This window comes from Rosa rugosa, chromosome 5 (genome assembly GCF_958449725.1).
Source record: "Rosa rugosa chromosome 5, drRosRugo1.1, whole genome shotgun sequence".
Lineage (NCBI taxonomy): Eukaryota > Viridiplantae > Streptophyta > Magnoliopsida > Rosales > Rosaceae > Rosa > Rosa rugosa.
In genome coordinates, this window is record NC_084824.1 from 49305438 (window position 1) to 49373752 (window position 68315).

The window sequence follows — 68315 nt, forward strand, 5'->3', positions numbered from 1 at the left end:
GATACCTTAGGGCTTCCAAGACTCGCGGGAGGATGTCAGTCTCCAATACCCGAGGACCTAGATGTTTGTGAAGCACCATCTTAGCCTCATCCACAGCAGAAGGAGGAGTTACCTCCAACACCCTCATCAATCTCTCGAATCTGGTGGGAGGAGGAGGAGGCGGCGGAGGCGCCACAGGATCACGAACCACCAATGCAAAGGGTGGACAGCTTCCTCAGTTTCTTCATCTTCAACAGGTTGGTCTGTCCCTTCAGCCGCGAGAGAATATGGAAACTCAACTCGTGGCTCACCATGGGCAAGTGGAGCAGATTCAAGCACAAAGCCCTCAGCTTCGACAGTTGTCTCATTTGTTCGCGAGACTTGGGGGGCACCACCACCGTCAGTATCATCTTCCATCTCTGGGGCGACTGTCCCACCGATAGGACCCTTAGCGTTTGCAGCCACCTCCTCGGTACAAACAGAATCCTGGTCAGGTTCAGAAATGTCAGAGAGCGGGGTTGGATCTAAAGGGAAATGGAAAGCATTGGCCAACAGTGACTTACCTCTCGAGCTGTCGGGTCGATATCTGGTACGTGGTCACCAAGAGGAAGAGGCCCCGCTTCATTCACCTCTTGGACCTCTAGTGCCGCAAGAATCTCTGTCGTCATCAGTTCCTCATAAGCGGCAGAATCCTCAGAGTGGCTTTCCACGCTTTCATGCTTCGGGGAGTCGTTATCGGAGATTGTTATTAGAATGGTAGGACCTTGCAGATGCTCAGTAGATGTGGGAGATGGAAGAGGTGCCACGGGGTTAGTTGATGCTCGAACTAGTGAGAGAATTGGCTCTTCTGCAGTGGCTGAGGGTCCAGCCTCGCTCAGGCGAGATGGATCAGTGGTCCTTTGACGGACCTGTCAAAAGATACATAGTGAAGATCCTGCCCAGATTCTAAAATTTAAATAGGATAAGACGGGGCCGAAGTTTACCAATCGCATTCCCAGAGGTTCATCATCTTCAAAACTCTCTTCGACGAATTGAGCTCGATCGCGTTTGCAACCGAAGACAGCAATGGCCTGTATGAGAAAAGAGTCATAACTCAAAAAGGGGGGAAGCACCAAATATACAAGTTTGGGATCGTTCTTAACCAAATTACCTCAACGGGATCTTCATCATGAGAAGACTCTCCCTCAGGAGTCTCCTCTGCTATTTCCTTTTGTTTCCCAGCTTGAACATAGGCTGTCCTGCTCCGGGTAGTTTGCTGCAAAACACACTCAGGAATAAGAGCGGGAAAATCAAGACAAGGAAAAGGAATGGTGAAGAAAGAAAAAAAAAACTTATTGTTGCCCTACGCTCGTGGATTTGTATCCCTGGACGCGATGAGCGAGAAGTTAGAATAGGTCGCGGGGGTTGTGCTGCAGGGTTGGAGAAGCGCTCAAGAATCTCGCGGTCTTCCTAACCAGGGCTACTCATGCCACGAAAGATCAGGACGAAGAGTTCGTCATGTGGCAGGTCCCAACAGTTCACTGACACTTCTTTCCACCAATCAGCATAGTCATCATCGACATCGTTGAGGGGGTGCAGCGCTCTGACCCAAGGGGGAATCACTATCAAAGTAAACTGACTCTGAAAGGGGACAGACCCAGGTGGGGCTAACCTCTGCCAAGAGGTATAGTAATTGGCAGAATCAACCAGAGGCCAAGGTACCAACTGGGCCAACCCAAATTGGCGAGCAAAGTGGTTAGGGGCATAAAGCTCGTAACTTACGTGGTTGGTGGCGCGACGAAAGGCCAAGAGGGCTATTTCGCTATGATCCCGTCCACTGGGCAGAAAGCCATCATCAAGGGGAGTAGGGAATCGCCTAGAAAGGACTATTTTTGGGTCTGACATCTCTTCCAGCAAGTACAAGTAAATAAAACACTCGGAGTAGGGTGGAGCTCGATACCTTACGTTGCGGCAAAGCCAGTTCCCCAAAAGGGAATCGACTGAAGGTTCCTTTGGAATATCACCGCGACGAAAGCGAGGGAAATAAATCTGCAGCCAAAAGGCAAGGATCCAGAAAGGGCCACTAATGTCGGTATCAAAGGGGCGCATTACGACTCTATAAAGGGAGCGATATAACGCACCTAAGACAGGTTGCCCAAGGCCAACGCAAATACCATTGTAGAGAGCAGTTGCTAGAGAATTCCAGGGCCCAGTAGGTTTGTTGGAAGAAGTGCAAAAGATAAATTTGCAAAGCCAGAATTCCGGGAATGCGATACCTCCTGTATGGTCACGCTGGGTGCAGTAATAGTCGCGCCAGAATGGGTAGGATTTGCTGCGATGCCCCCGACCAGCCATATCCATTCTCAAAGGAAATTGAATGCCATCAAACTGACCATGCACATAGGGGTCAAAATCAATGGGCAACCCCGTGATGGTAAGAACATCTAGCAGAGTTATGCTCATCTGCCCAAACCGAAAATCGAATGTATTGCTTGAGGTGTTCCAGAAGCAAAGAACAGCGGCTAGCGGTGCAGGGCTGGTATTATGGGGAAGACAGAAGCATAGATCGATGGTTTGGGTGATACCCACCGCATCCCATCGAGCCAAATCTCTCGCTCGGACTTCCTGATACCAAACATTTTCCTCGGGAGCGATGATAGGCCAGAAGCCCACTTTCCTCCTTGGTCCCCAACAGCTAAAATCACCGGGCACCTGCCAAAGAGCCGCTATGGGACAGAGGATGGGAAGCCCATAATAGGCCATAGCATCATCTGGAAAACGATCGCGAGGTGTGGGACCCAAACCCGCTTGACTATCACCTCCACCAAAGCCCATCAGTCGACTTCTCTCCTCTCCGGTCTGTCTTCTGCATCGAACACCCATGTTAGTCCGCCAGGTGAATGCGGCTTTCTCAGTGATTTCATCTGCCTGATCGATAACAAATGGTTTCTTGGATGCCATTTCTAGGTCGCAAGGAACACTTCTCCATTACACCTTGATATATAGTTCATAAATTTTTGGAGATTAATTTATTAGCTGGGCCAGTGAGTGGCTCTAGTTGATAATTAATTAATCATTATTCTATCTTGAGAAATGGCATCTGAGGCGGCAGTGAAGAGATGGCATTGCACCTTTCCCCACAACCGCAGGGCTAGCGTAGTGGCCTGATGTTTTTTAATTAAACATGATTAAAACCCATGCGGTTTTAGATGTTAAAGTTGCAGCAAGTATGGTGGGTTCACTTGGTCACATGTCATGATGACGATAGCCATGATTCAATCATCCCCTTCAGCATAAGATTCGCGAAGGATTAAATGGCAGCAAACAGTTTGCTATTCAGCATCTTATTTCGCCAAGTACTGTAGGCCTTGATCAAACTTGATCTAGCCAGCAAAGCGGCTTCAAACACCTACATTTGAGAAAATCAACAGAGAGCCAGCGATCAAGGTAGATACTTGCTGCTATACACATGACGAAGCTACCACCAAGGAAGAGAAGGATCCTCATTCGCAATCAAAAGCAGTCTCCTTCGCATGGGGGGCACGCTAAAGTTCTGATCTCCTACAACTTGCCTAAGTTTCGCCAATTCACTGCATACCAGACATCAGATACATGGGGGCAATAAAGTTGGCAAAGAAAGCGTCAGTTCATGACAAAGGCAATTCAGATTGTGGCATTCAAGCTTTATGGCCTATTTAGAGGCCTATATGGAATCAGTCAAGTAATATCAGTCAAGCCAATACAAGTGGCTTTGGAGCAACGACATTATAAGAGCAGTGCTGATTCAAGACCTCTTCAGTCAAGACGGAGACCTTTGACTTCGAGGTCTGGGAAGGCAATGTTTGGACCCAACATGAGCATTTTCGCCTGACAAGGCGTGTCTTGGAGAAATTGAGCCAAAGTCAGTGGCTCAAGCTATATATTGTCGACAAGTTCGAAATATATTATTTAGAGGCTAAATAAAGTCTACTATGGAAGATTATGTGAACTGCAAGAAAAGGAAATGATGGAAGCATGGAAATGAAAAGTCAACTTTAGCACATTTTCCTACTTCGGCTAGGAGAAACCGAGCTAAACAAGAAAAGAGGGGCGGCAGACTAACCAAATGAAATCCAAATGAGCTAAAACTTTCCAGATTAATTCTAAACATCCCAAGGATAATTTCTTATGAAGAGTTCTAGAGCTAGTTATGAGTGAAAAGCCTTCAAACAATCAGTCCAATTTTCTACATAAGCAAAACTGAAAAACTGGACCTGTAAGGAGGCCAGCAGCATTTCCGGCCCAACCACATGGAAGAAAGCTCTGAAAATTTGGCACAATGATCTACACTCATTGTGAATCATTTTACATGAAGAAGTCGAAAGCCCATTTTGAGTTCTTGGTGGAGATATAGCTGCAGAAAAATTGGAGCAGTAAGTGCTTAAACCTAACATTCCATTAGTGTTTAAGTGCTTAAACCTAACATTCCATTAGTGTTTTAAGTGCTCAAACCTAACCCATCATGATTTGTTTAAGGCCAACCACTATGGCTTGGTAGTCTATATATAGAGGCTACAACAAGTAACAAAAAACAACACATGCAATTCAACAGCAATCTCTAAGATTATCCAAGCCTCTCTAGAGCAACCCCTCTCTAAGAGCAACTCCTCTCCTTCTCTTACCGGTGATCACACTCCAGTCCTAGTCTTCTCAAGAGCCGACTGTCAGTGCCACCAAACCCTCTGTCAATGTGCTTCCATCCTAGTCTCCTTGGGAGCCGACTGTAGTACCATGACCATAACGGTTACGGAACCAGCTAAGCAAGGGTAACGCCCTCGCAAACCAGCCAAGCTAAAGTCACGCTTTAGCAAGTTCTCCCTACTTCCCGGTGATTTCGCTCTGCTCGACCTACAACGTTGAGTATCGACTTGGTGATACAAGACAAAGTCCTCACCACGAGGCACAGAAGAATCCCACGACGAGGTTGGTGCTCTCCTGGTCTACAGTCGCTCGAAAGAAGTCAGGTCAAGGGACACCCCCGACGACCGCACCCGAACGGTGCTGGCACGCGCACGCAAGAAAAGAGACTGTTGACCAGCTCAAGCAAAACTGGAGCCAAACACTTTCTACTAAAATCATCATTGAAAGTGATTAGGTACCTTTTTCCACTGTTGGATTCCGGCGTCACAGGATCACAAATGTCTGAGTGAACTAGTTGCAGCTTGTGTGAGGCTCTCCAATGACTTTTCTTCGGAATGACATCCCTGTGTTGCTTCCCGGCCAAGCAATCGGTGCACACTTTTGCAGGAGCTTTGAGTGATGGCAAACCCTAGACCATTTTCTTGTAATATAATGTTCTCAGCCCCTTGAAGCCAAGGTTCTAAAAAACGCTAGGCGCTAGTCGGGCGGAAGGCCGGGGACTAGGCGGTTTTTTTTTTAATTTTTATTTTTATAACCTATAATTATATAAATAAAAATATAAAAGGTATTATAATGTTTGAAAGTAGTAAAAATACTCAAAATATAGATAAACTGTTAAACAACAGAGCCAAACAGAGGCTAATTCAAAACTCAAAAGTCCAACACATGTTACACATTAACTAAAACAACCTGCAATTCAATTTACCAAAACTGCAAAACAGAGCCTAAAACAACTGTCCAACAGGACCAACACATAACTGCTTCTGCAAAAGCAACAAAACCAACACAGAACTGCTTCTGCAAAACAGAGCCTAAAACAACTGCAAAAACAACCTGCAAATCTGCAATTCAGTAACCAAATCCAAATCTGCAATTCAAAGTCTAAATATATCTAATTCAATATTCATCAAGCAACATTCCAACCAAGCATTATTCGAACCAACAACGTTCACCAACTAACCAAGGCAGCATCAAGATTCAAGCATATTCAATATTCATTCAATCCAACATTCCAACCAAAAGCAATATTCAATATTCAACCAAGCATTATTCGAACCAAAAGCAACTAACCAAGGTAGCAACTTACCCAGAAATTGAAGATTCAAGAATCGGGGCTGGCGAGCTATGCAAATAGAGCTTCAAGAATCGAGCTTCAAGAATCAATATTCAAGAATCAATATTCAAGAATCAAGCTTCAAGATTCGAGCTTGAAGCCTTGAACCCAAAAGGCCAGAAATTGAACCCAGAAATGGCGCTTGAAGAATCACCAGGCTTCGTCCTTGAAGAATCACCGAGCTAGAAGCCTTGAACCCATAAATTGAACCCAAAATCTAACCCAGAAAGCCCTGAAAAGAAATCGAACCCAGAAATTGTGAGATTGAAACCCTAGAAATTGAAGCCCTGAAAAAATTACAGAACGCGCCTAGGCGCCGATCGCCCAGAGCCCGCCTAGCCCCGCCTAGGCGGCCGACTTTACTCCCAGCGCCCAGCTCTCTCGACTAGGGGAGAATCGGGACGGAAATGCTGCGCCTAGTTCCTAGGCGGCCGCCTAGGCCGATTTTTAGAACCTTGCTTGAAGCTAAGATGAGCAAACCGGCAATGCCACAATTGTGTATCACTCTCACAAGCTGTTTGAAAGCATGCTTGTTCGGAGGCATAGATGCTAACATCACAAACATCCTGTTCGTAGACATGGCTGTTTCCATAATAAGACCTCTAGTTGGATGGAACAACTTGCACATGTTATGCTGAATAAGTATTGCTAGGCCTTTCTCCTGCAACTGGCCTATGTTCAATAGGTTGTTTTTCAATTCAGGGATATAAAACACTACACAAATCTTCTGTATCACTCCTCCAACATTCAACCTAATGTAGCCGTTACCCATCACAGCCATTCTAAAGTTGTTTCCTAGTTTGACAGTTTGTCTAAACCCTTCATCCAATTCAGTGGACCACAACTTATTACCACTCATGTGGTTACTACAGCCATAATCTAGAAACCATACCTCCTCTCTTGTTGAATTATGGAGTTCCATGTACGACATGAGAAGCATTTCATCCTCCTCTTCCAACTCTGCATAGTTGATAGCCTTTTCCCAAGTAGGGCATTCATACTGGAAATGCCCTAATTTGTGGCACCGATAACACTCGATGGTGGCTTTGTTGAGAGGTTGCCTTCCCCGACCTTTCCCTCTGCCTCTGTAGCCTCCACGGCCTCTACCTCTGCCACCAACTCGATCATCCTCCCTTGCTCCAGATCTTTCACCACTAGTGACCTTGAGAGCATGCTCCTCCTCTTTGTGCCCTTTCATCCTTTGCTCATGCACGAGCAAACTACTCTGGAGTTCATCAATAGTCATCATAGCGAGGTTGTTTGATTCTTCTATAGAACACACTACATAATCAAACCTCGTTGTCATGGACCTTAGTATCTTCTCTACAATAACAGTATGCTCCATACGCTCACCATGGGATTTCATTTTGTTAGCAATGGTGAGAGTCCTTCCAAAATAATCGTCAACACTCTCACCTTCCTTCATTCCAAGCATCTCAAACTCCCTCCGTAAGGCTTGTAACTGAGCTCGTTTCACTTTAGTAGATCCTTGATATTTTTGACGCATTGAACCCCAGATGCCTTTTGCATAATCTTTGTTCAGGATAGTCTCCATGATGTCACGATCGATAGCTTGAAAGAGGTAATTTTTCACTTTCAAATCTTTCAACTTCTGGTCCTCTATAGCCTTTCTCTGTGCCTCCGTTGGCTCAGCCCCAGTTGCAACTGCAGGTATCCCAACCTCAATTAGACTCCAGTACTCCTTAGACCAGAGAAAGTTCTCCATTAGCATGGCCCAATGGTCATAGTGACCATCAAACCTGGGAATCGCTGGCTGAATAAAGTTCCCTTCAGCCGCCATGCCTTCGATCTTGACTCCTTCTTTCTCACTTCTTTCTCTCCCTCTCGTGTTTCACTCAGAGTTTGCTCTCTTATAAGAATGCTGCAGATTCTTACTTTCTCTCGATCAGGCCCCTATGACGGGGCTCTGATACCACTTGTTGTAACCTGAATACTCCTTGCACTATTAACTCACAGAATTGGGAGAACGAAGCTATATTATTGAACGTAAACTTTGGCTTATAAACCAAGCCTTACAACTGAAATCAAAGCATAAACAACCCACGTTAAGCACTCCTAGAAACGTGGTTTAGTGAACAAGGAATAAATCAAAACCTAATCTCTTAATCCCTAAAGTCTAGGGTTTATTTAACAGAAAGCAATAAATGACTATGCAATATTACCCTGATAGGTTTAGTACACTAACCCTAGCTCCATCACGGGTTTTGGCCAAGTTGTTGCGGCTGACTGGCTGAGTTTTACTGGGTGTCGATGATTGTGATTCATCTTCCTCCATCGTTGATGACAGTGATGATTGTGTCTTCACATTGTCGTTTAGGAGATTCTGCCCTTCGATCTAGACATGCCGCTACCGATGAATGCTTTCGATTTCTCCAGCGACAACGTGGATGATGATGATCTTCAAGCCACCGCCTCTAATTTACATGGATGAGAAGAATTTGAGTTTATGGGTATTTGTGGTTTTTCTTTTGAATTTGCGGTTGGCTTTGGTCGACAAGTCTGATTGTGAACCAAGCTCATAACTGAAACTAAACGTAGAAGACTGCTTATATGGCTTTAGAAGAGAAATAGCAGTTTTGCTTGCTCTTTGTCACCACTGCAGACTATGGACGTTTGTGGTTGAAGGGTGTATGGTATGCATAATTGCATATTGATTGAATAACTATTGACAATTATGATGGTAGGATCATAAAAAAGTGATCCTTAATACACCATTGAATAAGATCACCAAATTATTCACTCTCAATATTTCTCATTATTTTTAAGTAAAGTAGCCAGCACTATCGTGTATCTTGTAACTTCTAGATCCTAAGTTTTTTCAAAATTTGACTAATATTCTTCTCGGTGGATCTTAGGTTTGTAATATACTAGCAACAGTTGCCCGCGCGTTGCTGCGGGAGTATGACTTGATTCTCTGTTCCTAATCAATTCCTCTCTTCAATGCCCTAATCTGTTTTTCCATTGCAAGCTTTTCGCCTTCCAAAGCCCGAAACTTCCTCAAGAGCTTCATACTCACTCTATCTGTGAGGGTGAAGATAAACTGAACTGACAAACTGCCATATAGGTTAACTTGGAGTCTAGGTAGACATCCCGTGCGATGCTGTGGGTATATGTGTACATTTTTTATTGAACGATATATGTTTACGTATCTCAAAATCTGGTGGTCTAACCAGATTCATATATTTACATGTTTCAAAAATCAAAGTTCCAAACAGACTAAGCTTGGCTATTGACGATTTTCCAGAAATCAACATTCTAACCAAAGTTGCTTTTGATACTGGTTACAAAAATGGTTGGACATGACAAAAAACATTAAATTCCCTCAGTTGGTTCATCTGGTGTTGAGACGTGCCTCATCTGGTGTTGAGACGTGTGACATCTAGCGTTCACTGCATATCGTAACAGCTTAGGATTAATAGTGAAAAACCACAGAAGATCAACTGATACAGACAAAAAACATAACGATACGTACAATTGGGATAAAGGAAAAGCAGAGAGAAATCATGACAGCCAATTGTTCTGATCATTACAATGAATAGTCAGGGCTTAAATATCTATATGAAAATCAATATCTAGTAGAAAAATTTACCTTCAAAACAGTGAGTTTGGAGGTTTTTCTTTTGTCCTTCAACTGAGATTGCCTGCCAGCATTGTATATGTTAATCTCTATTCCTAACAGGATTATAAATTTATCAAAGGCAATACCGTTCAATTTTATGGTTACCTTCATGTACGTGTCAATATCTGGATCAGGAACAATTCCTGCTTCCTTTTCTCTCCTGCTAACCTCTAGCATTATATTTGCATGAGCAAATCTGACTTCACATGTCAATGATGGAAATGAAGAACTAACCTGAAAAAAAAAATTCAAAGGAGATGAGGAATGTACCAGCTCTGCTTCCAATACGTTGACAGTGGGCTGAAAACTCGATTGTTTCTCTTACAATCATCTCAGGTACGTGAAGGTCGTGTTGGCTTATGTACGCTGGAGTTTTTTGAGGAACAAACTGATCTAGCTTGTAATCATCGTATGAAATCTCCCCTGCAACCTGAGGCAAACAAAAGTCTTCATATTTTATGACATTTGTCAACCTTCATTTTATTGCTGTTGAGCTTTTGTACATGTATGTTTTCAAATACTCACCTTAGGGATTTGTCCAGTTTTCCGGCAAGTGCCAATAAGAAGGTGGTTTTACCTCCTCAACTATTTTTGCATTTCAGCAATCTTTATAGAACTCTCGATCCCCAAAACACAGCAGCTCAGCAAGAATATTTAACCTATATTAGCAATACTGTATGTAAGCAGAAGATTTTTTGAAATATGAACCAATAAGTTAATAAGATAGTTCGCATCTTTCCCAGTACTACATCATCCTGTTCAAGCACGAAAACAATGAAGTAGTAACATTCTTCTAGTAGTAAGGTACACCACGATATGGAGCAATGAAGCTAGGCATGTTTGCATATTTCTAATCCAAAAGATTGAAGAAGCAATTCAACTTTTTGTGGTAGCCCTAAATCTTAATGCGTGTAAAATATTGTGCAGTCAAAGGTCTGAATAAAAGGAGGAAAAAAAAAACAAAATAAAAGTCTTAAAAATTAAATTGAGAGAACAGGCAATATCACCAGTACATATTTTTCTCAAACATCATGACACATTATTTGTATCCTATGATACATACTTCTTTACTCAATGATCAAGTCATGAAAATACAAACGTGCTAAAAATCAATCACTGTACATTACTATAAACACAATCATTCAATTGTAAATGACATTTTAGCAATCAGATAACATATTAGCATTAATAGGACAGATCAAAATCTCAAAAACTCAAACCACTTTGATTCATAACCAACTTTCTTTGCTTATTTAATTCCCGCATTATCATTGACTATTGCATTGGATACAGCATTACATACAAATATAAATCCATGTGGCCTATATCACTTAGCACTACCAAAAACACTCATAATCTATTTTTAGTATCTAAATTTTTTTATGTTAAGAAGTTCAAGCCAATCAGAAAACCCAAATCAGAAAAGGTGGTAAGCACAAAAAAAAAAAACCAAATTCAAGTTCACAAATCAAAAGCAAAAAATCGAAAGCAAAGTGGCTACTATAATAACAATTTGAAAATCACAAATTGACAATCATAAAGCTAATCTACATCGACAAATCAACCAAATTCAATAAATCAATACCAACTAATCTGATTGAACATGACAAAGTAATTCTACGAAATCAAGCGAGTCACCATCCAATGAAAATATTCAAATTACCAAACATCAGGAACAAAGCTTGAAACTTTTCCATTCAATCACCTAAATCCCAAATCCGTAGACAAACAAAAGCCCTAAAACGTAAAAACCCATAACAATTCAAAACCAACAACAACTAAAAACGCAACTAACAAAAACAAAAGTAGAAGAAAATGTCCAAACCTGCGATCCTCACTGTCGCCAAACCCACCAAAGCCACAAATCAGAGCACCACTGTCCCTTCTATTGCATATAACACAAAGGTTAATCTAACCAGGAACCAAAAGAAAATTTCCACATGCCCTAATCAAGCCAAAGAAAAACTCAGGAAGAAAAATTTCCAAACCTTCGATATCTGAATAATATCCGAACGAAATGCAGACCAATCGCTCTTCTTCTCCCTTTTCTTCACAACCAAAACCAATCGCTATTCTTCTCCCTTTTTTTCTAAAGCCAAACCAAATCCAAGTTCACAAATCAAAACCGAAAAATCGACATCAAACACAGCAAAAAAAAAAAAACAAAAACAAAAACTCACCCTCTCAATCCTCCTTACACGATTGTAGACAAAAGAAGCAATCCACTGATTATAGAAATCCATATCACACTCTCGCAATTTAGATTAGAAGGCTGTAGAAAAGATAAGAAGCAACCCACTCTCTGAATTTAGTTTAGACGGCTGTAGAAGAGAGAATAAGATAAGGACGATCGGTACACAACCGAGCGATAAAATCTCAAAGGAGGGCAGAACGGTCTCTTCAGACGCCAATGGCAGAGCCGTAAAAAAAGGTAAATCGAGGACTTAGCCGTCCTTTCCGTCCCTTAGGAACAGTGCACTGAGATTTAGTATATAGTAAATTTTTTTTAACATCGACAGCATGGCATACTCTCTAAGATTTTTACAACTGATAAGGCTTCCTTAATGTTGATAAAGAGCTCATGCATTGCATATTTCATGCCTAAGCTATCTCGAGAAGTTATATTAATTCTCCATTACCCATCATCAAGGATTGAAGCTGGGCAATGGTATCCTTATGGCTATCTAGTAGCTTTATGCTATGTGCGGTGCACTCAATGTATTCGATGAAATGTTATTGAAAATTTAGTTTGTATATAGGTTTGTTCGACTATACGTCTATAGTCTATACCACAGCTAACATACCCATGATAACTTGAGGAGTTGGGTAAAACACCTGACTTTCAGGTGACGATTAAAAAAAATGTAGTAGGTATGACTTTCAAATTCTAAAACTTTAATGCCTATTGATTTATTTTTTATGCTATGAGTTTCATTGGTTACCGATTACAAATGTATGACATTTAGCGATGTTCATGGCTAAGAGGTATATAAAACATGCCATGAGTTTTTTTCAATACCTTGTCAAAATGTATAAAATTTTAGATGCCTCATACCTATGTCATTTATTAGTTATCTGTTCTAGAGCTATGTTATCTAATGTCATGGTTATGAGGTAAGTTGTTTTATGCTATGATTTTTTTTTTTTCAATACCTTGTCAAAAGGTATATAGTTTTAGATACCTCATCTGGAAAATAGCTTACCGTGAGAGAACCTTTTAGACTAAAAATGGCTTTATAACCTACCGTGAGAGATGCTTTTACAGATATTCTTGTGCTTATCGTTGTATAGATTTTGACATAGGTATTGACCCCTTATTTGGGGTTGGAATGGAGCCGCGTGGGGGCCCATGATGCCACCTCACCCACTAACATTACTACTGTTTCGCTGACATTCAAACTTCAAAGTATGTAAAATGTTGATTGCCCAAGTAATGTAGTTACTTAAATATTTTTTTAACGAGCTCAAATTTTGGTCAAACTCAAATGATATATTTTTTTTCTTTCTAACACGACTAACATCGATTTGATTTTAGACTTTTCAGTTGAAATAAGGAACCGTCTTAGTCAAATTTAAACAAAAAGCTCAAACTCAATTTAAAAATTAGTTTAAAACTTGACGTGTCTTGAACCTACAATCTTCCACCAGCAGTTTAGCACCACACTATAAGTCTATAACTAAAATTGAGCTATGAAAGTCAACATATATATATATATATATATATATATATATATATATATATATATATATATATATACAGATTTTATCTAGAGCGGAGCTCCACTTTGAAATTAATGTGTGAAGTTCGAGTTTTGGGTCACTTTTCGGTCGCATATCCACATCTCGACCGTTCAGTTTTTAGGTACTAGTGTATAGATCATCTCTGCAAATTTTCAGCCAAATTGATGATTGTTAAGGAATCTAACTCGCTTAAACCAATGGACGGACTGAATTTGTCAACCTGAACCGTACTAGTTTTAAGGCAATTATCAATGTCTTAATGATCATCATTTTGGCTGAAAATTTGCAGAGACGATCTATACACTAGTACCTAAAAACTGAACGGTCGAGATGTGGATATGCGACCAAAAACTCGAACTTCACACGTTAATTTTCAAAGCGGAGCTCTGCTCTGGATAAGATCTGTATATATATATATATATATATTTTTTTTTTTTTTTTTTTTTTGAAAGTATATATATATATATATATATATATATATATATATCTATACTATTATTAAGAGAAGAGGCTTTGTTAGCCAAAATCTAAAATTTGGACAGAATTGACCCTAGAAGATTAATAAACTTTGAGAATTAATTAAATCATAAGGATAATTAAGACACTTACAAAATGTATTTTTATTAAAAAAAGTAAAAAAAAATACTCACAACCCACTTTTCTCTCTCCCATTTTCTTTTCTCTGCAATAATCAACTATTTTTTTTTAATTTTTTTTTAAAATAATAATAACTTTCTACCTGTGTAGAGAAATGCTAGTATATCTTAAAAGAAAAGAAGAAAATCAGTTAACAAGATAGAGAATAATTATGAACCGTTATAGATGTCGGCCAAAACGTCTCATCGATCTTTTCAGTACGTACATTCCACACAGCAAACCGCCCCAAAAGTGTTGAAAAATTTACTAGAAGACTATAGAAACGCGCGAACGCACACAAACCACCAATTCAATCACCCCGTGACAACATAAAACTCCCAACCCCCCCATACGACAAGACACAAAGAAAAACCAGACCTTCAACCTCTGCCATGGCTTCTCTAACCTGTCTTCCTTGTACTCTACCCACTGTCTCCCCCTCTTCTTCTTCTTCTTCTTGCACCACGTGTCTTGTTGCGGGCAACCCAAAACGAGGTCGTTTCGGTTTGAAGAACAGCCACCGCAGACAAAGCTTTGCTCTGACTACCAGAGCTGCTGTTGACGGCGTCTCTGGTGCTGTGGACGATGTTTCTAGTGCGGCTAAAGGCGCCGTGGATGACGTCACGTCTCTGGGAAGATCGCCGTTAAAGCTCAAGTTATTGGTGAGTTGTTGAAGTTTCAACTTGCCCATATAGTAATTTAGCTTTGCTTTGATCGTATTGTATTGAATATGTTGTAAAGGTGTTTACTTTTGCGTTTTGGGTAATGGGTTACTTTTAAAGCACTGTTCTTGGTTGAATTGCGTTTGCAAGTTGTGATTTTTGATTGAGTGGTACTGTTGCTTAATGAATTTGATGCTTTTTGATTGTTTGGTTTGGTATTGAAACTGAGATGAGTGAATTATGCTCTTTTGATATTGAGTCGGGTAAACCAATTTAGTTTCTTTCAGATTGAAATCAAGGAGGTGAAACTTATTCTACATTTGGGTAGTAGCTATCTCATTAGGTTCAAGTTTCTGCTGCATATGGTTGAATGTAGGACTGAGGTTGATTAATTATTTTGTAAATGGATCTCATGTGAAATTACTTCTATGAATTCAGATTATCTGTAACTTAGATATGCCATAGATATACACAAGTATGCTGCATTTATAAGTGGCCGTAACTTACAAGCAATCTCAGACCCACTCGGAGCATGGAATAAGCTAACTCTGTGTTTCCAGTTAATCATTGGTATTTAACAAGTTGTTACTATGAGTCTCACTTGCTAGCAAAACAAATTATAGGTAGGTTTTGAACCGAGTACGTTACAGTTGGTACTTGGTAGATGGAATCAGATCCATGGAAAGTACAACAGTATGGTAAGTCAGACTTGATTACTGTGAACAGTCAATAAGCGAGGCTTCTCTATTTGGTATTGTTAGGTTCCCTATCTACCACCCCTCAAATTAGTAAGAATTGGGTGTTGGTCATTTCATAGCATAGATTGAGACAAAGACAACCCTGGAAATTATCTATGATCAGGCCTTTCAAAATCTGTGTGAATTACCTGAGTGTATTCCATGCGGGTGCTAAACAGATTTATTTTTGTGGTTTCTACTTCTGTTCTCTTCATTCTATAGATTGTGGTCGAAGATTGATTTATGATTGGAGGGCACCAATCTTAATGTTTGTGATTTAAAAATTGTGAATTGAATATGCTGAAGGAGGAATTGAAGGCTGCTGGTAGTGTTGTAGGATTCAGTAAGAGCTCTTGAAAGTAAAATGCTTCAACACACAACACGTTTCTACCTCTCTAAAAGTGAGACTTGGAAAGTATGGCCTAAAAGAACTCAATGGTCATGGGCTTGATTGATACGGTTTTCAGTTTTCTCTTATATAATGATCATTTTTGTGATCTTCTTTCTTGCTGTGGCATAGTTCAGTTTTTTGAACTCTTCTTGTAAAGTCGATCACAAGAATGATATTGATTTGCAAATTTACTATTATGTGTTCTATCTGCAAAGCTTAATCAAATCAGGTTTCACCTCTACAATGGCAAATATCCATCTTTAAACTTGTTGAAGAGAGTTTATGGTAGTCATGTATAATGTGAAGGTGCACGTGTGGGCTTGTGGTGGTTCTGGTCTTTGTTTATACATACTTAATTGTTCATCTTAATTTACAGCAATAATAATTCTAATAACTCCTAACTTTTGGGTCAATTTGGTGCAGAGTGCTGTTGCCGGGCTAAATAATGGTCTTGCAGCGAGTGAAGATGATCTACGAAAGGCAGATGCTGCTGCCAAGGAGCTTGAAGCTGCTGGAGGCCCAGTGGATCTCTCAACTGATCTTGATAAACTGCAAGGGAGATGGAAACTGGTATATAGCAGTGCATTTTCTTCTCGTACTCTTGGCGGGAGCCGCCCTGGGCCTCCCATTGGAAGGCTCCTCCCAATTAGTCTCGGCCAGGTATGGTCCCAAACCTATAATATCTTGAAACGATGATACAAAAACACCATTTGAAAGGTTATTTTACCCTTAGCCTTTTGAGTTTAAAAGTTCATAAGACTACAAACCAGGATACAGGATACTCAGTTTAGGTATAATTCCATGCGAAATATGGGTTTCTAGCATCGCAGATGTCAGTATATCTATATGATGATTAATCTTCATTAGTGAACAAAATGCAATGACATGCATCAGAAACAAAAGAACAAAGTTTATACTTACAACTTGATGAGAACCGCTGCAGAATACTGTCTAGAAAAGCTGATGCCCCACTATCTCTTTTAGACCTTTTCCAATTTGTAGCATTAGTTCAAACTTCCTCCAGCAATTCTTTAAAAATTGATGGTTTCCAGTGTTAACTAGTATAGAGATTCATTTTTCCCCTTCCGTATATGATAGAGCAAGATTGGTTCATGGTACCAAGAAAGTAGTAAATCTTTTCTTTACTAACAGAGAAAGGCTCCAAAGCTCAGCTACAAAAAGCAGTAACTACGCCAGAAATCTTGCAAGATAAAAAGTCATAAACTTCTAGAGTAACCGGATTCGAAATATACAGAGGTCCTGCACTCATTAATTATATTGCAGAAGCAGAAGATTTCCAGGGAAATCAATTTCAGCCTGCCTTTCTTTTCTAGTTTTAGCAACTATCCTTTATCGATACCCTAGTAAGGGAGGACAAGTCTGGAATAGCTCCTTTGAAACAAATAAAGTTTGTTCCATACCCCCTTGGCCAAGTAGATCAAATAGTACCATATATATATATATAATTGAACAGTTGGATGTGAGGCATTTAAAAATCTACTTTTGAAAACTTGGATATCTATGGGAACTAAAATTGATATTCTTGTGATGTTGGTTAACTTAACTTAGTTAAGCAATCATACTTATAGAATACTGATTTATCATTTTCTGTCATCTAAATGTGCTATATGTTCTGTGAGTAGGTATTTCAACGGATTGACATCGTAAGCAAAGACTTTGATAACATAGTGGAGGTTCAACTAGGTGCTCCATGGCCCCTGCCGCCTATTGATGTAACTGCCACTTTAGCCCACAAATTTGAACTCATAGGTACTTGTGAACTCATGTCTCATTGTCTTTTTGATTTATATAACAACTCATGCATGTCGTAAACAAATGAAGTTCACTGATACAGTTTCCCCTCATAATGATAACAGGCACCGCAAGGGTTAAGATCAAATTCGACAAAACCACTGTAAAGACAACTGGAAGCTTATCACAACTTCCTCCATTAGAGATTCCTAGGATACCTGATGGACTAAGGCCATCATCTAACCCTGGCAGTGGTGAATTTGAAGTAACCTATGTTGATACCGATACCCGAATCACTAGAGGAGATAGAGATGAGCTAAGGGTTTTTGTGATTGCTTGAGTCCTGGTAGTTTCTCTTTCAAGGCCACTGTATCACCAACTATTTATCTCACATGTTCTTTGGGGTCCCTTACCGTTTTGATTGTATATGCATGAACACAGCTGGAGAGAAATTCCAAGAGCAGTGTATACTTGTAAATTTGTCATCCATACGGTGAATCTTATTTGTCACTCTTATCTGCATTTCCTTTGCTAACGTATATGTATAGGATAGAGACGAGAACAATTCAGTAGCTACAATTGTTCATATAAATAGTTTCTGCTTGTTATCTAGCGCCAAAAACCATCAAGAATTTTTATGGGCTGTGTAAGCCTGCACTCTCTTTAAAGGACTAAATACTGTTTACTTCTTATTCTTATAGGGTCTTGACGTTTCAGTTCCTCACTTTTTAATTTCACCCAGATACTCCTTAAACTTTTCACTCAGTTCTGCCACTCGTCCCCAAACCCTTTCCCAAACTTGGTCTCCAAAATTTGTGACATTTTGAGTGACCCTAAATGGGAAAAAAGCTCAGAGCTTTTGGGTCTGATCCACAATATCAGAACCTATCACATGTTGAAGATTATTCAGACTCACAGAAACACAGACTCGGCTTTGAGATTCTTCTTCTGGGTTTCGAGGAGGAAACCCTATAAGCATGACATGAGCTGCTTCGTTTCAATGCTGGATAGGCTTGTGAGGGAGAAGCTTTTCGGGCCGGCAGAGATGACCACTCAAGGCTTTAGCTTATTAAAGCTTGTAGGAATGAGGAAGAGCTTAAATGGGTGATTGGGTATTTGAATGAAAACAAAAGAATTGGTTTTGGGTTTACATTGTATAGTTTCAATACGCTTTTGATTCAGTTGGGCAAGTTTGAGATGGTTTCTTTCTTTTTATAGAAATAAAACTAGGAAATTTAGATTACACTGATCGGAGAAATGTGAAACGCCACCACTTTGCATTCAAACGCCACCACTTTAAGTTCCAAAAGATAATAAAGCATTAAAGTTGGGGAAGTAGATATGATATTTTCCAAAAGAAAAAAAAAAAATACAGAACATAGCAAGTCTGACTCCCTTTCCTTACTCAGGAATCTGTAACAGCTGGTCCTTATCAATGCATCAAAAGCTCGAAGTCTGTATCATTGGTCACTACTACATAGTCATACCCAAGTGAATTGGCACGAGAATGGAACTCATCAATCTCGCTCTTGGAAACTTGGATTCCAACCAAGACATTTGCCCCAGTCTCACCCTGTCCGCGGTAGTGGAACAAACTAATGTTCCAACGTGGACTAAAGGTGTCCAAGAACTTCATCAAAGCACCAGGCCTTTCTGGGAAGACAAAGCGACAAAGAACCTCATTTTCAACATTTATTCTGCCCCCCATCAAGTAACGCAAGTGATCTTTAACCAAGTCACTTTTTGTGAGATTGATCGTTTTCAGTTGAGAAGACTCCATGCGCTCTTGCATTGCTTCAAGTTCAGAAGCTGTGTGCACACCAACACTGTACAGTACGACAGCCTTTTTATCAGAGTTATAGACTTATATCTGTATTTGAATTCACTAATATTCATTGGGACGATCAGCTCCCAGGCACCTCTGGCATAACTTTTGCGAGTACAGCCTCTTGTTGCCGACCAACATTTGCAAGTTCAGTCATCACCATTCTCAGTTTATCAAAGTTCATATTCGCCCCGCTGGTAATTGCAACAACATTTTCTCCTTTAAGACCAGAATACTTGCAGTATGCTTCAGCGGTTCTAAAATGCTTCTAGTCTCCTCAAACATATCCTTTATTGAACCACAGATGGCGTCACGACTCACGAGAACTACACCATCTATCAATTCTTTGCATATCCGAAAGGTTTCTTCACCCACCTCTTTCACTGCTACACCATCTGCAAAACCTCCAACTTGGTCCAACATTATTCTCTCTCCGTGATGCAAGGATAATGCCATTGCATTCGCATCCGAGGGGCTCCACACCAATAATCTTTACCTCTGGAGACTGCCTCTTAACGTATGCAGCAATACCAGCTATTAAGCCACCACCCCCCACCGGCACAAAAATTGCATGCAATGGCTCTTTTGTTTGACGCTTAACCTCCATTCCTACTGTTCCCTGACCCATAATAATGTTTGGGTGATCAAAAGGAGGTATGAAGCTCCGCCCCTCCTCCTTAGCTCGCTTCTTATCATAAGCTTGAGCCTCATCGTAGGAATCACCTATAAGTACAACTGTGGCTCCCAATCTCTTAACAGATTGCCACTTAATTTCTGGTGTAGTTACAGGCATTGCAATGACTGCATTGCCACCCAATTTCTTGGAGGACAATGCAACTCCTAGCTTGCGCATGGTTCCCAGCCGACGAGCATATAACCCCTCTGTCGGTCTGTCCAATTGTTCCCTTGGAATCTTAGCCATCATATTATAAGCTCCACGAAGATTGAACGAAAACACCGGCTGCAAATCTTCCCTTTTGAGCCAAACGTTCACTCCCAACCGCTCGGATAGCTTGGTTGCCAGCTCCAAAGGTGATTCAATTGCCACGTCATACACTTTTGAATTCAATATGTTTGTCAAAGATCCTAGAGCGTCAACGATGTCGTTGTTTCCATTAGCAACTGTACGGTCAGGTACGTACTGCCCCAAGGAAACCTTGTTCATACTGTAACGAACTAGTAGAGAACCGATTGGGAGGCGATGACGGAGTCAGGAGGTGAGGCAGGTGTTAAGTGAGCTGTAGCCACTAACCTTTCCAGCCTCACATCAACTAGATCACACTCATCTTGACAGGATGTAAATGTGAACTTTCCAGCTACAATGCTGATATTATAATCTTGTAGGAGCTCTATAAGAGCAGGTTTGTAATTCAGTTGTAAGTGTGCTTGAATATACAGAAATTCATTACTAGTTTTGACATGGTATCAGAGCATTTTTGCTCTTGAGACCGATACCCACCTCTAGAAATCTAGATTACCCATACCCATATTCCGCTGCCAGAAATATCAAGAGAAGAACCTTGTTTCTTCATCTTACCCATTACCAATTCTGTTCTTCACTATATCCAGCACCAGAAACTCTAAACCATACCAGCACCAGACAAAGAAGAACTGTGTTTCTTCATTTTTTACCCAGAAAATACCAATCCATACCAGAAAATACCCAACTTACTAATCCCAAATTCTGTTCTTCCATATACCCAGTACCCATACTATACTTGGGAAGACAATCAAAGTACCTTGATGCTGTTTCCATTGCCGTGAACCGAACAGCAGCTGGCTCCGCTGCTTGGGCAAGCCCGACCTGCACCCATCCAGACGCCGGACAACCTGTCGCCGAGAAGAATCATCGCCGGTGCCATCAGATTTGGCGAACAGAGCTGATCCAAGCAGCTCCACCGCAGCGCAGTTCCACCGATACCCGTCACGCTGCACTACTCCGCCCAGCACACGGGTCTCCAACGCAGCCCTGCAAAGCCAACGCCCTCCTCCTTCTACTCGATCGACGACACGATCCCACCAACGAAACCCGATCTGCAGCATCTCCGATCGAACCGCGCCTTCCACTCCACCGCAGTAGCAGCTCCACCGCAGCAGCAGCCCCACCGCAGCAGCAGCTCCACCGCAGCCTTCCACTCCACCACAGCAGCAGCTCCATTCTCCGATCTGCAATTCCACTTCAGTTTCAGCTGACAGAAGAAAGAAGAAAAGAAAGGAGAGAGAGACGAGGGCTGGTCTCGAAAAAGGGAGGAGAAGAAGAGAGAGAGAAAAAAAAAAAAAAAAAAACAACTCTCTCAGCACGTCCTCTCCAACTCTCTCAAAAGCAGAAGAAGAAAAGAAGAAAGGGACAGCACGTCCTCTCCAACTCTCTCAAAAGCAGAAAAAAAAAAGAAGAAAGGGACAGCACGTCCTCTTTCTTTAAAACTCAACTTTAAAAAGGCACTCATGAGACTCCTTTAAAAAAAAAAGAAAAGGGGGAGGAGGCGTGCTGCCAGCTTTGTCTGGAGACAAGAAAAAAAAACAAAAAAAAAGGGGAAGGCTTTCTCGAAAAAGGGGGAGAAGAAAGAAAAAAAAAAACAAAAAGGAGAGAATCTCGCGGAGAAGATCCGACAGATGAGAATCTCGCAGAGGAGCATCTCGCAGAGGAGAATCCAAGAAGAAACCCTCACTTGTCTTCCTCTTCGTCTTAAAAGAAAAAGTAAAAGGTAAATTAGATTAGAAATTTTATCCTTGTAACGTCGAGCTTACTTGCTCAACCACATAGGTCCATCCAATTAATGTGGTGTCTAGGCTGATTGGATACGAGAAGTGCTAGCAAAGGGTCTCGTCCCCTGCTAAACAAGTGAGCTGAGCTCCGCCAAAATCGTTCCTCTACTACCTGGCTACATTAAAAGGAGTTACCGACAGGTTGTGCGATAGGCAACACCCAAGGATCCGATTTCTCTTCTCTTTACTTAGTAAGTACTCCAAAAGATGATATCTGACGCAAAGTACGAAGGATCTGCCATGCATACTCAATACCGACCACCACATGTTCGTAATTCCCAGTCTTCGTCATCTGCCTACTCTTGGAAAGCACCAACTCCAGGACTAATGAAATGCACTCATTGTAAGTCTCTGAAGCATATTGTGGATAATTGTTTTCAATTGAAAGGTTATCCAGAATGGTGGGATGCGCATATTGCCCGTCGAAAAGAAATCCAAGCGAAGGAGGCAATAGGATATCGGCCCAACGGCAAACCTAAGGCGGCCCTTCCGATTGCCTCACCAGCTCCGGAAAAACCAACTGAAGGTAATTACATTGGTGACCCTGCCTTCGGTTCCATGACTAATTCAGGTACACTGAGTTCCTCTCTGTCTAGTGTTTCTGACTTTAATTGGAAAGATATGTGGATAATTGATTCAGGTGCAACGGACCATATGACTAATAACTCTAGCAATATTCACCATTTAACTCCAGTTCGCCGGTCTGGCGTAACTAATGCCAATGGCGATTCCTATCCAATTACAGGCTCTGGGTCTGTCACTCTTACAGACTCCATTACCCTTGATACTGTTTTACTTGTTCCATCCCTATCTCATAATCTCTTGTCTGTCAAACAGATAACCAAACAATTTTATTGTTGTGTAATTCTTTACCCTTGGTGTTGTATATTTCAGGACATCCTCACAGGGGAAACCATTGGGCGGGGTATTGAGAAGGGGGGATTATACTACATGGAGATGACCACTGCTGGCAATCATCGTGTAAGTGAAGTTCATCAGATTCAGAAAAGAACTTCCACAAATGAAGAACAGATCTGGTTATGGCATAAGAGATTGGGACATCCATCATTCGGTTATCTTCAAACTCTCTTCCCTTTATTGTTTCAGCATAATAAACCATCCGACTTTAAATGCAACACTTGCATTTTAGGCAAGAGTCACCGTGTCAGCTATCCGTTGAGCTCAAATAAAAGTATTGCCCCATTTGATCTTGTTCACTCCGATGTCTGGGGGCCTTGTCCACCAACGCCCTCTGGAATGAAATGGTTTGTTTTATTTGTCGATGATTGCACCAGGATGAGTTGGATCTACTTGCTGCGAAATAAAAGTGATGTTTTTCCAGTTTTTCAGACTTTTCATGCCATGATCCAAACTCAGTTCCAAACACCTATTAAAGTCTTTCGTTCAGATAATGGTGGAGAATATGTGAACCATCTCTTTCACCAGTATCTAGCTACCCATGGCATCATTCATCAGACCACATGTCCTCAAACTCCTCAACAAAACGGTGTGGCGGAAAGAAAGAACCGCCACATTCTTGACGTTGCTCGCTCCATGTTGATCGGAGTTCATATGCCAGAATCTTTTTGGGGTGATGCCATCCTAACTACTGCTTACCTCATAAATAGACTTCCTACGCAAGCCCTTAAGTCTACAGCTAAGGAAACCAGTCCACCACCACAAACACCAATTCAAGCTCTTGCCAGTCATTTACCTTTACCACCTACCCATGCCCTTGATCCAAAGATTTTTGGTTGTGTGGCTTATGTACATATCCATCGAAACCAGAGGACTAAGTTGGATGCTTGTGCTGAAAAGTGTATCTTTATTGGTTATGCTACCACTCAAAAGGGATATCGGTGCTATAGTCCAACTACTAAACGTACCTATGTTTCCATGGATGTTACATTCCATGAACATGATCTACATTTTTCCCCGAAGACTACTCTTCAGGGGGAGAATGATATTGAGGAAGAGCAGTCTTCAAGGTTGTGTCCACCCTTGGAACCCATGGACATCCAAGAGCAGGGAAATACTGGAGAAACCAGAATTGAGCATGGAAATACTGAAAGGAGCAACCACCGACATCAGAAACAGATTCTAGAATCGCTGAACATGGAAATCAGCTACCAACTCCAGAATCAGCAGTGAGAGATATTTCTTCCCCTTCTACTACCCCATCAACACCAATGCTCCCTGAGGATGATCCAGAGGTAATTAATAACCCTGTGTTTGAATGCCATGATAATGTAAATTCTGTGCCTAATACTGAAATAGAATCAAGTGACATCATAGGGGTTCATAAATTGCCATTTCGGAAAAATAGAGGTCAACCAAAGGTTCAATATGAACCAGATCCTAAAGCCAAGGCCAAATATCCCATAAGCAATTACATGTCATCCCATAGGTTATCCAAGTCATATGCGTCCTTTGTATTTCATTTATCTGCTATTATCATTCCAAATAAAGTGCAGGATGCTCTAGCAAATCCTAAGTGGACTAAAGCTATGGAAGATGAAATGGAAGCCTTGCAAAAGAATAACACATGGGAACTAGTGCCAAAACCCGCAGGAAAGAGAGCTGTAGGATGCAGATGGATCTATACATTGAAGTACGGAGCTGATGGTACACTGGATAGATACAAAGCCAGGTTGGTTGCAAAAGGGTATACTCAGACATATGGTATTGACTATCAAGAAACTTTTGCACCAGTGGCCAAGATGAATACCGTTCGAGTACTACTGTCATTAGCGGCTAACCTAGACTGGCCTCTGAAGCAGTTTGATGTAAAGAATGCCTTCCTACATGGAGACTTGAAGGAAGAAGTCTACATGGATCTACCTCCTGGCTATTCTCTACCTTCACAAGCAGGAATGGTGTGCAAGTTGAAAAAGTCCTTTTATGGACTAAAACAGTCCCCCAGGGCATGGTTTGGAAGATTCAGCCAATCTATGAAACAGTTTGGTTACAAACAAAGCAACTCTGACCATACACTGTTTCTGAAGCACAGGAAAGATAAACTTACTGCACTTATCATTTATGTTGATGATATGATTGTGACAGGTAATGACCCGGAAGAAGTCAAGAAACTAGAAGCACATCTATCATCTGTTTTTGAGATGAAAGATCTTGGAGGACTGAAATACTTCTTGGGAATTGAGGTGGCTAGATCAAAAGAAGGCATTGCCCTATCTCAAAGGAAGTATGTGGTTGACTTACTGATAGAGACCGGTTTACTAGCATGTAGACCAGCAGATACACCGATGGAGCAAAATCACAAATTAGCAGAATATCCAGACCAAGTGCCTACTAACAAAGAGAGATATCAAAGGTTAGTAGGCAAGCTCATTTATCTCTCACACACCCGACCTGATATTGCATATGCTGTAAGTGTTGTAAGCCAATTCATGCATGCACCAAGTGAAGATCACATGGAAGCAGTACATAGAATTCTGAGGTATTTGAAGACAAATCCCGGTAAAGGGATCATGTTTTCCAAGAATAACCACACAGACATAGCTGGATACACAGATGCAGATTGGGCTGGTTCTATCACTGATAGAAGGTCTACTTCAGGTTACTTTACTTTTGTGGGAGGTAACTTGGTCATGTGGAGAAGCAAGAAGCAAAAAGTGGTTGCTAGATCCAGTGCAGAAGCTGAGTACAGAGGAATGGCTCATGGAGTATGCGAAATGTTATGGCTTCGTCATTTGATGAAAGACTTGGGGTTCAAACCCAAGTATGCTATGAATTTGTATTGTGACAATAAAGCAGCCATTGATATAGCACACAATCCAGTTCAACATGATAGAACAAAACATGTTGAAGCGGATCGACATTTCATCAAGGAGAAGTTGGAGTCAGAAACCATTAATATGCCACATGTGCGTACTGAAGATCAACTTGCAGATATCCTGACCAAAGCAGTTTCTGGAAAAGTGTTCCACAGCTCACTAGACAAGTTGGGTATGCGAGACATCTATTCCCCAACTTGAGGGGGAGTGTTAAGTGAGCTGTAGCCACTAACCTTTCCAGCCTCACATCAACTAGATCACACTCATCTTGACAGGATGTAAATGTGAACTTTCCAGCTACAATGCTAATATTATAATCTTGTAGGAGCTCTATAAGAGCAAGTTTGTAATTCAGTTGTAAGTGTGCTTGAATATACAGAAATTCATTACTAGTTTTGACAGCAGGCTCGATGCAGCGGAAATCTCAGTTGTTGGTCGGGAGTCGGGACAATGTGGCAGTGATGAACAATGGATTGTTGGGACGGCGTGTGCTAACCTTTTGGGTCCCGGGAGGGAATGATTTAAATCATTTTGGTGGGAGAATAGGGGACTGAACTGAGCTAAGGTGAAGGGCCTCCATGGCGCAACCAGGAATCAAAACCAGGCACACTAATTTCTTTTCCTAGTCCCAAAATGGAATGAAATTTCTCAAGTTATTATTTTACATATAAATCTAACAAAGACTCGACGTTTTATATCATCAAAAGCATGGATTTCATATCAATACAAACACTGTTTGTATTTGGAGTCCATATCCAACAAAGAAAAGAAACAGCATTGCATCAAGTTACCCACAAATATTAGGAGAAGACCGAAGCCACTAACAAGACTTAGATATTTAGCTCTCTAAGTTAAGGTCAATGAAAACCTGGCTGGGCTAACTCTCAAAGGAAAACAATAGCAAAACAGAGCATTTTGAACCCAATTGAACCGCACTAACAGAACTCAATCAAATCAACACCAAAACTAAAGAAGGACAGCAATGGAACTCTGCTAAATGGCAACAGCTGATCTAAACAAACATTAGTAAAATAAATAAAAAAACGAGGATATGAATATGAGTGAATCAACCCAACGAATTGCAACTCCAATCAAATGACACTGGGGAAATCAAAACGACAACACAATTGGACCCAGCTAAAGCTCTGAAATTGAAGCAATCCACCAAAAAAAGAAGCGAAATTGAACACATGCAAGTTTAAGATCGTTAGTGACTTAGTGAAGCTCAAAATGTGTATAATGAGATACTAAGTAGTGAGGTTAAGCCAAGTTTGTTGACATTTAGCACTATGATCAATATATTGTGCAAGAAGAAGAAGATGGAGATAAACAGAGCTGGAAGAACAAGAAGAAGAAGAGGTAAAAAGAAGAGAGAGAGAGAGAGTTTAAAAAAAAAAAAAAAGTCAATGAGGGTAAAATAGACATTTTAGCATGAAAGAGATGTCACGTCAGCAAGATAATGGCGTTTTTGACAGAGCGTTGACGACAATGACTTATTGTGTGAAATTAGAGAGTTTAGGGAGTATCTGGATGAGATTGAAAAGTGAGGGACTGAAACGTCGAGACTCTATAAGTACAGGGAGTAAACAGTATTTAGTCAATCTTTAAAACTTGGCTTCTATGCAAAAATAGGTATCTATTCTTTTGTTTTATTTTTTAGAAAAACTCATGTGTGCCTATACTATAGTTAATACGATACACCTAATTCAGACCGAGTCTAATCTATCTTCAAATTAAAATAGAAAAAACTGATTCAAGCGTATTTTTAAAGTGGCGGCTAAAATAATTTTTTAGTTACTTTGACTAAAATTTGACTAAAAATGGCTAGCATTGCTAAAGATGCTCTAATCTATCTCCTATTTTCTTTTCCCTTTATCCAGATGGAAATTTATGAGTTGATAAAACATTTGAAATAACTAGTATTGCTAGAGAAAAATTGTTAAACCTATAGCTATATTTCAATTTTTTAGTACTTTTTAAGTTAATATAGTTTACATTGTTGAAGATGCTCAAAATATGTTAGATGCCAAAACTTAAATTAATAAAGCTGGAATTATCGACAAAAATGAGAGGGATGGTCTGGAGGGGCTGCGTTGCTTGTTGGCGTAACAGGGAAGATGGAGGGCAGGAGAGATGGCCGGCGATCGGAGGGTAGGTGCAGCCAGGCACGCAGCATGGATGTCCCTTGCTGGGACGAAAGGGGGTTGGGCCGGGTTTAATGTTTGTTGGGCCCTTGGTGGTGGCAGTTATTACTAGTTTTTAGGGTTTGGTTTCTTTTGTTTTGTTTTCAGCAATAAGTCACTATCAAGGTTTTGTTTTAAGTATTAGCTGTTGGGTCGGGTGCACTGCAATTTTTGGCATAGACAATCTTCTATTCAGCGGTCTAGAGGTCGTTCCTGTTCTGGAGTTAGGTCAGCAGCGGTGGCGAAAATGTCTGGCAGTGGCATACTGGCATAGACAATCATCCTTGGCCTTCTAGTGGGATTGTTCCTATCTGATCTCGGGTCGGAGGTGATGGCGATTTGGAGTATTTGTGGATTGACGGTGTTGACATTCAGGTGGCAATGGTCTTGTGTTTAATTTAGTCTCAGGTCTGACAGTCCAACATTTCATTTTGGTCGGGTTCGAAGTCACAACAAGTGTAGACTTGGTCGATCAAAGGCAGGTCAGGAGGATTCTGAGTGGTGAGTTAGTGTTGACAAAGTTGTGTGTCAAGGATTTACTGCTCCTGTGCATATTGTCTTTGCTTTTTAATTGTAGTGCAAGTTAAGTCTATAGTTGAGTCGAGACTTTTTTTGGCTCCGTCAGTCAGTCATTTTGGAGGTTCCAGTGTGAAGTCCAGTGATCATTTCTGTGTATGAGATGATGCCAAAATTCATTGTATCCAGTTCATTATTAATGAAGTTTCTTCTTGATAAAAAAAAAAAAAAAAAAACTATATCCCCCTCGAGCCAAATAGAGCATGCGTGAAGGAGTCCAATGCTTCTTCTATTCTTTCCCTTGGTACATCACTAAAATCTTTACCGACTTCCAAATACCGAACACCCTTAGATACGATGGTTTTTGAAAGGCTAGTGACCGAGTTGCCCCAAACTGGGACCGAGTTGACCCACGATCCCAACACAGATCCCACATAGAAACTAGTCGTTATAAATCGTAACGGCTATATTTTTGTTTCAAAGACGCTTCAGAAATCCCCAAATCCCCTCATTTTCAAATTCCATTCCTTTCCAAGAAACCCTTCCCAAATTCCACTCCTCTCTCTCTTCAAAATCCCCAATTTCTCACTTCTCTCTCTGCAAATCAAACCCTAAAGCTTCAATCTTTAATGGCTCCGACGCCTTCTTCCTCCAAATCCAATCACACCCACCACCAAACCCTAACCAAAACCCCACAATCCCGCCACCGCCTCCAGTTCTTGAAACCCCACCCTTCCCCCAACCCCACCTCAGCCCTAAGAGAATCTCCGGCCGAGCACCCCGTCGAAGTCCTCGCCCGGATCCGAGACTACCCAGAATCCAAAGACCCACAACCACCCGCCCAGGTCCTCCAAATCAACCCACAAAAACAGAGCATTCGGGTCCGGGCCGATTTCGGGTACCGGGATTTCACCCTAGATGGGGTTTCGGAGTCCGAAAGCGACGATCTTGGAGCCTTCTACAGCAAATTCGTGCAGTCGAGGATTGATAGTGTGAAGATGGGGGAGAAATGTACTATTATGATGTATGGGCCAACTGGGTCTGGGAAGAGTCACACCATGTTTGGGTGCTGCAAGCAACCAGGGATTGTGTATAGGTCGTTGAAGGATATTTTGGGTGATGGGGAAGATTGTGTGGGGACGTTTGTGCAGGTCACGGTTTTGGAGATTTATAATGAGGAGATTTATGATCTGTTGTCTAGTAATGGTGGTGGTGGGTTTGGGTTTGGATGGCCTAGAGGAAATGGCTCCAATTCTAAGGTAATTTTGTGTTCTGGGTCTATCTAAAGGTTTGATTTTTTATGGGTTTTTGGTTAAGGGTGTAAGTTTGGGTTTGGAGGTGTTGGTTGTGTAATGTGGTTTAGAACTGTTTTGGGTCTCTGTTTGTTTTTTTGGATGGTTTTGTGTTCTAGGGTTTAGGATGGTTTCATGTTCTGGGTGGCTGTTTGTGTCTTGAATTGTTGATTGTTTATGGGTTTTCTGTGAAATGGTGTTTGTGTTAGAACTGTGTGTATGGATTTGGAGATGGGTTTTCTGTGTAAGTAGGTATTGGTTGTGTACTTGTGTTAGCTCAGCTTAACAGTGGATATATGTGCATTATTCTTAACATGGTTAGCATTATTTATGTGAGATTGAGCTCCACCTTGAGCAAACAATGGGTTTCTATACATCAAATTTTGAGAGTTTCGCGTATTTTAAATTTTTAGGATACATCTCTTTTGATGATAAAGGTTACTAATTTTGCTGTGGTAATAGTACGACTATACAGTTTAGGTGGTATGACTGCAGTCTTTACCAGAGTTTCACGTATTTTAAATTTTTAGGATTAGGGTTTAGTATGATGATAAAGGTTTTAGTATGATGATAAAGGTTACTAATTTTGCTCTGGTAATAGTATGACTATACAGTTTGGGAGGTATGACTGCAGTCTTTACCAGAGTTTCACGTATTTTCAATTTTTAGGATTAGGGTTTAGTATGATGATAAAGGTTACTAATTTTGCTCTGGTAATAGTATGACTATACAGTTTAGGAGGTATGACTACAGTCTTTACCACATTGTATGTGGAGAACCCTAATTTTGTTGCAACTTTCTGCATTACTTTGTATATGCAGGTTAGACTTGAAGTAATGGGAAAGAAGGCAAAGAATGCAACCTACATTTCTGGAAATGAAGCTGGAAAAATTTCGAAAGAGATTCAGAAAGTGGAGAAGCGAAGGATTGTTAAGAGTACCCTTTGCAATGAAAGAAGTTCTCGGAGCCATTGCATGGTATAATTCTTTTAGACTTTTCATGTATATGATAGCTCTGCTAAGTCTTGTCACCAGTTGGATATGTAATCTGCTTAAAATTTCTACAGATAATTCTTGATGTCCCAACAGTGGGTGGGCGCTTGATGCTTGTTGACATGGCTGGTTCTGAAAATATTGAGCAAGCTGGACAAATTGGGTTTGAGGCAAAAATGCAGGTAATCTCTTGATGGATTTTACTTTATACTGCCAATTGTATGAAAAGTTTTATTGGGATTGTAACATATGTTGATGCGTGCTTTTCATTGGACTCACAGACTGGAAAGATCAACCAAGGAAACATAGCACTAAAAAGAGTGGTTGAATCCATTGCAAATGGTGATTCACATGTGCCCTTCAGAGACAGCAAGCTTACCATGCTTCTACAGGTAAAGCTTCGTTCCTGCCATAGTCAGTCGCTGATGATTAAATAATGGTTGTTCCAATTTTTATTTAGGTGTTTTTTGTTCTTCCTGTACAGGACTCTTTTGAGGATGACAAGACAAAAATTTTAATGGTTCTGTGTGCAAGCCCAGATCCCAAGGAGATACACAAGACAATCTCCACCCTTGAATATGGCGCAAAAGCAAAATGTATAGTCCGTGGTCCTCATACGCCAATTAAGGATAAAGCTGGGACTGAAGATTCATCTGCAGTCATTTTAGGATCGAGGATTGCTGCCATGGATGAATTTATCCTGAAACTACAAAAGGAGAACAAGCTGAAAGAAAAGGAGCGAAGTGAAGCTCATAAGCAGCTACTGAAGAAAGAAGAAGAGGTTGCTGCATTGAGAGCTAAACTTCAGTCAATGGAAGGGAAGGGATCTGGAGCAAAAGAGGAAGAAATCAACTTGAAGGTGAATGAAGTAGCCCAGACTCTGAAACAGGAGTTGGAAAAGAAGTTGGAGGAGTGCCAGAGAATGGCCAATGAGTTTGTTGAATTGGAGAGGAGGAGAATGGAAGAAAGGATATTGCAACAGCAACAGGAAGTTGAAATGTTGAGGAAGCGGTTGGAGGAAATTGAGTTTGAGCTATGCCGCTCAAGTGATGGAAATGGCGTGGAGAGTGGGAGAAAGGACAATGATGGAATCCAGTTTGCCAAAAGGTTGATGGGGATCTATTCCAGTGATGGTGCCGGGATGATGAAGTCAATGGACATGGTGAAGTCCATGGATTTGGACATGGATGATCAAGAACCTTTTGCTGGTGTGGTGAAATATGTAGGTGTGAACTGCGGGGTAACTGGGGCTTATCAATCTGACAGCAATAGTGTCCAAGGATTTGTGAATCAGCCTCAATTAAATGCCATTGCTACAGAGAATAATGATTCCTTTGCAGCAAAATATGCTGACAGGGTATGCCTCAGCACTGTTTTTGAGGAAGAAGAAATGGAAGAGGAAGAACGTAAGGAGAATGTGGATGTTGAAGAAGTGGAGAAAGAAGTTATAGAGGAAAAGAGAGTGTGTATGGTTGATAGGTCTAACCTCAAAAGTAATTATAGTCTGGGCTCCTTGGTATCTTTACCTCATGATTATCAGCACACACCAACTTTGAATCAGCCAAGCAGAAATGTAGGGGAAGAAGATGGCAAGGGAGGACCAGACGATAGGCTTGTTAGAATCCGGAACATATTTACACTCTGTGGAAACTACAGAGAGCTCTCTCAACACATCACAAGTCCAGCACCTACTCTGAAGCCACTTGCATCATTCGAATCAGAAAATGAAAAGAAACTGACAGAACTAGATGTACACAAAAACAATGAGACGCCATTGGGTTCCAAGGAGAACTACAACCAGTCAAATGATGGCACTGATGCAGATTGTGAAGTGTATGTGAAATGGGAGTCCTCTAAAGAAAATCCAGGGAAGTTCATTACAACTCTTAGGGTTGTAAAAGATGCAAGCCTTGCTGACCTGCGAAAGCTTATTGAAATCTATCTTGGTGCAGATAATCAAGCTTTCAACTTTCTCGTGCTTGGGGTATGTCAGCTTCTAAGTTCTTTAGAGTTTTAGTCTCATTTTGAACTATACACACTGCAGCATGCTAGGTCACAACTCATCAGTTATCTATTTGCTAAGTGATTTAAATCCTGCAGCATGCTAGGTCACAACTCATCAGTTATCTATTTGCCAAGTGATTTAAATTTTGATATAAGTTCTATTTCCATTCAACCAATGCTCATACATGAAGTTTTTGCTATACTGAACTGGGAGAAAATCTTATCTGTTGCTCATCAATGGTAACACAAACATTCCTGATACATTCAATATATTCCATGGAATACTTGAGCATCATTGCTCATCAATGGTAACACAGACATGAACTAGCTATGATCATCTCTGTACTTACTATTTAGATACCATCATTGTCTTTGTCTTAACAGGGTCACTTTGAAGTTCAAATACAGTGTATGGAGTGCATATTCATATTTGTATGTATTATATATGCAGGATCCCACTGGAGCTGCAGTACCAAGGGAGAAGGAAGCAACAATACAGACGACTAAGCTTCCCCTTTGCAATGGTGAAACCAATGGATACTTGGCTTGCTTGAGACCATTGAAGGGAACACAGGGAATGCAATGTAGCCCAACTCAGCAGCTCCCGTTGACTCCTCTCCCCTTGAGCTCACTGGAGAACAGACTACCAGTCACCCCAACAACTTGCTTAACACCAAAAGTAGCACCAAACTTAGGTTCTACTCCTTTTATTACAGTCAGAAGATGCTAGGGGTAGCTCTGATTGTAGTGATGGTTGTAAACTTGTAAGAAGTGCACTCTTTTTGTGACTACTTTTGTACTGAAAACACAATATATAAGTATGTGTTTCTTTTGGTTGTGGTTCATGTTTGTACCTCAATTAAATTCTTCTTTGTAGATTTTATTCATTGGGATTGTAGCAGTTGTATGTATCATTCTCTTAATGCCTTACAGAGCAGAGCACTGCTTGATCTTTCTCTTAATGCCTTTATCATTCCTCTTGTGCCATCCATCACACAATATTCTTAATTTCTTATGAAATTGGTTGAATGTTGAATAATCTAAGATGTTGGTTGGATATTTTCGTATTAAAATCAAAAGTGGTGAAAAGACAAACTCCATTTACTAATCTACCTCTTATGCCTACAATAATATACGGTAGAATTACGAGTCGAATTACTCTACAATTTATACATGAAATCAATATACACCGTCAAATTAAGGTAAAGAGACAAATTCCATTTACGAGTCGAACTACTTTACAATTTATATATGAAACCAATAATGCATGGTAGAATTAAGAGAGAGAGACAAATTATCTACCTCTTATGCCTACAATCACTACTAGAAATATGGCTACTAGCCACCCCCCTTTTGGATACACTTTGTTAGCCGTGTCATTTGATATAGCAAATGACACCCTTTTGTATTTGTGGTATTATTTGTTTTATGAGTACTGATAACTGTGACAAAATAAAAAAGCATAATCGACAAAATGCTTTACAAAAAATACAAATTTGGATAAACACAAATATCCGTATTCATTGCTAAATAAAGAGCTAAATTAATGTATTATTATTTAATATTCAGATAAACATTTTATATACATACGGTTAAGGGTGTGAAGTAATGTTAACAAACCACTCTTTTACATTTAATTTATTCAAATTTACAAATTAATCATCCCTTGTTTGCAACAGTATTGGAAATACGCCAAAATATATTATTTTTTAACATTTTTTCTATTTATTAGAGCTTTTCCTATTAATAATTAATTTATCCAAATTTACAAGCTAATCATTCCTTGTTTGCAGCAGTATTGGAAATACGCCAACAATAATATTTTCTATTTAAAATTTTATTAAAGCTTTTCCTATTATTAATTTAATACACATACTTGGAAATTAACTACACATATATATAGGTACTCAATGCACTACCATTTTTTGCACACTAGTATCCGTATTCATAGTTCATTAGCCATGGATTTATGTATGAAGGCATAGCAAAATCAAGTTGACTTTTTGTGCCGTTTTAAGACAATAAATTTACATTTATATATGTTCCATATATAAGAATTAAACATATCCAATATGAAACCGTAGTTGATGTTGATGTTGATAAGAATTAATAAGAATTAAACACGGAAACCGTAGTTGATGTTGATTAACACATAAAACAGTATCGAATATGATTTCTATTTACGTATGAAAAGGATTTCAATATCCAACGTGTTAAGGAGTTCTTTTATCATTCTTCTATTTGCAGAACTAATATTTAAGCAACTAAAAAGAAGTATTTTCACTATTCAGAATACAATTGAGTTGAAAAGAAGAACTCCCATCAGCAGGTATTTTTTCTAGTATCGATCGTCTTCAAGTTTTTACTATTCTATATATATATATATCCCCTGATACTTAATTTTTTTGTTGAACAGTATGGACAAGGAATGGATATTTTCAGATAAAAACAGTGACGAATACAATACTGGGTTGCGTGCATTCATCAATCATGCCTTACAACATGCTTCTTTTAAGGGTCAAATCAAGTGCCCATGTAGTAAATGTCATAATACCTACTACAAATCTCCTGCAGTTGTTGAAGAGCATCTCTTTATGGATGGCATGGATCCGAAATATGTGAACAATCCTTGGACCGAGCACGGTGAACGCTTACCAGTTGCAGTTGATCCTAATTTGCCAGGATCTTCAGAACCTCAACCAGATTTTAATCCATCAGGACCGTCATCATCTCAGGCAAATTTTGATGTGCAAGATATGTTGCATGATATATTTGGCGTGTATGAAGAAGAAGATAATTGGGAAGCACCAGGGCCTACTGAAGGTCCATCCATGCCCCATGGCCCTAGCCCCGATGTAGAAAGATTCTACCGGCTTATAGATGATGCTGATACTGAATTATACCCGGGTGCAGGGAAGAAGATGTTTGATTTCTTGATAAAGTTGTATCAGTTAAAAGCATTGCATAGTTGGAGTGATGTGTCGTTCACAAAGTTGCTTGAATTGTTAAAAGCCTATTTGCCTCCGGGGGAAACTCTTCCTGCTTCGTTTTATTTGACAAAAAAAATTTATTAAAGATCTCGGGCTGACATACCAAAAGATCGATGCATGTCCTAATGATTGTATGTTATATCGAAAAGATCATGCTTCAGACACAGTTTGTCATGTGTGTGGAACTAGTAGGTATAAAAAGGACACATCTGCTGACGCGACATCCAGTAAGAAGACAGCTGCTAAGATTCTGCGTTACTTTCCATTAGGGCCAAGACTTCAAAGGCTGTATATGTCTCGCCACACCTCAGAATTTATGGTTTGGCATTCCGAAAAGAGACCACGAGATGGGGTCCTCCGCCATCCAGCTGATTCTCTTGCTTGGGCAGAATTAGACAAAATTGACTATGATTTTGGCTCAGAGGGTCGAAATGTTCGTTTGGGTCTAGCCAGTGATGGATTCAACCCTTTTGGTATGATGAGCTTGTCCCATAGTACCTGGCCTGTTATAGTTACTGTTTACAATCTTCCTCCTTGGTTATGCATGAAAAGACCGTACATGATGTTATCTCTGCTTATACCAGGCCCTAAAAGTCCTGGAGTTGACATAGATGTGTACCTGCAACCGTTGGTAGACGAATTGAAAGAGTTATGGACAGAAGGAATTCCTACATATGACGCATATAAGAAAGAGATTTTTCAGATGAGGGCTGCATTATTGTGGACTATAAATGATTTTCCTGCATATGCCATGTTGTCTGGATATAGCACAAAGGGGTCAAAAGCTTGCTCGACTTGTGGTGAGGAGACTGATTATTTGACGTTGCATCATGGAAAGAAAGAAATCTACATGGGGCATCGAAAGTGGCTTCCGAATGACCATATTTTTCGTACATGGCGCAGTAACTTCAATGGATCAACTGAATATCGTAGACCACCCAAACCAATGACTGGGTTAGATTGCTTGGAGGCAACTAATACATTGACATTCCAACTTGGAAAGGGAAAGGAAAACGGGTCCACTCGTAAAAGAAAACGAGTTCAAAATAATGATAACACAGAGTACACAGGGCCGTGGAGGAAGCAAAGTGTTTTCTTTCAGCTGCCTTATTGGAAGAACTTATTACTGCGTCATAATTTAGATGTCATGCATGTTGAGAAGAATGTTACAGATAGTGTCATTGGGACTTTATTAGGAATTGATGGGAAAAACAAAGACAGCTTAAAGGCCCGCCTTGACATGGTTCTAATAGGTATTAAGCATTCACTACATCCTCAGCCACGTGGTGGCCGAACATGGTTGCCTCCAGCGAAATACACCTTATCCAATGATGAGAAGACATTAATATGCAAAATATTTGAATCGGTTCGGGTTTCTGATGGATTTTCATCAAATATTCGTAGATGTGTAAGAATCGCTGAAAGAAAATTAGTTGGTCTTAAAAGTCATGATTGTCACATAATCATGCAATATCTACTTCCAGTGGCTATTCGTCATGCTCTACAACCAGACATAGCTAAGGTGTTATTGGAGCTCAGTGCATTTTTCAGGCAATTATGCACTAAAGTTGGTACAGTAGACCATTTTCGTGATTTGTCCAATCGGATTGCTGAAACACTTTGCAAATTAGAGATGTTAATGCCACCATCTTTTTTTGACATCATGGTACACCTTCTGATACACTTGGCAGATGAAGCAGCAATTGCAGGGCCTGTACAATTTCGATGGATGTACCCAATTGAAAGGTATGTCTGATATTTTATTTAAATTAATTAATTAAACGTTTATCTATTATTATTGTCGATTTTTTTTTGTTTAATAATTATTGTCGTTGTTGTCTACTTACATGATTGTACAATCATTCGTTTGTACAAGTAGTTATATAAGAGGAAAAGGAATTAAACAATGACTCCTAATCTTGTCTTCATTCGTTTGTACAAGTAGTTACATAAGAGGAAAAGGAATTAAACAATGACTCCTAATCTTATACAGGGAAAAACTCCTTCTCCTTTTATATAACTAATTTATATATAAAATAATTAAACAATGACTACGTACACCATTAATATTGTCTGTGCTTGTTAATCAAAGAAAATCATTTCATGATTACATCATTAATTATATTTTTGAAGATTTTTGTTAGACTATCTTTAAAGTTATATTCATTATATGGTATAGTTAACCACGACTCATGTTGATATTATCAATGGAAATTTTTTGAGCCAGGTACCTACATGACTTAAAAAAATATGTACGCAATCGGAGTCAGCCTGAGGGAAGCATTGCAGAGGGTTACATAATTGAGGAATGTCTATCATTTTGTACTATGTATTTGTCAGATGGGGTCGAGTCAAAGAGAACGAGGATTGGTCGTAATGCTGATGACCCGGATATTGTTCCTCATGTAGGGTTACCATTATTTTTTAAAAGGGGACGGTCAATAGAATCTGGACATGAGTTTAGACTCCCTGATGCTGAATGGATACGTCTGCACACACACGTGTTAATCAATTGCCCTCAGATCAAGCAACATCTACAGTAAGTCATTTTTTCATTCTTGTGATGATGTCACTAATAAATTTCTTTCATATATCACTAATCGACGACGTATGTTTGAAATTGTTAGGGATCATGTAGCAAAGACTCAACGAACTAGGCATAGACGTACATCTTTGATGGAGGCCGAAAAACAAGCGAACGAGTCATTTTGGAAATATTTTCAAGACTTGGTAGGATTTTGTCCAATTAATATATCTCTTTTTATCACTTATTTCATGTCTGACATATAAACCATCATATGTCAATGGTACAGATAGAGGAAAAAGTACAACGAAAAGAAGATGTCGATCCAGACATTCGAGCTTTAGCTATAGGACCAAGTAAAGATGCAAGGCGATTTAACAAGTACATCATGAATGGTTTTCGCTTTTTTGTCAAATCTATTGACGCAAAATCAAAGACTCAAAACTGTGGTGTTTTTGTTAAAGCTGAGGTCAGTAGCTATGCTAGAGCAGGAGATCACAGACCAAGGGACGGTGTAAAAGACTACTATGGTGTACTGACAGACATTATTGAGCTAGACTACCACCATGGTCGAAAAGTCTTATTATTTGATTGTGATTGGGCAGATAATAGAGTCCGCAATAGAGCTGTTAAAATGGATGAATATGGCTTCATTTTGGTAAACTTTGATCATCTACTTCCTAAGCCAGACACTCTCATTCTTGCTTCACAAGCCGTGCAATTTTTCTATATTCAAGACCCAACTCAACCGGCTTGGCACACGGTGATTCGAACCCGACCCAGAGATTTGTTTGATATGGGCACAGACATAGAACCCGAGCCGTATGACGCCCAAAATTTGGTTAATAACGATGACGGAATAACAAGAACAGATGTTGATGGTGTTTTAGTGGATGGGGTGATCGAATAAATTCGAAATCATTGTTTTATTTTATATTCATAAATTTTTTGTTTTTCTTTTTGCTTGTATTAGCTGAACCACACATTAATATTTTGTTTATTTTCTTTTGGTTATAATATTTTGTTTAATTTCTTACGGTGGCCTAATTTCTTACGGTGCCCTAGTTTTTTGCTTATATTAGTTTGTTAATTGTCATCCTATACTATGATTCTATCCAATAAATTTTATTCTCAATTAAAAAAAAAAACTCTTTACGGTGGCTTTAGAATAAAAATTCTATTTTATTTAATCATCCAATGACTTTATATATATAATCATATTAATTCCAGATTGAATTATCCATAGTATCGATCAGCATGTGAACTGGAGTAGTCCTTATCAACTTCTGTTTCTTCTATTTCCCGCTTGTACGCCCAAAATGAAAAAAAAGAAAAAACAAGAACACGAAGGAGAGTGGGAATACAAGGAATTTAGGCGGGACGATTGGCGCCTGATAAGAGCCCCAATCCCTCAAACCTCGCTAATCGATTAGATTAAAAGGGCGTTCTTCTCTTCACTGACCAAGGAAGCAGCGGGAAGTAGAGGTTTGGCTACTGCTCTTCTCTTAAACCCGAATTTGTTCATGTTCCCTCTCGTGCACTTGTCTTCCTTTTTTGACTGATTTTGGGTATGTCTTGCGCTTAATCGCTTATGATCAATCTTTGTTTGTTTTGCAGGGTTTGCGGAATCGACACGGCTGGGTTTTTAGGAAGCGGGTTCATGTGCTTTTAGGTAGTATTTTTTACTTCCAAGTGCCAATTTTGGTCTTATCGTGCTTGGGAATAACGTCTTTGGGTCCTCTACATGTGGGTTGTTCTTGCTTGGTTTTTTCTTCTTGCTATTCTTAGCATTTACGGGTTTTCATGAAAATGCATGTGCTTGTTTTGTATGAGATAGTTTTCTATGTTGTTTGAGACTATTTTTTGGGGTTATGTTCTTGTACTGAGATTTTCAATTCCATTTTTAGACTTGGAAATCTTGGTAGGAGCTATAGTGTTCTTAAGCAATTTATTCTGTTGTCTTTGCAGGCATCGAATTAAAAGACAAAATCACCTACTTAGCAGGTATGAACCTTGCTTTGATCTTTGTAAAGGTATTTTTTCATGCCAGAGATTTGAAAGCATCTTTTAATACAAATAAGTTGTACAGTATAAGGAGTTAATTTGCGTGTTTGAGGGGGAAAAGTCAGTAACTTATGATTAAATAGTATGCTTGATTTCAGCATATCAAATTGTTCGGTTTATGGTTTAGTAGTTTATGTACTCTGATAATATCTAAATTCGAATGAATTAGTGCCAAAGCAATATGCTTTGTTCTAGCTAGAAGTAATTTATGGTTCGATTCTGATTTGTTCAATTCTTTAACGTCTTGCAACTTAACTATATTACTATTTTCATGGTATATGTTTCTGCTATGACATAAATAGCAAGGTTATGCGTCCCCATTACTCTCGTTGTCCCATCACTCTCAGATTTGATGATTTGGGGTTCTGTTCTTGATAGGAGTTATAGTGTTCTTAATCAATTTATTCTCTCGTCTTTTCAGTTCATTCCTTGATATTTATTCTAATGCAAGATTAAATGTCAGGATGAGTTACTTTATTGATAGTGGAGGTGACCACGAAGAAAACACTGGGTATGACGACGAAAATATTGGGTATGACGATAGTGAGACACAAGATATCGGCGGTATGTTTCAACAGCAAGCAATGTCTCCCAACAATGACAATGGTTTATCAGAGACCCCTACGATAACAAAGAGACAAAGAGGCCCAAACCAAAAAAATTGGGCATTGGAGGGACCAGAAAAATTGTTGTGGAACCGCTTTGGGCTTCCTAAGGGTCCGCGGAAAAAGGTAGCAAGATTTTCCAGATATTTGGGCATTTTAGCAAAAGATTGTTCATTATTTCCAATTAGCGAACCTGATTTTCGCAAGTTCAACAAAAGTGACAACTATGAAAGGGCTTGGAATCGCGTAAAGGTAAATATAAAATGTTTCAAATTTTCTCATTCCATTGCTCGCATGTGCATTATTATGTTTTAGTTCTCCTTATATTGTCATGATGTTTGAGAAATTATTGTTAACAATTTTTGTAGGAAACTCTTGACTTGACACACCCACGAGTTGCTTGTTTGGAAAGTAAAATCAGGGAAAAGGTCAGGAGTAAGTTGAATGAACGCTGGAAGCATTGGAAGTCTGAGTTGAGCCAGAAATGGTATAAACCATTCAAGAATAGTCCCCTTAGGTTTCGCAAACCTGATGATGATCGTGTTGATGAGGACCAATGGAAAGTGTTTGTTGCAAACAACGACAAGAAGAAGCATCAGGTAATGAAAATATTGCTTTTCTTATTACCTTATTTAATTGCTTTATTCCTAATTAATGATTTTCATTTATGGATCACACAGAGGATGGTGACCATCAACAAGAGGAACCGGTCTCAAAAGAGAATGAATCAGTCAACAGGGACACGAACCTATGCTAGTGTGGCTCATGAATATGTAAGTTAGCCTATACTTTTACTCATTTTCCATTTTATTGACTACAAATTTTGATGTGTTATCTTTATATAATAAGTACCACCTTTGAATTGCACAGGAACTTCTACATGGTAAAGAGCCAGATAGATGGGAGTTGTTCAAATTAACACACCGAAAGGCAGGAACTCAAGAGCCAATTGATGCAGCAAGTGCAAAAGCAATTGTAAGCGCTATATGAAATATTAATGTTTATTTAACAAATACGAGACTAGTGTGATTCTTGAATTTATAATATAATATTTACATTTTGTAGGCGGATTTTGAAGAAGCCGAACAAAAGAGGCTAAGCATGAATGTTGACATCACTGCTCCAGAAATCCGTGAAGAGATGTATGCTGAGGTTCTTGGTAAGGAGAAGGGAAACCGAGTAAGGGGTCTTGGAGCTGGGGTCACTTGGGATGAAGTTCCTGGAATTCATGTGGAAGAGCGAGGTGTTTCAAAGGAAGTGCAACTCTTGCGAGAGCGATTAGAAGCACAAACCAAAGAGGCACAAGAGAGGGAAGCACGTCTGATGGATGAATTACAAAGGAAAATGGCCGAACAAACAAAAAAAATGGAAGAAATGTTTGAAGTAAGGTGTGTAGGCATGGCGGTCCAAAAAATGGGAGAGTTGTTTAAACAGTGTGGAATATCGGTGGATTCACAAGAAGATATGGAGCAAACAATGTCTCAATTTGCTCAGACCATTTCTCAAAGGCCGTCAAATGTGATTTTTTCCCCAAATGATGATGTTTACCGCCCCACATTGCCATTTGAATGTTCTGATATGCAGACGGATTGAAGACATTGCTTGAAGATTGTGGTCGCTCGTTCAACTCTATCGAAATTAGTTTGATATTACAATAAAGATTTTCGTATTAGTATTTCCATTTTCTAGTCATTTGAGATTTCGGACTAATTTTAACTCTTGTCTTTTGTTGGTTTAAAGTTTAAACTTTGTAGATTTTATTATAAATATATATTTTTTAGAATATTAATGTTTATGCCTCATTGTTAATATTATTTTTTAAATTCCGTGAAAATTAGAATTATTTGGATAGAATTTATTTATATTAAAATTAATGATTTTCATAATACTTTTTTAAATATAAAATTTAAACGATACCGATGTCGTAGTGTACCCATTTCTTAATACACATGGATAATTATCCGTAATTATCTATAAATTAATATTATACAAAAAATATAAATATTAAATAAAGTATAACATATTTTGTATACGTATAAAAGTATTTATGTATTTTGGTAAATATGAAAATAGAAAATAAAAGAAAATGAGGAGAGAGAAAGAAAATAAAAATTTATGCAGTAAAAAAGAAAAGAAAAATGGGAGATACTGAAGTCTTAAGCGTGGCTTTTGGTTAGTGGAACCTGCAATAGAGAATACCATTTTTCATTCCGTGGCTGCACCGTACCCAATGAGTTTTAGATACCCTTATTTGTATCATTTGAAGCAAAAGATACAGAAAAAAATCTGTATTCTATGAGCCTTTTGCTAGTAGTGAATAATATACGGTAGAATTACGAGTCGAATTACTCTACAATTTATACATGAAATCAATATACACCGTAAAATTAAGGTAAAGAGACAAATTCCATTTACGAGTCGAACTACTTTACAATTTATATATGAAACCAATAATGCATGGTAGAATTAAGAGAGAGAGACAAATTCTACTTACATCGAACTATATAGATTTACAGATCTACCATTACATCGAACTAGTAGTATATACGAGAGAAAGCGAGTCTTCCACTTTGTCATCTTTTCGGTACAGTTCTTTTGAAAAAATGCATGAACAGGTGAAGAAAGATCTCAGTGATATATCATCATAGTCTATTCAGCTTCTAAAGTTAGAGCTCATTCATAGTCTTGCTTTTCGTACAAATCCCACTATTATTCCATGTTGTGTGTCTCTTCACTTTCTTCTACTCTCCCTTCCTTGTGAAGGCATTTCGTTACCTTCCTTGAGAAGGTCTACCCTTTCTGTCTTTAAGCATGGAATATTTGCCTTTACCCATAGGGCCAAGGTTTTCTAGCCTTTTCCAATTAGCAAATACGGTATATATTCATCTTCATATTAATTCTTTTTCGGTTTGAAAATGGGAGCTCAAACTATAGCTCCTGATGCTCATCATCGATCAATAAAAAGGAAAAGGAAATACGATGAATGACAAAATGTCTATATCCCGAGAATAAGAAGTTGCTCAAAAATGTTGACTAACATTCTTTAAGAGCCAATTAGAGTCTTCAAACAAAATGAAGGACTCATATTTCCAAAGTGCAAATTTCATTATATATAAAAAACGCTAATACAAACTGGTAGAGTACGTGTCGGTGAGCCGTGACCTATTGGTTAGCTAGCCTAACTAATATTATGGAGGTCATGAATTCAAATCTCACTGAAATTAGGATGAGATGGGGAGTTTCACTCTTGTCTAGAATATATATATAAAATAAAAATAAAAAGCTGGTTGAGTCCGAAAAAGCAATTTATCAAAACATTATGAATTTGTGGTTGCTAATAACCTTAAAAACAGTGAGGGCCCGCAGACCCATTTTAAATTCTACCCTGATTACAAATCTATATATTTATAGTTCTCACCTGGTTTAACTATTAGCCGGAAAAAGAAAAAAAAGAATTGAGGGGGTTAGGGTTTAACAGCTATGAAGGGCAGCAGCACTAGCGGTAGTCGGATTGCACCACGATTTTCCGCTGCTCGAAAATTCCAGTCGAGTTCCACCCAAGATGAAGAGGTACATATTTTCCAATTTCTGATCTTTTTTTTTTTTTGGTGTTTGGTCGTATTCTATTTTATCATATTTGATTTTCTCTTTGTTTTAGTATTTCATATCAGTGATTGGTGAGCAAAACACATTCAGGGTAGAAATTGACCAAGATCTGCATACTGTAAATTGTAATCGTTTGATGATCCATTACTTTCCTACAGAAGTATATATTCATTTCTTTGAGTGTGAAGCATGGACAGTTTTTTGTTTTTTCTGAATGTAAAACATGGTCAATGTCAAATGGTAAGATGGAGAAAGACAACTCCCTCTGTACACGCCAAGAAGCTTTGGCAGGTCAAACCTTCACTAGGCTTATCTTGCCTTTAAGCAGTTTGAGTTTGAAACTGGTTCAAATATATTAGGCCACTCTGTAAGGTTACCTTGTCATGTTTCGGATGAATGTTTTTTTTTTTTTTTTTTGGTCCAGGGGGCTAACTGATCTGTGTGCACCTAGTATTATTATGTGTGTTTATGTTGTATGTCAAGTTGGAAATGACTCTACTGAGTAATTTAGAAAACTTTCTGGTTTGTGCTTCAAAATGAAACCAGAATGCTAACGAATCATTTTCAAACAACCTGGACCTCCATCATCTTCAACACCTGATATCCCAGTTTACACATTTCTTTTTGTATCATCTGACCTTACACCGCCTAGGCCTCTGCATCCATCCAACAATCTTCACCACACCATTGCTTCCCTTCGTCACCTATCCCAAAGACACCTTTCTCAATCAATCATGGGTGTAGAGAGAAGAGGAGAGGGCAAAACAGAAATACATAGTAAATAATCAATTATGGGGTGTAGTGATCCAAGTGGAGTGTGAATACCCAAACCCTATTTGTGTGTTTTTTCTATTAACAAATTACTTCCATGAGTATAATTGGTTGAATTAACATGGTTTTCAGTTTACACAAGGTTTTCTCGTGTTGCAGATGTCCTTGAACATTATAGGAACAGTCTTTAAGCTCAAGAGCTCTGCAACCATAAAAGATCTCAAGACAATGTTATGTAACAAGTACGGATTTCCTGAGAATCATCTGGAGTTCTTCTTGGCTGGTCAGCCTCTCTTGGACTTCCAAAGGGTAGTTGACTGTGGATTTCTTGAGTGCGCTGTTGATCTTGTTTTCAAGAATATTGTGGGAATGAAATTATTTGTCAAACTACCATCTAGTACCATTGAGATTGAGGGAAAAGCAGAAGATACCATCCAAAAAGTGAAAGCAATGATTCAGGCTAAGGAGAAGATTCAACCCGACCAATACACACTCGTCTATGATGGAAAGTTCCTTGAGGAGGACATGACACTGGCCTCACTTCGTATGAAGAATGAGTCAACTCTTCATATTATTTTTAATCCAAGAGATGTGATGTCAGTTTTTGTGAAAACACCAGGTGGGAAGATTGTGGAATTTGAAGTTAAGGTCTTGTACACTGTCAGCGATGTCAAGCAGATTGTTGAGAGCTTTATAGGATGGTCTCTTGTTGATTATAGTATGGTTTATGAAGGAAATGAGCTGCAAGATTTCAAGACCTTGGCTTTCTACAACATTGAAGAAAATTCCACTCTAGAGGTGAAGCCTTCTTGGATTCAGATATTTGTCAAGACATGGAGTGGAAAAACCATTACACTTAATGTGACACAATCAAATACTGTAAGAGAAGTGAAGGAGAAGATATTTTGTAAGGTTAGAGTGCCAGTTATTCGTCAGAGTATCGTATTTTCTGGAAAACGCCTTGAAGATAAATGCTCTCTTGCAAGTTACAACATTCAGAAACAGTCGACTCTCTACATGGTATAAGGCTTGGTGAAACAAATTCCTCTACAAATTATGATGAATTCCTGCTCTTTTGGGTTTGATAAAGATGTAGCACTTGTTGTAAATTTCTGTATAGAACAAAGTCTGTGTGCAAAACACAATAGATTTACTTTTGCAATTGAGTTCCTCTATTTTAAGATCTGATTTATGTGTTGGACCAGACTAGAATCTTTTGGCTAGAGAAGAGGTGATATGTAAGATTGGAACAGGTTTTGGCTTGTAAACTGATGGTATAACAAGGTTTCTTTGAGTGAGTGACAGAGTGATCCAAAACAAGGCTGTTGTAAATTACAATTGCAACTCATCATTTTCTTTTCTAATGTACAAACTAGATAACAATTAATCAAATCTCATTTGAAGCTTTGCAAATCACAGCTATCAATGTGAAAAGGATATCTCTTGTTGCAGATATCCTTGAACATTATAGGAACAGTCTTTAAGCTCAAGAGCTCTGCAACCATAAAAGATATCAAGACAATGTTACGTAACAAATACGGATTTCCTGAGAATCATCTGGAGTTCTTCTTGGCTGGTCAGCCTCTCATGGACTTCCAAAGGGTAGTCGACTGTGGATTTCTTGAATGCGCTGTTGATCTTGTTTTCAAGAACATTGTGGGAATGAAATTATTTGTCAAACTACCATCTAGTACCATTGAGATTGAGGGAAAAGCAGAAGATACCATCCAAAAAGTAAAAGCAATGATTCAGGCTAAGGAGAAGATTCAACCCGACCAATTCACACTCGTCTATGATGGAAAGTTCCTTGAGGAGGACATGACACTGGCCTCACTACGTATGAAGAATGAGTCGACTCTTTACATGGTTTCTGCTCCTAAATATATTCTTTCAATATCAGTGAAAGCACCTTCAGGAGAGACTTTTAAGTTCAAGGTTAAACCCTTGTTTACTGTTAGAGATGTCAAAACTATAGTTGAGAGCTACACAGGTTGCTCAGTCAGTGATCACAATCTGATCTATTCCGGAAATGAGCTTGAGGATCTGAAGACATTGGCTTTTTATGACATCGAGGATGAATCAGTATTAGAGGTCTCACCTCGCTCATTGCAGATATTTGTTAAAGTTTGTGATGGCAAAATTATTACTGTTGATGTGAAGCAGAGTGATAGTGTCAAAGAACTGAAGAGCAAGATTTTTCGCAAGCTTAATGTGTCGATGATGCCTTTTGATTTCTATAAGCTTGTGTTTCGCGGGGAACAGCTTGATGAAGTTCGGGATCTGGCAAGCTACAACATCCGAAGGGGCAGCAAACTTCGTTTGGTTCTCTCATCATCTGTTATTGTAAGGGATTAAAATTTTCTTCAATGTGTTCTCATCTGTTTTGAACTATGGAAACTCTTTGCAATATTGGTAAGCTTTGCAATATGCCATGTTACATCTGGACCTTTCTCCAAGACAATTTACGTTCTCATAGGCTCCTATAGTATTCCATAGAATGCTTATTTTGTTGCCTTTTTTGGGGGTGCTATGCAATATTAGAACTTGTTTCTTCTCCAAATGTTCATATGAATCAAATAAGAGCATAAGAAATAGAATGGTGCTCATTATTGATAAAGTAAAACTAAAGCATTCCTTGAAGAACTCTGGAGATCGTAGTTACTTGTGTTTGACGTAATTGTGGACCACAAATTCATGTTCTATACTTCTAGTTGTATGCAGAAATCCAATAGTAAGGTCGTAGCACTTTCAATCTACTAAATTGTATACATGTTCATGTTGGTTTTACATATACAACCTGAAATTGCCTCCATTTCCGGAGGCTCAGAAAGCTAACATTACCTAGAACCTACCTACATGCAAAGATGTAGCCAATCAATTAGCAACATGTTACATGAAATATTGAACTCAAATATCAACTTCAGCCACAGGCAGGGCAGGCCCCTGGTGGTGCTGGTGCCCAGGCCTCCCAAATATCAGAGGCTTCTGAATATTAGTAGAGCATTATTCATATTTTGAACCAGGCCTCTCAGGATTTGCTGCCATAGCTCCTAAAATTGTAATACAATGTTCAGCATGGGAGAACATCGTTAAAGTTTCTGGTGGGAAATCTGTAACTATTAATGTGAAGCAGTGTGATACTGTTGAAGAAGTGAAGGTCAAGGTTTTCCACAAGCTTAATATGTCCACAAAGCCTATTGAGTTTTCTTCACTTTTGTTTGCTGGGAAACGGCTTGATAAAGGCCGGGATCTGGCAAGCTATAACATACAGAAAGACTCCACCCTTGTCTTGGTTCTCTACCCGTCAACTTCTATGTCCAGCAAAACTACCAAGCTTGAGAAACCCTTACCAAGGGATACTATGTTCTGAAGACTAACTCAAAGGGCAGTACTTCTAAAGAATCGCGTGGTGAACTATCTTTTGCAGATTAGCAGCATCAACCATATTTTGGCATCTACATTTTCAGGTAATGGAATAGAAATGATGAATCACAAGTAGGATTATTTCAGATAATGAAAAGAAAAATAGCTGCTTCATAACTTGAATGAACAATGTTGTTGGTAGAGTTGCTCTATTATGCAAATTAAAATTCTCTTAATTATGTTCTCATTAGTTTTGAGCTATGAAAAGCATTTTTTGCATGCCATGTTACATCTGATCCATTGTAACATGGAGGCCTAAAATCATATATCTTTTGAAACTGAAATCCCCTACTGTGGACTATCAAGTAAAGTTCTAGCTAGTACAGGACATATAAGCAGCATCCTATGCTAAAGATTTCCACCCAGCAGGCCAGCACTCTATCATTGCAATTACAATAAAAACGTATGAATCCGTGAGTCAAATTTAGAACCTTCCACTTATAAGTTATAAAGAAGCACTAAATTCCACTACCAAATGGTATAGGGCATTAGCCACTCTATTCCTGTGATTAATTCGTGCTGATTTAAATTTATGATTTTTTGTCAATTTTGTCTAACTACCAAAAATATACTAGATATGTTAAATCTTGCAGCTTCTTTATCTTATTCAATTGAACCTCGTGTTATATTATTTGCAATCAGTCAAAGAGTTGACATTATTATACAGGACCAATTATTCAAGGGATAAGTACTCATCCAATAAAATGTCTATAAACAATACTATACTATATATTATAGTCACCTAAAATGATCAGAATCCCATTAACTGAAAATTTAATACTAAATTAAAGCATCAAGAGTGAGTTGCTAACTAACATTTCATTCTTCCAACCAATGCTGTGGTATGAGTAATAGCAAAGTCAACAAAGAAATAGGAACATAATGGAGGTCAAAGCAAGAAGAATATTGAATATTGATAATGAGTTTTGTATAATTTTATTCTTCCACGGTTGTTGTGTTCTTCTTGTTGAGTTTTCTATAGCATATTTTGGTCGTCTAAAGAGAGCTATTTCTTATACAGTTTCGATCTTTTGAGTTTCATAAGAAACTTAATCTTTGCAAGACCTGGCAATCTAAGCCATCATTAAGGTGTTGAAAATTTATAATGGAAACACTGAGACACCGTAGACCCTCAAAGCGAAGATACCGAATACTCCCATCAAGTTTCTCTGGTTCATCTCAAGAACAGGTTAGTTCCTTTTACATATATCAGATATTTTGACTCTTGGCTTTGAAAATCAGTCATTCTATGATCCATTCAAACTCATTCCATGATCATTTTCTGGTTTCTTACGTTTTCTTTAATCATTTTCATGTTCTTTAATGACATGACTTTCTGTACTCATCATGTAGAGGATTGTTTTTTTGTTTGTGGTAGAGAAATTTACTGTGGAAGATCATGAAAAAGGTATCTTTGAAGTTCAAGAAATTTGTCACAGTTGAAAAATTAAAAGCCATAGTATTCCACAGCAAGAAAAGCAATTCAGGAAAGTTCCAGGAGCCTCTTATGGATAGTTTTAATCATAATGGACTTGAAGAAGACCAAATACCAGTTAGTCAAGGAATTCAGCAGGAACCCAGTTGCCAAAAACTTCACCAGAATTCAGTGAGAATGAAAATATACGTCAAAATCCCATCAAACCAGAAGAGCTGTGTATTTGAAGCAAAAGAGTACAATATCATCAATGACATCAAATCCATGATTCATTTGAAGGAGGGAATCCAATCAAATCAGTACACTTTGGTTTACAGTGGCAAACTACTTCAGGATTATAGGACATTGGCCTCGCTTAACATTCGAACAGAGTCAACCCTTCATATGATTTTTAATCCAAGAGATGTGATGTCAGTTTTTGTGAAAACACCAAGTGGAAAGATTGTGGAATTTGAAGTTAAGGTCTTGTACACTGTCCGTGATGTCAAGCAGATTGTTGAGAGCTTTATAGGATGTTCTGTTGTTGATTGTAGCATGGTTTATGAAGGAAATGAGCTGCAAGATTTCAAGACCTTGGCTTTCTACAACATTGAAGAAAATTCCACTCTAGAGGTGAAGCCTTCTTGGATTCAGATATTTGTCAAGACATGGAGTGGAAAAACCATTACACTTGATGTGACACGATCAAATACTGTAAGAGAGGTGAAGGAGAAGATATTTTGTAAGGTTAGAGTGCCAACAATTCGTCAGAGTATCGTATTTTCTGGAAAACGCCTTGAAGATAAATGCTCTCTTGCAAGTTACAACATTCAGAAACAGTCGACTCTCCACATGGTTATGGCTTGGTGAAACAAATTCCACTACAAATTATGATGAATTCCTGCTCTTTTGAGTTTGATAAAGATGTAGCACTGGTTGTAAATTTCTGTATAGAACAAAGTCTCTGTGCAAAACACAATAGATTTACTTTTGCAATTGAGTTCCTCTATTTTAAGATTTGATTTATGTTTTGGACCAGACTAGAATCTTTTGGCTAGAGAAGAGGTGATATGTAAGATTGGAACAGGTTTTGGCTTGTAAACTGATGGTATAACAAAGATACTTTGATTGAGTGACAGAGTGATCCAAAACAAGGCTGCTGTAAATTACAATTGCAACTCATCATTTTCTTTTTTAATGTACAAACTGGATAACAATTAATCAAATCTCATTTGGAGCTTTGCAAATCACAGCTATCAATGTGAAAAGGAAAAATTGAAAAATAACAGAATGAAGGAAACCAGTACAAGTCAAGTCAGACCTTCATCAGTTAAGAGGGATCTGATGTTAAGACCTCCATTTCTTCATTTGGTTAAATATGAATTCCTGCTGGAATTACCTCAGAACCCTTCTCTCGTGCAAAAGCCGTGTGCATTGGACTACCATTCTCAGAACCTTCAAGTGACATATCAGTTAATGAATTCTGGCCTTTAGATCGTGGCTTTCTTGATGATTTTGTTGATCCTCCATCAGTGGAACCCTTTTTCTTCCGGAGTTTTGGGAGCCCAGGTGGGTCATGTGAGGGGGACTCGGAGCCAAGACTATTATTAGAGTTGCGGCTTCTTCTTGAATTCCGGCTACTACCTTCTCGTGCTGGGGACTCCACTCCACTGGCTTCCGCTGAGCAATGGCGCCTAGAACTCTTTTTGCTTTTTCCATCAGAGCTCTTCTTGGATGGGGAACATGTAGACTTTGGAATTTCGTTCAGGTGTGCCATTGATTGGGCAATAGAAAGTCCTGTTTTATTTATATCTGCAAAAGGATCCGTAAACTTAATGTACATTGTTGGCTTATTCTCTAACTGCTTAAGCTCTTGGGGTCTATGATTGTCTAATCGAAGCAACATTACAACAACATCAGGTGATGCATCAAGTACTATATTAAGATTATGACAACAGAAAATGGGTACAAGCAGTCCAACATCTTAGTAAATATGAAGGCTATGTTATTATAAGTTAGAGAAGAACTAGTTAACGCAAACCTTTTGCGGACAATTCTTTAACAGCAAGTTGCCCTGCAGATTCTTGAGGAGATTTGAACTCGCTCATCTGCATTTAAATGTCATCAATATAAGTAAGGTGCTTGAAAATAAGGATAATCTATACTGTTCTTGGTGTAAGGAAGTGCATGAATTCGTAACAAGATAGAGAAAAGGGTTGGTGAGTACCCAGGTGGGAGTACTATTTGCAGATGGACCATCCCATCCAATATGTGCAACATGCTTTACATCTGTGGGAAAGCCAATTTGTATTTCTTGATCCTTTTCCTCTGCAAAAGTTCAAACTTGGTCAATTGCTTTGCTTTTTTCTAAAGGAATTACTAATATATCATTGAAGAGGTTAACTGAAATGAAATCCCTGCAATATTTTCCATCCCTTTCCTGCCAACAATTGGAAGTGTAAGCTAAAATGACCCAGACGAAAACCAAACATGCATGAAAGATCAGCTGGATACCCGTGTATATATCAAATCATGAAATATATGAAGAGAAACCAAACTTGAATTAATGCCCAACAGAAGACCTTGAAAACTTGCAAAAGTAATTATTTCCAATGTTAAAAGTTGCAAAAATCAATGGAAATTGACGTACCGAATATCTGTGTAATGTACCTCAGGCCTTTCAACAGACCCTTCACCTTTGTGGCCATTTTGGCTCAAGTGCTTGACTTAGTACATGCAGAGAAACCTACTTCAGCTGGGAAAATTTGCTGGTGTGCGCGAGCGTTGAGATGATGCCTCTGAACTTCAAATGCAAACAAGTTAAGCACGATAATACATTATAAAAATTTAAAAAAAAAAGAACCTGATCATGAAAACCAAAGAAATGAGAAAAGAATAGATACTAGCATAACAATTTGGACACTCCTTTGCCCAAAGAATATGCAGTTGCTATATACACCACCATATTATATATAACCAGCTCCTTTTTCTCTATGCAAGTTTCCCCTAATTGACAAATTCATACCTTCAGAAGGAAAGGTTGATCAGATAAAGGCGCATCAGCATGATATAATCATCACTCCGAATTCCAATGTCAAACACACACCATGATATGTGACCCCAAGCTGACCCATATTATCCAACTGCGATCGACTCATCCCATGTCATACGATGTAAGCAATTAGGAATGCAGATCTGCAGTTGTTGTGGGTTGGTGTTTTGGGAAATCCTAAAAAATCATATGAATTTAGGAAATGAGAGCATAGGTTTTGTTGGGTGGCCGGGCTGTGGAGACGAAGTGCTCGTTTCCGGTGGCCACTCAATCAAAACCTGTAGCTCACCAGATTTTCGGGTGGGAAAGTAGAGAGAGAGATCTAGAAATGGCCAAGACATCAGGCTAAATTTGGGTTTAACGGTTTTTCAGTGATTGCGCGCCAAAAACGGTTGGGGAAAACAATTGTGTGGCAGTTGTCACATGAGTCATGACCACATCCGCCTCCTTTATACTAATTATCTAAATTCAGATAAAAAGATTGTTACAGTGTAATGGGTTGTATAGTTATTTATTTTAAGAGGTTTAGACACGGGAACTTATCCGTCATTGTGGAGAGAAATGTTATTGAACCATTTAGGCCTCGATAAAAAAATTCTATACATTACGACTGCAAACTTCTTTTAATTTCCAATCAAGTTGATGAGTGTACATAGGAAGTTATGGATGGCTTTCTAACCAAAGAGGTTCCACGATAATGGCTGTAAAACCTCAGGGAGTCTGTGTGTCTCACTGCAATTGTTTTTTCTATTTTTGAAAGCCTGTGCAATTAACCTGACTTTGAGAAGGAGCAATTTGAACCTGAACCTCATCCGGCGTATTAAGCTAACAAAAAGCAACTGACCATGTAAATAGAACTACCATACACAACAACCATGGCAAAATTTCTCCAAATTTTACATTGATTTCACATTTCTATTCTTAATCCTGAGAAGTATTAAAGAAATCAGAAGGGTCATCGGCAAATAAGAGTGTGCTCTTGAAAACCAATCATCATCACAAAAAGGGACACACAAGACAGCATATAAAACCAAATAACAATTGACGGCTCTGTGATTACCAAGTATAAAATGTTCAAAAAAGAGATATAGCCAATTATAAAGAGGACATTTAATATTAAACATTAACCAAATACACGTATTAAGTGTAGGAAAAAGTCGCACATTATTTTTCATGTTTGAAGTTGGGACAGTTTTGGCTAGGCCACAAGGTCATGATCCAAGCAGGAACCAAAGGCAAGGGAACTGAATGCATGAGCCTCTACTGATGACCTTTGAAATTATGAAGCCTTCAAATCATCCAGGCCAACACTAGCCTGTGTGTCAAAAGAGTAATGCTTGTGAGCATATATCAAGAATCAACAATTTACAATAGTCAATCACTTGATATAGTTTTTCGTAACAAAAGAACCACAAATATGCAAGTTATGAAACTGGCTTTTTACCCAAAGGATGCTATGTCCCCACCCTATCGATTTTCATTACTCTTACAATCACTTGCTGTAGTTTTTAACAGAATAGAGTGTCGAATGCAATAGCTAAGGGGAAACTGCAAAACTGAGCATCAAGGCTTCCAAACGCTATCTCATGTAGTTATTTAATGGCCTAGAAATTCTTTAATTTTTATTCCTTAACAACCTTCAGTCACATAATTATTAAATCACTAAGTTTTGCAGCAGAATCAAACATCTTACCAAAAACTTGTGATTCTCTTGAAGCAGGGGCGCAAAGGTAGTGCAAAATTTCTCTATATCATCCATGATATCACCATTGCCACTTATCACATCCATGAACTTCTTCCTGTCAGGAGCAAGCTTCATGGCAATCTATCAATCATTAGCAAAAGGTGAGAACTACTGAATTTACACCACAGAATACAAGTAACAATGAGTCAGAAATAAGATAAGTGGAAGATAGCTTGCTCGTAGTATTTCCACTATAGCTCATCAGTAAAACTACTTAAAGGGAAGGATTTTTATCTAACAAGGGGACAGAGAGCTTTCAGTTTTTGTAAAATATTAAGAGCTTTAGCTTTCAGATGAGTGCTGTACTTTCTACATGCCTAAATTCTTGAAAAGAAGAAATAAGCATATAGATAATTGAATAGTTGAAGTAAGAGCAAGAACACATAAGAATGCATAAAGAGCCAAATAATTGACAGCATTCATACATTAGGCAGTTCAGAATTTAAAGAGGAAGCATGCAACTTAGAATTCAGGCTCTATTCCACTGAAGCCCATGACATTCAGAGGCCGGTATGAAAAATTGCTGCGCATCATATAATTGAAGGGGAATCAAAGCATTACACTGAAACTTGAACTAGCAAGCCATCCATGCCATTGTTTCAGGGTCTTGCCATAGGAATCTGAACAAGCCTGAGACATTGTCCAATCTTGATGTTCCAGTAAGTTCCGAAACAACTCCAACAAGAAGTCCATTGCTCTGAAAATAAAGTAAGTAAATACACCATATTGACAAGGGATAAGATTTCAAGAAAGTGGGTATAAAAGTAGAAACAGGACAAGCTAATGGGTTATATCATTCACCTTGTCAACCATAGCAGACCATTGGTGCAGCTGGATGATGCTTTTGCTGTCTTGGCTTCAACCTCAACCCGTACCAAACTGTACAATAGGTCGAATTCCGAAGGATTGGAAGAATATTTAGTCTCCAATCTCTACAACCAAAGCCAAAATCTTAAAAGAGTTAGAACACATAGAGCATTCAAACATCCACGTCACACAACAAAAAAACACAGATCCTTGACAGACCAAAATTACTAAAGCAGAGTGGGAAACTTTACATGTCAAAGAACATCTTACCGTTATATTACCACCAACATCCGATTTAACAAGAGTCATAGCAGCTCCAAACTTCTCTGCCATCAGGAATAAACAGAAAATTTAACTAACCAACCAAATGGATCAAAACCCATTACGAAACAACTCCCCTAGATCACAAATTCCTATGATTACTCAGCATTATGCTTACAAATCATGTATATAACTATATATATATATATCCACATAGATTGCAGGCAACAGGAAAGAGGCAGTAAAAAAGAACCTATAACAGGTAAAATCTGCTTGCAGACTTCCAAGAAAGGCTTGGTCTGCATTTCCCCTTCTGCTGATTTCACACTCTTCATTCCTTCCAGAGCAGGAGCAAACACAGTCCCCTCCATCTTTTTCGATTCAAAGAATCAAGAATCACTTCAAAGAATCAAGAATCAAGAATCAAGATGAACATGTTAACTTCAATTACAAAGAAACAGAGAGGGATCGGAGCATACATACATGCAGTTGTTTTGGATCTGAGTATAGAAAGCAGGAAACTGTAAATATGAATCAAAGTCAATAAGAGGTGTGTGAGGAAAAAAAGATTAGAGATTTGGAAGAACAAAAATGTGGGTTCGATTCGATATTCGGGAAATGAGAGACCTTTTGCGAAATTGGGGTGGGCGCGTTTTCCGAGAATCGGATTCTCAAAGTTTGATGATGGTGGTGGTGGTGAAGAAGAGAAAGGGAGTTTTGACTGTTTACGACTGTGTCGTTGAAGATCGGTAACCGCAGATTGTGGGATTCACGACGTGTTTTTCGCTGTCGTTTTGATTGGATAAGGGGGATAATTAACCCCGCCAACACGGTTCGTGGCGGTTAAGATTTTTTTATTATCTCTTTTTTACGGTCATTTTGGTCAATCGAGTCGTTGTGTTGTTCGTTTTTTACTGTGAAAGGTCTCCAAAAGTTCAGCAGTGGAAGTGTGGAACTGAGCTACTCCATAAATTTTACCTCTTCAACTGCTTTTGAAATATGGAATCAGAGTAAAGCAAACGAAAGAGAGAATCTCATGCAGAAGCCCGAGAATATAAGGAATTAAAAGAAATTCAGAGCCTAGAGAGATAGACCGGTGATTTAATATTCGATTTGAATTTAAGAGATGATCGAGTTCAGTTGAGCTATTAGTAGCGAGTCGCGTTTTTTTCTTTTGAAAACACGTTTTGACCAACCTAGGTTGCGTTGCCTTAGGTTCATCTATGTGGTTCACTAGCTGTTGGTGTTTGAAGCTGCTATTGAGTTTTTTTTTTTTTTTTTTTAGTGTTTTTGTCAATTTACTCAATTTTTAGAGATTTTTTTTCCCACTTACACAGTTACACCATTAAGTTTTTTTAATTCTGCCTTACCCAAAATACTCTAAGGAAATCTTCCCTAATACCCCATAAAGTTTTTTTTTTAATACCATTTTACCCTCACCCATGTGTTACTTAGAGAAAAAGAGAAAATGGAAGAGAGAGAAACCATAGGAGACTTCGTCGAAACCCCGTCACCGGTCGTCGTATTACGGTTACCAGTCGCCGGATTCCGATCACCGGCAACCGAATTCCTGCCAACTTTGCCGGATTCCGGTCACATGCCGTCGCCGCCGACCGGACTTTCCTAAAAACCTCGTCGGAGGTTCCCAAAGAGGTTGTCGGAGATCTCATAGGTCACCGGAAAAGTTTATTGTCCCCAATAGACGTCTATTGCCCCCAATAGACGTCTATTGCCCCCCAATAAACGTTTCGATACCGAAATGAGAACTAATATTCCTAAAATTAGATAAATAAAACTTTAATTGAAGAAAAAAAGAGGACATTACATCAATTCAAAATGTCTATTGTCCCTCAATAAATGTCTATTGCCCTCCAATAGACGTCTATTGCTCCCTAATAAAACTTTTTCTTTCTTTTTGGGCCTTCTGCCCCATTTTAACAAAAATAAATAAATATTCTGCACTAGTTTTACCAAAAAAAGAAAAAGAAAAAAAAAACTGATTTGGGCACCCACGTCAGAAACTGGACCAAATCACCGGGTTCGAGTCCTTGTCTCCTGTCTTCCAAGAGCTACGTCCTCGTCTCCGGCGAAGAATCAACCGGAAGGTCGAGTCCGGAGTTTTCTGGAGGAGAGTTCGAGTTCCGGCTGGAAGATCCGGTCGCCGTGCTTCCGGTCGATGAGTTTCGAAACAGCAAAACTAGATGCAGGAGGCGCTTAGACCGACTGGAGATCTGGAATCGAGTTCTAATCCAATCGAGGTAGGGCGCAGTGACAGTCCGGCGGGGTTTGGATGCAGTGAAGGTCCGACGAGGTCTGGGCGCAGTGAAGGTCCGGCGGTGGTGGGCTTCTTTCTCTGATTCCGGAGCCACCATGGCATAGAGAGAGAGAGAGAGAGAGAGAGAGAGAGAGAGAGAGAGAGAGAGAGAGAGAGAGAGAGAGAGAGAGAGAGAGAGAGAGAGAGTGTGTGTGTGTGTGTGGATGAGAGTAGTGGCATGATGTAATATATTAATTAAATTGAAGGCAGAATTGTCATTTCAATTTAAATTGGGTTAGTGGGAATAAAAATCTGTTGCTGGAGTAGGTGGGATAAGTTTGGCCAATTTTGGTGCTTTGGGTCAAGGACCACTTTTTTTTTTGCTAATAGTTTGGATTTCATTCCTAAAGCTGTAAAAATGATGTTGTCGGATCTAGATCTGAATGCATTGCCATTCGTCTCTATTACCTTGTAGAACCGTTGCACGAAGTCATAAGTTTTTGTTTTTTTATTTTTTTATTTTTTAATACAGGACGAAGTCATAAGTTATGTGCTCATTAGTTTCAGAATTGGAAAAAAAAAATACAAACAGTACACAACCTAAGGCCCACTCCGAATTTCTATACCCAACTTTTCAAAACTATCATATTGGTACCCAGGTTATCAGCATCCATACACGCCGTCTGTAACGGTGTTTATTGTTATGCTAGGTGGCATAATTTCAGGGATAATTTGGTCCTTCCGTGCTTAACCTTAACTAATAATAAAGAAAAACACTAATAAAAAATAAAAACTAAGTATTTACTTGTAACGGAATATAAGCCCTTCATTTCCACTCACTCTAAAATCCTACGGCCAGAAAAATAAAGTCATTGTTTTTGGCTTTCTAATCCATTTTCTCTTTCTTTGCCAAAAGAAATCCATTTCTCTTCATCTTCTCTATCCCTTCTGAAACCAAAAGCCTTCCTCTCAGTCATAACCACAGCCACCACCACCCTCATCATCAAAATCTCTTTACAACCTCAAAAGAAAAAGAGAGGTATCCCCATCCATTCATAATTCTATTGAAAATTTTATCTTGATTAATTGATCAACTAGGCATAAGAAGAAAGGAACAAATTTTGGTGGTCAAAGACTAGATTAATAAAAACTTATGAGCCTGAACAGGGATTCATTGAATTTGACTTTTTTTGTTGGGATTCATTGAAGCTACAAAAACTACCAATCCATGTGATCCAAATTCCAAATTCCACAAACATCTAATCCAAATTCCAAAAGATTAATCCAAATTCTTTGCACCAACTAAGAAGAAACAAGGAGAAGAATTGGGAAAACCAGATATTGAGCCCAGGAAAAAAAAAAAAAAAAAAACATCTGCACAACTGCCTTCTTCTTTTCTGATGACATCGCTGCTGTCTTCGGCCTCTTTCAGCCTACCTTTTTACACCTTTCTCTTCCTCTTTTCAAGAGGAACACACTCATATAAGTTTTCTTATCTATCACCCACTATATACAACAAATGGGAGGAAAGGGGGGTGGGGGAAGCAAAGACAGAGAGACAGGCAGAGATAGAGAGAGGAAGAGAGAAAAGGGACTAAAGATTCAGGGCTGGGTAAGTAAATGACACAAATACCCATCAAAATACGCCACGTGGCATACGAGTTAACGCCGTCATGGATGGCAGGTACATATGTTGGGTCGGGCGAGGTATTTGGGGTACCATTGTGATAGTTTAGGAAACTTAGGTATATAAATTCGGAATGGGCCTTAGGTTGGGTACTGTTTGTATTTTTTTCCCTTTAGAATTTTTGCTATATGTTTTTCAGTTTTAAATTGGGTGATTCTAGTTGGACCTCCAAATTTGATATTTGGACCTCCAACTTTTTTTCAATTATTAATAGAGTTTGTCAAGTTATATGAAAAGACAAATAAGGACAATGAGAGAAAAATGAAAAAAAATAAATAAATACTCTTCTTACCTCCTCCAACCAAATATAACATTCAATTAATTTTTTTTTTTAAATTTCCTTATATTGCCTATATAGTTTTACAATTACCTAAAACAATTAAGCAAAAATAATAATTTCTATACATGACCTATCATTTAATACAAAAATAAATTCAAAACAATCTGATTTGGAATTTTCTTAAACTAAATTAATTGAATATTATGATATACCTATTACTCGATCTTCCAACCCAAAACCCTTGAAATCTTTCTTTTAACAAATTCAAAGAGATTCCAACAACATATTAAGATCGAGAACCAACACTCTGATTAATTTTCATGGATGAGAGACTTACTCATAAGGGAGCAATATAATGTGATTTTGATTCATTCTTCTTTTCGTGGTTGAAGATGGAGATAAAAAGTAGAGTAATAGATTGTTGTATGTCATGTTCAAGGGCGTTATGGTAAAAATAAGGAGGTCTACTTAGCTTTTCAAGTATTCTAAAAAGTAAATTAGAGGTGTACTAAGTATGAGAGGTCCAAATAGCAAATTTGGAGGTCCAACAAGAATCACCCTTTTAAATTTGGTATATATGATTAGCAGTCAAACATGAGGTTATTTTAGTAACTCGTCTTGTTGTGTGTGTTAAGGAACAATCATATATATGATCTTTAAACATAACAAAGATCTCAATAAGAATTGTAAGAAACAGATCAATCCTCAATTAATAAAAGTTATTCGTAGCAACTCCAACAGTTTTTCTATAATTTTTTTATTATAGGGAAGCAAAAGTTAAAACTTTAGTCTATTTTTCTTCTCCAACTCCAACAAATTCTCTATTTTACAGCAATCTCTAAAATCTCCATAATTCTTCCTTAAAATTTTAGAGATTGTTGTAAATTTAGGGAATTTGATTTTCTCTTTCCTCACTATCCCTAAAATGGGGATAGTTATAGGGAATTTGTTGGCACAAAAGAGGCTTATTTTTCCCTAAAATAGAGAAAAATCAAAGTATGGGGAAACTGTTGGAGTTGCTAAATAACTATATATGTGTACGACTAAGATTGCAAGTAAGGTATTAATCCTAGTATACAAGTGCAGTAGTGTTTGAAATCTACTGCGTGAGTGAAATCAAACTTACTAATATACTGATGAAATAAGTAATAAAGCAAAACAGAAAAGGAGAAACTGACTTGATTTTCCGATTGAGGCATGCAAAATGCACTAGACTAAAGATAGATTTCCCCTGCCCTTGTGCTTGCAGTTAGGTGGGCGTCCATCTTGTAGAATACAACAATCGATGATCCAAAATTAAAGCATTGTAATTTTGAACTCTGGCGAACCATAAATTATATTTTAGACTCTCTTGACACAAAGAAGACTTGTAGAAGAAACGTGAAAGAACTCAATGATTCAATGACTTGCTTCTTGATCTATCTTGTTCTCTCTTTAATCTGATCTATATATTTTTTTAAGGAGATATGACTATGAGTTTATCTAAGTGAACCAATATGTCTGTTCACTTATCTCCTTGAGAAACACAGTAATTCTTAAAGACACCAATTGAAAATAAAGACATGTACAATTTCAATTTAATTGGATACTATGATATAATTTCCAACAGTGTGTATACGAAATAGGTCATTATTTGTAAATTTGCTCAATACAAACAAATATAATTGATGTAATTTATTAAAATAAGGGTCCTTGACCCAAAGCACCAAAATGAGCAAAAATTATTCCACTTACCCCATCAACAGATTTTTGTTCCCACTTATTTAACAGCAAATGACCATTTTGCTCTCTACCCAATTAATAAATTACAGCCACAGCCACTGTCACTTTGTCTCCTCTCTCTCTCTCACATTTGCAGGAGTCTTGGTGCAAGCACTGAGGTGCCGGTGAGCCGATTTACACTTCATCGGCGACGACGAATCGGACCTCAACTTCCGCTTCTGAGGAGCCAAATCACCACTGGATCCGACTACCTCCTCAACGCTCCTCTCCGATTCGACCTTAACACTGCGTAATTTCGCAATGGAAGCAATTGCGACACGCTTGCATTTCATTGAACTCATCTTCATCGACGACGAATTGGATCTCAGCCTCTGTTTTGGAGGAGTAGAATCTCCGACGTATCTGAATTGAAGGCGGTAGATTCGAGTTCGACGCTGCGGACGGCGATGGAAGGCATTGTGAAACGGCAAGTGTAAATGTGGTTGGGATCGAGCATGTATTCACGGCTTCACAGAAGGGAGAACATGTGTGGGTGCCCAAATTTTTTTTTTTTTTTTTGGCAAAATGGGGGCAGAAGCCTAGAAGGAAAGAAAAAAAAAAGTTATATTGGAGGCCAATAAAGGTCTATTGAGGGGCAATAGAGATCTATTAGGGGGCAATACATGTTTTGAATTGATGTAATCACCTCTTTTTTTCCTTAATTGGAGTTTTATTTGTCTAATTTTAGGGAGATTAGCTCCCATTTAGGCAACTGAAATGTCTATTGGGGGTAATAAAGGTTTATTGGGGGGCAACAAACCTCTCCGTCCCCATATGAGATCTCCGACAATCTTTTTGGGGACTTCCAGCGAGGTTTCATAAACTTTTATTGCCCTCCAATAGACCTCTATTGAAGGGAAATAGAAATTTATTGCCCCTCTATTGGGGGGGGGGGGGGGGGTGGGCAATAGAGGTTTATTGGAGGACAATAAAGGTCTATTTAGGGGCAATAAATCTTTTCGGCGACCTATGAGATCTCCTACGACCTCTTTGGGGACCTCCGACGAGGTTTTCAGAGAGGTCTAGTGGGCGGCGGCGGGTGACCGAAATCCGGCGATCTTGGCTAAATTCCGGCAGTAGGTGACCGAAGTCCCGCGATCGTTAACCGGACTCTGGTGAAGTCTCCTATGACTTCTCTCTCTTCCATTTTCTCTATCTTTATGTAACAAATGAGTGAGGGTAAAAAATTTAGAAAAAAAAAAAAAAAAACTTAATTGGATATTAGGGAAGACCTTATTAGAGTCTTTATGGGTAATGGAGAATTCAAAAAACTTAATGGGATAAGTGGGATAAATGACCCTAGAATTAAAATAAATGGATAAAAATGCAAAAAAAAATTGCATCCATTTTCTCCACATAAGAGATAATTTTTAAGTGAGTTGTATAAAATATTACTTTTAACGAGAATGGCCGAAATTCAGACAAGAGAAAGACCATAATGGCCAAAATATTCATTTTGCTCCTACTTGAACTATTTAGAAGGTGTCTTCTGTCTTGTCACATATTTACTTTCTTTTTGGCAGTCTTGTCACTAATCACTTTCGATGAAGACTAATCACTTACAGTTGAGTTGTTAGGAATGAAGGAGTTTTCTTTGGATTTTGGTTACTTCAAGTTACGAGTTTTTTTTTTTTTTTTAGAGAAGGACATCAAGCTTTTATTGATAAACTTAAATCATACAATGGGTAGCAACATAGTTGCTAAGAGCCTAAGACTAGAGGGAATCTAACCACTCCAAGAAACATCAAAACTAGAATTAAAAGCCAATTTAGCCAACATATGAGCCGCAAAATTAGACTCTCTATACACACGAGTAAAAGAGGACCCAAGTAAGGAATCATGAAGAAAAATAATATCCTCCACAATACCTCCATATCCTGAAGCATCCTCCTCCTGAGACATAATATCCCTCACCAATTTCTGACAATCAGACTCAGACAGAATAGGAGAAAGGCTATCACTCACAGCAAGTTGACAAGCCCTTCTAGCAGCTAGAGCCTCCACCAATGTTGGAGACAAAACCCTATTAACTTTGCAGCAACAACCACCCACAATCAACCCATCGGAGTCCCTCACTATGACCCCAATGCCGCCAGAACATGAATTCTTATCAAAAGCACCATCAATGTTAGCTTTCAACCACCCAACTGGAGGGGGAGACCAAGGTGTAATTACCCTACTCCCAACCAGCCTCTGACTCAGTCCAAATGATCTGAAAAGTAGCTGTTGCGAATAAATAACATGCCTCACCTGCTCAGGAGAAGACCATTTATCTTGCCAAACCCTTTTATTCCTTTCTTTCCAAATAGACCAGATTCCCCATAAGAGAAGAGAAAAAAGATCTTCAGAAAGAGAATCAGAACATACCTGCAACCAATCCAAGCATGAGGCCTCAGAATGGCTAGCAAAAATGCCTCCCAACCCCGGGCACCGGCATAGAATACTCTTAACAAAGGGACAATCTCGGCTAACATGCTCAACAGACTCATCTGCATTGTTACATAAAGCGCAACCACCCTCAATATAAACATGCTTATTACGAAGCTGAGAAATAGTGAGTAGAATAGAAGAACAAAATCTCCAAGTATGCACTTTAACCTTACCCGGAACTTTAGCTGCCCATAACCTTTTCCAAAGCAAGGTAGCAGAATCATTACTAGAAGCAGAAGCAGGAGAATGCAACTAGTTAAAGGCTTGAGCATAAGCAGTTTTAGTGGTAAAAAGCCCTTTAGCATCAAAATGCCAAATAAGCCTATCTGGGACTAACCTTGAACTCAAGGAAATAGCTAGTATCAAATCCGCATCAGCAGGTTCAAAAATATTATCAATAAGTGCAGCATCCCAACGAGAATCAGAAATTAAGTCACTAACCCGAGTCACAAGAGTATTCGGTCGAAATAGTGGACGAAAAAAAGAAGGCCGAGGTATCCAAGGGTCGGACCAAATCCGGATAGAATTACCATCACCCACCTGCCATCTGACACCTCTCATCAACACATCTTTAGCTGCCATTATGCCCCGCCAACAAGCAGACATAGAACCTGAAACCCTAGCTGACCAAAAATCACCGGAAGGAAAATATCGAGCTTTATAGAGCCTAGCTAGCAGAGAATTTGGGAAGCGTAACAAACGCTAGCCCTGTTTCGCTAGTAAAGCCAGATTATGAGTCTTGGATCAGATAGTTTAAAGTATGATTAAATTATCGACCAAAAATATCTATTAAAATTTTGAAAAAAAAAAAAAGAGATATAGGAAATATTATGAATATTTCAAAGATATTTTGAAAAATAAATTTGTTTTTGAAAGATTCAATTTATTGAATTTATATATAAATAAATATAAATGTGAATTTTATCTACTTTCAAAAAGCGATTTTAGGTGATTAAAAATACGTTCGTTGGTTTACGAAAGTACAATAATCAGATTAAGACATATGACTTATATAGTATGAATTGTAGTGATGAACATGATAGTCATAGACTTTTTTTAGAGCTACTGACTATTTCCCTATAAGAACATAGTAAGAATGAATCCAATTAGATGACTGGTCATGCACTTCTCCATATTAATTATATCCATAAGCGTTATAGTCAAATTAATTTTCTAAAATGTTATATAATTGAGGGGTCAGTCCCATATAATAGAGAAAGATGAAGAACTTTTTAAAACATGGCTCCATCAGGTTTGTTTTCTTTTACTGAAATTGTTCCATCATGATTTCTCCTCACTTAGATTCGTCTTGAGGGAATTTCTCTTCACCCGGATTCCTCTCGAGGGGATTACTCCTCACCTAGATTTTTTTTAGGGGGATTTCTTTTCACCCAGATTCTCCTTGAGAAATTACTCCTCACTCAGATTACTCCTCACTCAGATTCGTCTTGAGGAGATTTCTTCTCACAGAGATTCACCTTTAGAGAATTACTTCTCACCTATATTTGCCTTAAGAGAATTTCTTCTCACCTAGATCCGCCTTGAAAAGATTTCACCTCACTCAAATCTGCCTTGAGAGGTTTCACCTCGAGGCATTTTTCTTGACTAGAAACCGTCCTTATAATTTTACACCCCTACATAATCTCCATATTTCATAATGTATGTTTCTCTTATCAAATTTTACATATATTTCTTCTTTTTATCTAAATATATTCCGAATATCTGATATATCGCGGATATTTAACGATATTGAAGAAATTTCAGAAAAACAGTGGAAGATAATCAGTCACTTCTTTTTGAGATATATTAGGGGTTATATAAGAAATTTCACAGATATTTCAATCTTTCTTTAAACTTCCATTCCTTTCGATTCTTCCATTAAGAAGTGAATCTCATGCACTATCCCCAAGGCCTGCTCACCTAAGGGATAGTTTTTAAGGGACTGTGAGGGACAAGTGAATCTGACGGCTGAAAATAAATGCAAAGTTTTAAGTTATTATAATTTCTGCTTTTATATTTAATACATGTGGTTAAGATGTATTTGTCCCTCACAGTCCCTTAGGTGAGCAAATCTGCACTATCCCCAAAAAGATAACAAAACAACTAAATGAATATATTCAATGAAATTAAATTTAAAATAAAAAATCCCATAACAGACTGAGACATAACAGACTGAGATCATAGATGACTTTAGTTATCATTCAATAAGAAAAACAAGATGAAAACTTCTTGCTAACTCTTTTTTCTTTTTTTTTCAAAGAGGATCAAAAGATTTCACTCCTGCCCCCATGGTGACTCGAACTCATGACTTCGTACATAGGTAGTGAGTGCTCTAACCACTGAGTTAACTCTAAATTCATCTGAAGACTTTATTGAAATCCAAGTTCAACCTTATTAAACAAAATTGGCAAACAAAGATACGCGTCTTAATGAAGATCTTTGGTGACTTTGGGTGGTGGGTATTTGATAGCATTCTTTACAATCTTTTTGGAGGCAGCATCAGCAAGATCAATGCCACATATGTCAGCCAACCTTATTAGGTAAAGAAGCACATCTGATAGCTCTTCTCCCAGATGCTCTTTATCTGAGTCCTCCCAATTTGGTAACCCCTTGTCCACCTCTCCTCTCCATTGGAATATTTCTGATAGCTCACCAACCTCTCCCACCTACACAAATTAAGAATCTGTAAGAGGCATCTCTACAACCTTGAATTGCATTTGCATTTTCATCCATTCAATATATGAATGGCTTAGCTTTGTGTGACAGTACGTGATGCTAGCATTTTGCCAAGGGCTGGTCCAAGTTTCTTGAAGGAAATTATCAAAGCTTTTTCAAATTTTGAGAGAAAAAATTAAGATAGATTAAATCCTCAACTCACCCCAATCGCGGGTTGTCTATAGTACTCTAGAGTTTTGAAACTATGGTTCATAGCCGTCTTTAGGTAATTGCAAACAATTTGCAATTTGACAGTTTGTGACTCTAAAGTTTCAATATTCGAGAGTACCTTAGAATTTTTGAAGACGGGTACACCTGAGTAAACATAAAACTCGTTACCTATCCCATCCTTATAGTTTTCCCCCACAACCATCACTACGTAGGCTAGTATCGAGGACTTGACGACAGAGGCTAAGCCACATACAACCCAAAACAAAAACATTACAACTCTAGAGAGAGCTTCTAACAAGGACTATTAAAATGATGACTTCATGAGGACTTTCTAATCAACGGTTATAAGACTCACTTTATTACATTACGACAAATCAACTGTTACATGTTAATGCATGCATGAGTAGATCACATCTGAAAATTTTATTCTAAATTGCTAATGATTAAGGTACTGAACTAAATCAAATCAATAGACGAACCAAATCTGTCAAACTTGAACCTTTCATGTTCATAAATGATAAATTACGACTATGAATGCCTTAACGATTTTCAAATTGGTTGAAAATTTGTAGAAATGATTTACTCATGAATATCTAAACTAACAGTTGATTTGCGGAAATGTGATCGAAAAGTGGGTCTCAGAATCGTAGATCAAGAAGTCCTCACGATTGAAGTTCTTATTTTAATGGTTCTCATTAGAAGCTCTCCCTATAACCCTATACCCAATAAATTTGAGATAAAACAGCTTTCATGTGTGGGAGAAAGTGACTGTTCTACAAGGAGATCCAGACTCATAAAAATAATAACAATAAAGAAGAAAGAAAGAAAAATAACAATAGTGAAAGACGATTATT

The 68315-nt window shown here is 38.7% G+C and overlaps 9 protein-coding genes and 1 pseudogene across 18 annotated transcripts in view; 5 read left to right on the forward strand and 5 right to left on the reverse strand.

Moving 5' to 3' along the window:
* Positions 1-9148: 9148 nt before the first annotated feature.
* Positions 9149-11980, reverse strand: LOC133707869 (ABC transporter G family member 33-like). Of its 2 annotated transcripts, XR_009845346.1 has the most exons (8): positions 11792-11980; positions 11600-11700; positions 11437-11496; positions 10137-10270; positions 9882-10041; positions 9717-9807; positions 9582-9633; positions 9149-9381 (listed from the first exon to the last, which is right to left on the reverse strand). XR_009845346.1 is itself a non-coding variant. In XM_062133333.1 (4 exons), exons 1-4 carry the CDS (start codon positions 9940-9942, stop codon positions 9305-9307), a joined length of 264 nt encoding a protein of 87 aa, XP_061989317.1. In that variant the 5' UTR covers positions 9943-10013; the 3' UTR covers positions 9149-9304. The 2 variants fall into 2 exon arrangements, 1 of the variants encoding a protein (XP_061989317.1); XM_062133333.1 differs by lacking the exons at positions 10137-10270; positions 11437-11496; positions 11600-11700; positions 11792-11980 and having other exon boundaries at positions 9717-9845; positions 9937-10013.
* Positions 11981-14284: 2304 nt separating this feature from the next.
* On the forward strand, positions 14285-18052 carry LOC133711061 (plastid-lipid-associated protein 6, chloroplastic). Its single transcript, XM_062137237.1, has 4 exons — positions 14285-14650; positions 16202-16438; positions 17422-17548; positions 17656-18052. The coding sequence occupies exons 1-4, from the start codon at positions 14381-14383 to the stop codon at positions 17868-17870; spliced, it is 849 nt and encodes a 282-aa protein (XP_061993221.1). The 5' UTR covers positions 14285-14380; the 3' UTR covers positions 17871-18052.
* A 136-nt stretch (positions 18053-18188) lies between these two features.
* On the reverse strand, positions 18189-21111 carry LOC133711809 (threonine dehydratase biosynthetic, chloroplastic-like; annotated as a pseudogene).
* Positions 21112-28969: 7858 nt separating this feature from the next.
* Positions 28970-33834, forward strand: LOC133712142 (kinesin-like protein KIN-10A). Its single transcript, XM_062138231.1, has 6 exons — positions 28970-29873; positions 30728-30883; positions 30973-31080; positions 31180-31290; positions 31383-32882; positions 33354-33834. Exons 1-6 carry the CDS (start codon positions 29244-29246, stop codon positions 33630-33632), a joined length of 2784 nt encoding a protein of 927 aa, XP_061994215.1. The 5' UTR covers positions 28970-29243; the 3' UTR covers positions 33633-33834.
* A 1171-nt stretch (positions 33835-35005) lies between these two features.
* Positions 35006-42887, forward strand: LOC133708054 (uncharacterized). 3 transcript variants are annotated; one of them, XM_062133501.1, is made up of 8 exons: positions 37251-39901; positions 40034-40088; positions 40385-40449; positions 40944-41337; positions 41454-41684; positions 41766-41858; positions 41956-42060; positions 42151-42887. In XM_062133501.1, exons 4-8 carry the CDS (start codon positions 40945-40947, stop codon positions 42676-42678), a joined length of 1350 nt encoding a protein of 449 aa, XP_061989485.1. In that variant the 5' UTR covers positions 37251-39901; positions 40034-40088; positions 40385-40449; position 40944; the 3' UTR covers positions 42679-42887. The 3 variants fall into 3 exon arrangements, 2 of the variants coding, with proteins under 2 accessions (XP_061989485.1, XP_061989484.1); XM_062133500.1 differs by having other exon boundaries at positions 37252-39901; positions 40385-40420; XR_009845541.1 differs by lacking the exons at positions 40944-41337; positions 41454-41684; positions 41766-41858; positions 41956-42060; positions 42151-42887 and having other exon boundaries at positions 35006-39901; positions 40385-40421.
* A 1626-nt stretch (positions 42888-44513) lies between these two features.
* Positions 44514-47889, forward strand: LOC133709741 (polyubiquitin 11-like). 2 transcript variants are annotated; one of them, XM_062135584.1, is made up of 2 exons: positions 44514-44655; positions 46915-47889. In XM_062135584.1, the coding sequence occupies exons 1-2, from the start codon at positions 44566-44568 to the stop codon at positions 47815-47817; spliced, it is 993 nt and encodes a 330-aa protein (XP_061991568.1). In that variant the 5' UTR covers positions 44514-44565; the 3' UTR covers positions 47818-47889. The 2 variants fall into 2 exon arrangements, with proteins under 2 accessions (XP_061991568.1, XP_061991569.1); XM_062135585.1 differs by lacking the exon at positions 46915-47889 and adding an exon at positions 45622-46637.
* Positions 47890-49822: 1933 nt separating this feature from the next.
* LOC133709728 (polyubiquitin 11-like) lies at positions 49823-51316 on the forward strand. The gene is made up of 2 exons (XM_062135568.1): positions 49823-50074; positions 50264-51316. The coding sequence occupies exons 1-2, from the start codon at positions 49991-49993 to the stop codon at positions 51167-51169; spliced, it is 990 nt and encodes a 329-aa protein (XP_061991552.1). The 5' UTR covers positions 49823-49990; the 3' UTR covers positions 51170-51316.
* Positions 51317-51402: 86 nt separating this feature from the next.
* Positions 51403-54236, reverse strand: LOC133709730 (CRIB domain-containing protein RIC6). 2 transcript variants are annotated; one of them, XM_062135569.1, is made up of 5 exons: positions 53325-54236; positions 52950-53097; positions 52527-52627; positions 52341-52407; positions 51403-52111 (listed from the first exon to the last, which is right to left on the reverse strand). In XM_062135569.1, exons 2-5 carry the CDS (start codon positions 53005-53007, stop codon positions 51672-51674), a joined length of 666 nt encoding a protein of 221 aa, XP_061991553.1. In that variant the 5' UTR covers positions 53008-53097; positions 53325-54236; the 3' UTR covers positions 51403-51671. The 2 variants fall into 2 exon arrangements, with proteins under 2 accessions (XP_061991553.1, XP_061991554.1); XM_062135570.1 differs by having other exon boundaries at positions 52950-53102.
* Positions 54237-54371: 135 nt separating this feature from the next.
* LOC133709731 (glycolipid transfer protein 1) lies at positions 54372-56934 on the reverse strand. Of its 5 annotated transcripts, none has more exons than XM_062135576.1 (8): positions 56791-56934; positions 56647-56684; positions 56417-56534; positions 56173-56228; positions 55897-56027; positions 55657-55792; positions 55045-55176; positions 54372-54666 (listed from the first exon to the last, which is right to left on the reverse strand). In XM_062135576.1, exons 3-8 carry the CDS (start codon positions 56532-56534, stop codon positions 54631-54633), a joined length of 609 nt encoding a protein of 202 aa, XP_061991560.1. In that variant the 5' UTR covers positions 56647-56684; positions 56791-56934; the 3' UTR covers positions 54372-54630. The 5 variants fall into 5 exon arrangements, with proteins under 5 accessions (XP_061991560.1, XP_061991555.1, XP_061991559.1 ...); XM_062135571.1 differs by having other exon boundaries at positions 56417-56562; XM_062135575.1 differs by having other exon boundaries at positions 56417-56562; positions 56643-56684.
* A 9822-nt stretch (positions 56935-66756) lies between these two features.
* The window catches only part of LOC133712280 (uncharacterized), a 1721-nt gene continuing 162 nt past the window's right edge, over positions 66757-68315 (reverse strand). The window contains exon 2 of the mRNA XM_062138385.1: positions 66757-67241. Within this exon, the coding sequence (XP_061994369.1) occupies positions 67002-67241 (240 nt within the window). The 3' untranslated portion in view covers positions 66757-67001. The remainder of the gene's footprint in view (positions 67242-68315) is intronic.

What these genes read in the sequence shown, in the direction of transcription:
- LOC133707869 (XM_062133333.1), bottom strand. An exon ending in ATATTGACACGTACATGAAG is followed by an intron (nt 9,634 to 9,716) that starts GTAACCATAAAA and finishes CAATGCTGGCAG; the next exon opens with GCAATCTCAGTTGAAGGACA. An exon ending in CCAAACTCACTGTTTTGAAG is followed by an intron (nt 9,382 to 9,581) that starts GTAAATTTTTCT and finishes TACGATATGCAG; the next exon opens with TGAACGCTAGATGTCACACG.
- LOC133709741 (XM_062135584.1), top strand. Translation starts at nt 44,566, where the DNA reads ATGAAGGGCAGCAGCACTAGCGGTAGTCGGATTGCACCACGATTTTCC. An exon ending in GTTCCACCCAAGATGAAGAG is followed by an intron (nt 44,656 to 46,914) that starts GTACATATTTTC and finishes CTCTTGTTGCAG; the next exon opens with ATATCCTTGAACATTATAGG.
- LOC133711061 (XM_062137237.1), top strand. Translation starts at nt 14,381, where the DNA reads ATGGCTTCTCTAACCTGTCTTCCTTGTACTCTACCCACTGTCTCCCCC. An exon ending in TCCCAATTAGTCTCGGCCAG is followed by an intron (nt 16,439 to 17,421) that starts GTATGGTCCCAA and finishes TTCTGTGAGTAG; the next exon opens with GTATTTCAACGGATTGACAT. An exon ending in CCACAAATTTGAACTCATAG is followed by an intron (nt 17,549 to 17,655) that starts GTACTTGTGAAC and finishes TAATGATAACAG; the next exon opens with GCACCGCAAGGGTTAAGATC.
- LOC133708054 (XM_062133501.1), top strand. Translation starts at nt 40,945, where the DNA reads ATGAGTTACTTTATTGATAGTGGAGGTGACCACGAAGAAAACACTGGG. An exon ending in ACGACAAGAAGAAGCATCAG is followed by an intron (nt 41,685 to 41,765) that starts GTAATGAAAATA and finishes TGGATCACACAG; the next exon opens with AGGATGGTGACCATCAACAA. An exon ending in CTAGTGTGGCTCATGAATAT is followed by an intron (nt 41,859 to 41,955) that starts GTAAGTTAGCCT and finishes TGAATTGCACAG; the next exon opens with GAACTTCTACATGGTAAAGA.
- LOC133712142 (XM_062138231.1), top strand. Translation starts at nt 29,244, where the DNA reads ATGGCTCCGACGCCTTCTTCCTCCAAATCCAATCACACCCACCACCAA. An exon ending in GTTCTCGGAGCCATTGCATG is followed by an intron (nt 30,884 to 30,972) that starts GTATAATTCTTT and finishes AAATTTCTACAG; the next exon opens with ATAATTCTTGATGTCCCAAC. An exon ending in TCAACTTTCTCGTGCTTGGG is followed by an intron (nt 32,883 to 33,353) that starts GTATGTCAGCTT and finishes TTATATATGCAG; the next exon opens with GATCCCACTGGAGCTGCAGT.
- LOC133709730 (XM_062135569.1), bottom strand. Translation starts at nt 53,007, where the DNA reads ATGGCCACAAAGGTGAAGGGTCTGTTGAAAGGCCTGAGGTACATTACA. An exon ending in CAAATAGTACTCCCACCTGG is followed by an intron (nt 52,408 to 52,526) that starts GTACTCACCAAC and finishes ATTTAAATGCAG; the next exon opens with ATGAGCGAGTTCAAATCTCC. An exon ending in TAAAGAATTGTCCGCAAAAG is followed by an intron (nt 52,112 to 52,340) that starts GTTTGCGTTAAC and finishes ATCCTTTTGCAG; the next exon opens with ATATAAATAAAACAGGACTT.
- LOC133709731 (XM_062135576.1), bottom strand. Translation starts at nt 56,534, where the DNA reads ATGGAGGGGACTGTGTTTGCTCCTGCTCTGGAAGGAATGAAGAGTGTG. An exon ending in ATGTTGGTGGTAATATAACG is followed by an intron (nt 56,028 to 56,172) that starts GTAAGATGTTCT and finishes CTTTGGTTGTAG; the next exon opens with AGATTGGAGACTAAATATTC. An exon ending in GGTCTGCTATGGTTGACAAG is followed by an intron (nt 55,793 to 55,896) that starts GTGAATGATATA and finishes CTTTATTTTCAG; the next exon opens with AGCAATGGACTTCTTGTTGG.
- LOC133709728 (XM_062135568.1), top strand. Translation starts at nt 49,991, where the DNA reads ATGGAAACACTGAGACACCGTAGACCCTCAAAGCGAAGATACCGAATA. An exon ending in CTGGTTCATCTCAAGAACAG is followed by an intron (nt 50,075 to 50,263) that starts GTTAGTTCCTTT and finishes TGTTTGTGGTAG; the next exon opens with AGAAATTTACTGTGGAAGAT.